General features: G+C 45.4%; 1 protein-coding gene across 3 annotated transcripts; it reads right to left on the reverse strand.

Moving 5' to 3' along the window:
- Positions 1 to 28,294: 28,294 nt before the first annotated feature.
- Positions 28,295 to 60,081, reverse strand: LOC135396454 (constitutive coactivator of PPAR-gamma-like protein 2). 3 transcript variants are annotated; one of them, XM_064627430.1, is made up of 10 exons: positions 59,180 to 60,081; positions 57,061 to 57,225; positions 56,778 to 56,973; positions 51,989 to 52,281; positions 51,825 to 51,935; positions 46,752 to 47,143; positions 41,295 to 41,831; positions 36,584 to 36,647; positions 36,286 to 36,368; positions 28,295 to 28,911 (listed from the first exon to the last, which is right to left on the reverse strand). In XM_064627430.1, exons 1-10 carry the CDS (start codon positions 59,801 to 59,803, stop codon positions 28,860 to 28,862), a joined length of 2,517 nt encoding a protein of 838 aa, XP_064483500.1. In that variant the 5' UTR covers positions 59,804 to 60,081; the 3' UTR covers positions 28,295 to 28,859. The 3 variants fall into 3 exon arrangements, with proteins under 3 accessions (XP_064483500.1, XP_064483499.1, XP_064483501.1); XM_064627429.1 differs by having other exon boundaries at positions 56,772 to 56,973; XM_064627431.1 differs by having other exon boundaries at positions 36,243 to 36,368; positions 56,772 to 56,973.
- Between the last annotated feature and the right edge of the window lie 12,008 nt (positions 60,082 to 72,089).

Consider the following 72,089-nt stretch of genomic DNA (forward strand, 5'->3'; position numbering starts at 1 on the left):
TGCATTCCGAAACTAGACCGTCACGGCAGTGCAGCGCTGGGGATTGTACTACTGTACGTTTCCCAGCCAATATTTCAATAAGAAACGATGTGAGGTTAACAACAACCATGTATGTAATATCCCGTGCTGCGTTCTGGACAAAAATTGTCCCATAAAGAACGGTCCGGGATGATATATACTCGCATGGCAGAAAGAGATCGTTCTGTAGAATCACAGCCGTTGTTTTAGCCGTGTATGCGTTTAGTATGATTTATATCAAGCAACGCCTTAGAAAGAGCCTTTTAGTAAACGACAGCGGTGCTTTGCCTCGCAAATATGGACACACCGAAGCAGCGCAAATAATTACTTCACGCAATTAGATCACACTCGTTAGGACAGTTAATCAGGTAGTGATGTAAGCTTAATCAATTAAGTTACTTAGAAAGTGGTAACACCTCCTTGAGAACAGGACTTATCTCTTTTTGAACTAAGTACAGCCGTTCTATGTTTGTTTGCTTCTTCCTTTATTTGTTCTGATTATTTGCAGGCACGGTTGTGCCAAACTGAATGTCCTTCTCCAGCACTCACATGCTTTTGTTGAATACAACTGCAGCGTGAGAAAAGCTGCTTGGGGACGGGGTCCTGGTATCCAGTGCTGACTTTGTCATGCTTGTTATGTGGAGCATGTTCCAAACAATGCAGCTCCACGTATGGTCTTCAAATTGCAACAGGACTATTTGGAGGTTGAAACAGTTGTGATTTTGTCATTTTGGCCCTCGTGTACCCAGTCTGTGAAACGCAAACAAAAAAGTCTAACACGATATGCTTTTGTAATGAAGATCACTGATGATGAGTAAAGAGAATTTACGAGTTCAAGTTTATTCAGTATTTTATATCATTCATTATATTATTCAACATTTTATGTCAAGTTTATACAACATCAAGTTTATTCAAGTTCAAGATTTATTTCTTGCACTTATGCGTTTCAGGATACAATGAACGTGCAGGCAGGTCGCAAAAGACTACATTTATTGTTTCGTGACCTTGCTACAATGGCAATATATATTTTAGGAATAACAATGGTCAGATACGCTCTCTAAATTTGTAGCACTCAATTTTAGGTTGGAATGAGCTATGAATAGCAACTTCCCCACTGATATTTTCTCATATATGCTAAATTTTAAATTTAATGTGATCGAATATGTGATAATATAATAATAATATATAAGAATATAATATGTGATAAATGAATGTGATCAACAGTAGATGTAAACAACATGAGTAGCCAGAGAAGTGCATTCTGAATAAATAATTGTCTTCTTATAGCGTATATGTGCATGCCTATTAACTGAAACAATTATCACAGTTCCCAGACAAGTTTTAATTTCTGAGAGTGTACTGTAGAAGCTGCTTAGATCTACAACAGTTCATACAAGGTATTATATACTGTGAATGCCTTTAAAAATCCCATGTGACACATATCCCTTTACTTTCTGGAGATGCTGTGGTAGTCAAAGTTTGCGGGCATTACGCAGGTTCTGCACCCATTTCTTGAGTATGTCGAGGCAGCTGTGAAGTAACCTGCATTGATGATGATTATTCCAGCTTTTATGGTGCATCGACAACAAAGGAAATAATACATCAGAACATTGGTTTGGGTGGAGCCAGTTAAAAATGAATATGTTGTTTAATAAATGCATTGGACAAATGTTAAAACATTAGTTTAAAACATGGTTTGCAATCCCTGTATCTTCTAAAAATTAAAAAGATTGAAAACTATTTTAAAAAGAATATGGGGAACTCTTCTAAAAAGAATTATAATCTCTAATTATTATATTGCTGGGTGAAGGAGCCTAAAGTGTAAGGTGTGTTTCTGATGTGAACATGTAAGAAAATATGCAAAACTGAGAGAGGCTAACCACATTGCGTGCACTGAGGTTGTTCCTTCCTGTAAAGTAGAAACCAGTGGATGAGGAACGTGATACTTACCTGTACACCCAGCCGTATCACACTGCACAGATTATTCACTGGGCAGCCCTCATGACGAAACCTGTATTGAGAGACCACTTTTGCCTTAAAACTGCTACAAATAGCACGACACGCTACAAATTATTACTATCGTAACAAGCTGACGATACAGCTCAGACACAAAGGCATTATTCAAGTCGCGCCACACCACCGTTACGTAGGATTCTTTGTCACAAATCAAACCAAGGCACAAAACAATACCAATACATGAAAAAAGGTGACAATCTTGGTCTTATTATGACGTAATACCGAACTTGTGCGCGAAGGTAATTCAAAGAAATGAATGTGGCACTTGCTTCCGCAGAGAACACCGTGTACCATGCTAGCAATGCATGCAAAAAAGCGCTCGAGTGTTCGCACATATATTGATGACAACACTACCTGTGTAGTGTAACATGTTCTTTCAAGCATATTATGCACTCAAACTGTATTTGCCGCCGGGTAAAATGCAAGTGTGCTCGATTGAACGTCGGAAGAGCGACCAAGCAACCTGCATCCAGTGCTCTTTTTGGGCAAAAAAACACTTCATAATGGTCAAATAAATGTACGGAATGGACGCCTATTTATTCCTCGATGAAGAGTGACTCACCTGTATACGTTTAGGCCCTGTAACCTTGCCAGTACGGTTGATACGACCGTAATTGCAAGAAGTTGCCATGATCGCTGCGGCGGCTGTTGTGGGCACCGTAAGATGGCGACCGGTTTCTTCACGCTCGCGCTCCCTATCCGCGATCCAGCCTTTTACAATCGAGATCAGTGACTGCAGCACGGTTCCTTTTGAATTCGATCATGTGGCTTCGACTTCTCATGTATGTTGCATCGCCCACTTGACATAACCAACATGGCCGTCAAAGTCCACTGTTGCCAGATATATAATTTTGCATATCCCTATAGCACTGAAAAGATAAAAGAATGACCGATTTAATTTGAAACAAAATTCAATCACCAAAGACGTATACAACATGGAAGGAGTTTGTCAAGGACAGATCAGTAAAAGGAACGTTCTTCTTTTTCCTTGCGTTCTCCAAAATACCATCCTCCGCCACACAAGGTTAGTATGCTGCTCCCATATACTCCCACTTCCGATAGTTTTGTTGTTTTTGATGTAATAAGCGCTCCGGTACGACTTTCCATCTCACGCATTCGTATTTCACGATCGATTCCCTATCCCTGTCCGGACTTCCTCACTTAGCATCCTACCGCTGACGACAAAAGATCCCGCAGAGGGCGCAGAACGCAAGGCGCCCCTATGCGGTTGTTCGGGGTATACACTCTTAAACCCGTACCTTTTATTGTAACTTTTAGAAACATGTAACTTCTATATAGACGTAGATTTCGAGATTTCTTATAGGTTACACCACTGTAACGTATATTTAGAGGTTAAAAGCGACCAAGGTCATGTCTTTACAACACGAATAGAAGTTACATCTCGGAAAAAACAAAAATAGCTTGTTGTAACTTATAAATGTACCCTCTACTCCGACACTGTAACTTCTAAGCGAAATCTCCAACGATAATTTCTTTGTTAGTTTCTTATCGTTTGTTTTCCTTCTGTTTTTCAGCGTAATGCCGCGTTTCAGCTTCCCATTCGAGACGACAGTTGCGAATCTACGCTGTTATTTTTTATCTGTTTCAGCGTCATTTATACTTCGACTACATGTTATCAATGCTGTATGAACACAGATTATAAGTTCGCAGTCTGGAATACTGATAGTATGTTTCTTTCTAAAGGGTGGAAAACCATTGTCAATGCCGCAACCACCAAGATTTCCGATTTCGCTGCGTAGCCGAGCCTGGTCTAGGTCTATCCACACTGAGAGCGGTTTCCTTGAAACGCTTATGGCCTTGAAACGCCTTGAAACCTAGCTCACCATAAAACGCTTAACGCTCGTCGTCCGTCCGTTAACAAGTGTAATCTGTTTTAATCAGTGGTTTTCCTCGCGTTTATCATAGTATAGTCAGGAACAACGGAAAAGCTAGATGTCGCTAGCAAACAAGGATATTTTCGGTGTTCTCAGGGGAAAGTGTAGTGAGTGCGAAGATTGCAAAGAATATATAACCGAAAACGAACGTCACCACCGCAGCCCTAATTCACACACTTCATACACTGGGTAAGTGTACATTTTGTGCTAGGTATACGTGCGTTATTTTGATAGCAAGAGCTCTTAGCGCATGTTTGTTGTGATTATGGCAAGCATTTTGCGGTCCTGCATATGAACGCCACTTACGCTTGCTACTTTTCTGCTCTTACTTTGTCGCCAAGTCAATACACCGGCGTGCGTTTTGCGAGCAAGACTCAATTGCGGAGTGAACGCCTTCCCGCATTTATGCTGCTTTGTACCTTGTGCTTTGTACAGATTTGAATGGTTCCATAAATGTTACTCTCATTGCCCAAACTTTTGTTCCCAGGATCCCACATGCAGGTTCACATACCGTCACCAGCGCAATGCAGTACCTCACAAACTCGTCCCAGAGCGCCTCCAACGCTGATAACGCAGTAATGTAGTGTCTCCTGCGTTACTGTATACACTCATATTCCTCAAGGTTGTGTGCGTTTTATGTAATACTGTATTGCCATTTGCGCTCGCCTCTGCAACACGAATGTGGAATAAATTTTTTTCTGCTGCAATTCTCCATTTCGTTGGGTCTGTTGAGCTTAGCAAACATAGGTCAGTTGTTTTGACTCGCTGGCTTCCTCGCACTTTTATGCATTGCTTCTCACTTAGAAGATAGTTCTTTTTTCCACATACATGGTAAAGCGACCATGGTTTCTCCTCACATCAGAATCGCACTTGTGCACAATGTGTCACCTCTCGACAGACTTCTGTTTTTGTAATATACATATGTTCAAGATCTCCTTTTCTGCTGGTTCATTTTGGTACCTTGGTGTGTTCTGTAAATGTCTGTCCATATCCCACGCACAGGGTGTTTGTTTTTATTCGCATCTCACCAGCGCTCATTTGACACGTGGGTTATGTTAATTTTCGCAAATTAACCCATCCGTAGTTACAAACATTTCCGACATTTCCTGACGCATGTGTTTGTAACTACGGATCGATTAATTAGCAAAAATTCACATAACCTACCTGCCAAATGAGCGCTACTCTGTTGCGAATAAAAATGAACATTCTGTATAAAAAGCCGCATGTTGGCGTAACATTTACGGGCAGGTGCTGGATTGAAGGCCGTAACCTCTAATTAGTGGGTTTCCTTGTAACTTTTATAAAAGGTACTGCTCAGAGGGTACCTGGTAGCTTCTGAAATAGAGGGTAAAATATTGCGATTTTTTACCCTGTACTAAAGGGTACCGAGTTAAGAGTGTATAGCAGCAGCGGAGGCGAATAGCTGCATTATGGAATAACAAAAGACGAAGACGAAGAATGGGAACAACACCGTGCGCCATGTGCCACTTCCTCATGACACTCACTCACCGTGCGCCGGTGTTGGCCCCATCCTTCGTCCTTGTCTTTTGGTCTTTTGTGCGCATTCCATAATGTTGGCTGCATTATGGGCCGTCTTAGGAAGTGTCAGAAGTGCCTCGGACACGTCGCGTTGCACAAGCACGGGCGAGACACACCAAAGCTGCAGCGATGAGGAGCCCGCAGGAGACTCCGATTCGCGACAGGCGAGCTGAAATATACAGCTCTGTCTGTGTATTGTCATAAAGCAGGAAAAAATATACATAACGAGTAACAACTATGTACAACAAGTACTGTCGCTGTTGTCGATTTGACGCCACTGTAACTTGCATCGTATCTGCCAATTTTTTTTAATTCGCGAAATTAATTATGGAAACTCAATAAAGCTAGCGTTGCCTGTTAAAACAATAGTACGTACATCGAGGTAGGCCACACCGCAAATAGGTATATGCTGTGTAGTTTTGATGACAAAGAAGAAAAGAACGAAACGTAGATTTATGAAAAATTTGGCCCGCTTCTCTTGACGCACCCTGTATACAGGGTGTCCCAGAAAACGTGTCATTGAATTATAATAAAAAAACTACACCACCTAGAGTCATGCGGTCAATGGCATTTGTTCTTACTGGGTTTTTGCCACCTCCTCATGTGAATGTCGTGTAACGTAAGTTTAATTATGTAAATTTTTGCGAGCTTAAGTCGGAAATTTGCCTAGTAAAGATCACTTTTTTACCCCACCAATGTGAAGAGCGTGTCTAATTTAGTGACATTCACGATAATTCACAGTGATATTCACGAGCTATCCAGTCGGAAAAAATAGCCGAATATTATGGTTTTCGGAGCACCGGACCATAGCGCGCGATGACTTTTTGAGCGTAATCGCTCTCAGTGCGACGAAAGGAGGTTCCGAAGCCAGCCCACAGAGTGATAGTAGAAAAAGTAAGTTCCTAAAATTGGGAGAGGGAAAGCATTAGCCCAGCGAAAGCCGTACGTGATAAGCCGTGCCTGTTTTATCTCCTTCTGCGATGTCAGGGAGGGCTGGGTTTCAAACCTCCTTTCGTCGGATTGACAAAGATTGCGCTGAAAAAATCATCGTGCGCTATTCTGTGCGACCTCCGTAGAGCATGATGTTCGGCTATTTTTTCCGACGGGATAGCTCCTGAATATCCCTGTCAATTATCTTTAATTACACTAAATTACACACGCTCTTCACATTGGTGGGGTAAAAAAGTGACCTTTACTAGGCAAATTTCCGACATAAGGTCGCAAAAATTTACATAATTAAACTTACGTTACACGACATTCACATGAGGAGGTGGCAAAAACCCAGTAAGAACAAATGCCATTGACCGCATGACTCTAGGTGGTGTAGTTTTTTTTTATTATAATTCAATGACACGTTTTCTGGGACACCCTGTATATTGGTTTCAATTCTCTTATAATTTCATTAACGCCGGCGGACGATGAACCAGTTACTGTGCGTAGATAGAAGAACATTTCTCACTACGCCACGTAAAAACTTCGTACTTTATGGTCAATTACATCCAAAGTGTAAAATACTTTCCCCCACCCGTCTCCCATGACAACGCAATAAAAACTGGTGAAGCCAAGCCGCAGTGAGGAGCCGAAGGGATCGTACAATGTTCTTCACCTCTACTTTTCAGTCGCACTATGTTTCATGTTCGAATGTCTGATGTATGATACGAAGATGAGTGTGGAGGACGTGGATGTTCCATACCGCACTAGGCAACTTTTCCGCATTACAAAACTTCTCCGTGGTGAAGCTCTCTTTACGGCGCTCTCGCATTCATTACAGGGACTGAAAAGTGAACAGACTTCTTATTATTACCCAGAAACTTCAGTAACATATTTGAAAGGACCCTTTTCCCCCATGTTCTCCCTTTTTTGCTTTCACCTTACACCCGCTCAGGAAAATGATGCTAGTCGACAAGCCCAGTGACAGGGGACTCCTTTTCTTCTGGTGTGCCACTTTGCAAAACTGTACAAAGGAGGTGAAGGGCGATGAAGGCTTCGGGTCGACACACGGAAACCAACCAAAGAAGATATGGACAGGTCGAGCGGCAAGGCCTCGCAGCGGGAGTCGCGATATTCCCAACACAATCTTCTTTTTTTCTTTTTTTTCCTGGACGCCAAGAGGAACGATTCGACAAAAAAATTGAAGGACACAGAGTAGAAAAATAATAACAATGGTCACCTGACAACATAACAGGTTTGAGCGTTGCGTGCAGTTCAGCCTCATTATGTGGGACAGGATAACATATGCCTTCATTTCTTTTTTTAGAATAACTTCTAAAGCGTAAATTTTTACTCCAGATTTCGATGTGTTGGATCCTGAGGTCTCAGTTAATTCAATCCAAGCTTGAAAACGTGAAATTCGGTCGTGGAAAAGCTGAACAACTAGAAACCATGTGAGCCAAATTTATGCGTATTTTAGGAAAATCACGATTATTGAAGGGCAACACAGATGCAATTACAAAGTTGGGGTTTCCAGAGATGAATATGAGCGCTAGTTGCCAAATGAAGGAATGATCCCGAAGAAGTCGTTTCATATAATCAAAGCTCGCCCGAGATGCCGGATTTTCCTCCCTGGAAAAAAATTTCCCTAGGAAGAACCGTCCCCAGGGAAAAATGTCCCCCGGAGAAATCGTCTCCGCAAGAACGAAAGCCGTTTGATCGAACGCGGGACATTTGGTCGAAAGCCATTTGATCGAACACCGTTTGATCGAAACGGCAGCGGTCGTTTGATTGATTTTTTTATTGCTTCGTTTGGAGCAGATGCATACTCTAAACAAGATTGAACTAAAGTTTTATATAACTGTTAATACAATATCTGTATTTTATACTATGGCAAAATTTCCTTCTTAGCATTCAGACTTCGAGTGCCTTTCGTGCACGTATCACTATCCCATTTCGGATCCCAGCAATGAAAAGGGTGCCCAGAAGAAGCACAGATTATTGGCTGCTCCCAACTTGAAGTCATTTTCTTCGGTATGTGTCCTACTGCTACGCGGGATACTTCCGCATTGCTCTATTCAATTCAGTTCAATTCTATTCAATTTTATTTCCTTTCGGATGGGAGAGAGTAAAAAGCCAGAAGGCAGTGCTGTTCGTGAATGACAAAGGTCTGCAAATAACCAGTGGTCTCCCCTCTTTAGCTGAAAAAAAAAGCAAGAAACAAACAAACAAACAAAAAGGAGAGAACACTGGTCGCCTCATGCTCCATATGTTCGAGTCAAAAGTTACAGAAAAGGGGGTGCTGAGGACACGCTGCGAGCTTCGAACTCCCTTCGGAAAAACGTCTTTCGAACAAACGGCGTCGATCAACCGGCTTTCGACCAAGCGGTCTTCGATCAAAGATTGTATCTCATTACGGCCGATGTCTCATTACGGCCAAAGTCTCAACACGGCCGAAGATGTCTCATAACGGCCAAATGTGAAAATGTGTATTGTAACCTGCATTGATATGCAATGTCGCAGCCAGGTATGGATATATATTCAGCAGGGTATAAGGCATGCACTGTGCCCTTAGGGCCCTTATCATATTTATATACACATATTGCGAGACAAACGGTATGTTATCATACCACAGCACAATGCAAATGCAACACATTGTGTAATGTGTACTCCCACAAGGTAGTGTTGATGTTGCTGTGAAGCAGGCTACTATGTGGAGTTAGCTACTTGTAGAGAGCTAGATGAATATTGGCTTTGTTGTGACGTTTTTGGAGCCATCCTACAGTCACTGGCCAAGACGGAACACCTATCTCAGTCGATGTCAGTTTATTTTCATTCGCCTTACAATTGTACAATTCTTGCTTCTGGAATGAGTAAACCTGCAAGAAGCGAAGAGCAACCATGAATAGGCTAGAATATTTAAAAAAAAAACAAGCATTTGTCTCTACATGGCTGGTTTTAATGTGCACAAGCTACACATTGTTTAATGTGTACTCCCACAAGGTAGTGTTGATGTTGCTGTGAAGCAGGCTACTATGTGGAGTTAGCTACTTGTAGAGAGCTAGATGAATATTGGCTTTGTTGTGACGCTTTTGGAGCCATCCTACAGTCACTGGCCAAGACGGAACACCTATCTCAGTCGATGTCAGTTTATTTTCATTCGCCTTACAATTGTACAATTCTTGCTTCTGGAATGAGTAAACCTGCAAGAAGCGAAGAGCAACCATGAATAGGCTAGAATATTTTAAAAAAACAAGCATTTGTCTCTACATGGCTGGTTTTAATGTGCACAAGCTGCACACGTGTTGATATGTGTCTGTTATTTCATACAAGGTTAACATAAATCTTCATCTAGACAAAAGAATGACAAGCCTTAAAAATGTGACTTCCAGGTAAACACAGAGCATGACCATGATATGAATTTAGGTTCATTATTTCATTCCCTTAATGGAAACATGTGAATATCAAATAGTGATCAATTACAATTCATGAAATGATGCATGCATAACTTTCCATTTCTGGTTTCTTTTGTATAAAAGTAGTGCACGAATTAACATTCGTGCACTACTACAAAATTTCTCACTTCACAACAGAACCTTATGATGATCTTAACAGCTCACCTCTTCGGCCAGGACTCCCTGGACAGCAACATCCTATTAGCCATGTTGTTGTTTTTCTTTTTCGGAATCCTCCGTGCAGCCACATACCATGCCTGGAATGGAAAACCAGCTATAAATAACAATGTATTTGAATGACTTCCTCTTATTCTAATCAGATATGCTTTTGTGCCTAGTATGGTGCGCGAAGGCACATAAGTACAACATTTGCGGACGTTCGACGTAAGCAGTTCAAGGAGATCAATTCAAGTACGCCGACTTGCGCTTTTAGTTTTGAACAAATACGACGACAAATTTTAACAAATTAAATATGGCTCACAATGATACGAGTAAATGCTGCTGTAGAGTGATGCATTATCGGTATCTTATCGTTTTCGAATAAATTTGTTGTTCCTAAACGCGCATCCAACTAGAAACGGCGCAAACCTACGAACAGATACCGAGTTACATCTATTACAGGCACTTCGGCTGTTTTGATTCATTTAAATTACTCGTATGAGAATGCAACTATGTGTGGACAGCACACTTCTAAGCCAGACAATCTACGAAAGCATTACTCACGATAATTCCTGCTTGACTTGGTCTTGGTCAACACTGCGCGATATACGTTGGGGCTGTGGCGATTCATTCAACTCGATTTTTACCATAACGACAGGCGCTGCTCGAAAGACAACGACGGAAAATAGAGAGCCGCTATAAAGTCCGCTAATTTGCACATTACAGCACTACAAATCGATATATGAACACGTCGTAAACAGCAACCACTCGCTCACAAAAGAAACGAGGTACCCAACGTTGCTAAACACCATCCCAACTCCGAAGTGAGAGTAGCAAAACAACAAGATATCAAAACACGAAAGGAAGAGTATTGATCCCCCTCCTTCTATAGCACGCAAAACGTGATTTGCGCTGAGATGCACATATATGTTCATGACGCGAGTAATTTTCACTTTTCACTGATCCAAAGGAGGTCACGTGGGATTACTTGACGCTTGCGAAATTAACAGCTATGAAAATGGCGAAACGAAACTTGTCAATCGTGCATTTGCTCTTCATGGTAGCTGCCAGAAAATCGAATCAAACCTATGGGACACTGGATTACAGGTATGTTGGCATCTTTTTCATTCCTGCACCTGATTTACGTGGATACATGGGTACGGGGTCTCGCGATGCTTGGGGAAGTGTGCATGGTTCTAGACCTTTTATTTTTGATCGCGTAATCAAAATATCGGCACCTAGCGTGTTGTAGCTTGCATGTGACCAACCCAGAGCTGTTCCCCTACTAGCGCTTCCTACAAACGACAAAACCAAACATGTGGGAAAGTGTATTTTTGATTGCTCATGTACAACGAGAAAATGTACCGCTTTCAGGTTGCGACTACTGCTCCATGTGCCCGCAATTGTCCAGCGTGTATGATTAAACTAACGACGTCACCCACCACGGCGGAGGTGTTTTGCGCACAAGCGTTTCAGCGTGAAGCCTGCAGGTAACATTTGCTGCTTACCATTCTGATATATTGATTCTGAATTTACACATTCTAGCTTAGAGTAATGCGCCGAATGCCCAGGGTGACACACGCTTAAAACATTGTGACATCAGTGCAGTGGCATAAGCACTAGTGTAGTACCCATCGAACGAGGGGGACTCTTCCACCCCATGTAAAGCCTCATAAAATACCTTCTGAAATATTTTTCTGACTATGCAACTGCATCATGATGACATAATTGTCATTGTTTGCTGTAGTTTCTTGAATATGTTTTCGAATATATGAAAAAAGTCTGTGGGGGGGGGGGGGGATATAGGTTTATTGCAAAACAAAACAGAAAAAAAACACGAAGAGGGGAAAGGTTAGCCTGGTTCCAGCAGCCGACTTGCTATTCCCGCTTACAAAAGAAAAATGAAAAATAAAAAGAAAGAAGAAAAAAGAAAGACAAATTGAAAAGAGCGAAAGAAGAGGCGCAGTCACAGGCTCAGCGCGAGCCCTGTGTCAGTAAGGAAGCGTACGAGTTCCCTTCCGACGCGCCACTGAATGGGGCGTTGCAGAGGGCCCAGTAGCGTTGCCAGTGTGACCTCCCTGAGCCCTAGGGCAGCTAGCCGCTCCATCAGAGTGGCACGGGGAGCGGCGAACAGGCGACAGTGGAGGAGTAGGTGGGAAGTGTTGCCCTTGGTAGAGCAGGCTGCACATGTAGGGGTGTCAAGCGTGCTGAGTTGGAAGAGCGGTGTTGGCGTTCGAGCCACGCTTAGCCGCAGACGGTGGATAACGGACGCCTCCCTCCTCGTGATGTTTGCTGGAGGGACGTATTGCATTTTTGGGTCGATGGAGTGCAGAAATGTATTGGGCGAGATGGCACGTTCTGTGAAATCTTCGACACAGCGAGAGCGCAAGCGAAAAAAAAAAAGGTCTGGTTGACAACATATGTCTTATGATCAGCATCAAACAAGAGCATATGTCGTTTTGTTCAGTACCTTATGTACTTCTTTTTAATTTCAGGTGGACGTACATTGTAGAAGGCAGCTAGTGGGGGAAAAGATCATGGTCATAGGTCACGTGGAGTAACCTTTTCAGAACACACACAGACAGTTTGCTCGCAGAACCAATGAGTAGAATGTTGCTCGAATACTGAGAGAAAATGGCGTAACAGATACATATGGGAATAAAAACATTTTTCACGAGGAATGCATGCAACTGTGTCGCAGTATTGTGTGCATGAACCATTGCGTGTGACACAAGCCGTGGGAGCCGCCTCGGACACACTTGGGGAAGCATAAAACACTGCGATGGCTAATATGGTGGATGTTCTTTTTTCTTTTTGGCCGCAATGAAACATCTTCGGCCGAAATGGGACTACCATCGGCCGTATTGAGACTTTGGCCGTAATGAGACACTTGGGGATTAAAGGATTTTCGGCCGTAATGAGACTTTCGGCCGTATTGAGACTTCGGCCGTAACGAGACTTCGGCCGTATTGAGACTTCGGCCGTAATGAGACTTCGGGATCCCCAAATTTATTGCCTCCACATGTTTTGTTAGACACGTTGGAGGGACAGTCAGAGTGTGCGTCCTCCGGGTAGTTCTCGACGCCCTGCTGCGAGACCAAGCATGACATTTTTGGGTGGGTCGGACCGTTTACGGTAACCCGATGACACGTGTTTTCGCCCAGAATCTTTAATGTTATAATGGCTTCGCTTCCCGCCCAGCTTCGTGATCATACCCGCATCACTTTGTACGCAGACGACATCTGCATATGGACCTCTGCCACCCGTCGAGACACCGTCCAACGCCGGTTACAATGCGCCTTGGATTCTATTGTAGAATGCCTTGCCGACCGAGGCTTATCGGTCTCTCCTGCTAAGACCGTTGTCATGGCTTTCACCCGACGCTCATTCCAAAGGTATCCATTGTTCGTCAGTGGGACACCGCTGGACTTTGTGCCTCATTGCAAGTACCTTGGCGTGACATTAGACAGAGGCATGACGTGGTCCCGGCACGTGAAAACAATAGCCACCAAGACCAGCGGTTTTGTAAACGCACTACGTTGCATTGCTGGATCGTCGTGGGGCCCTTCATGCGCTGACCTCCGTCACGTGCACACAGCGTTGATTCTGGGCACATTGCGGTACAGCCTGCCTATTCTACACGGCCTCAGCATATCCGGAGAGCGTGAGCTCCTCAATATTCAGGCCCGAAGCCTCCGCATCTGTTTGGGAGTTCCTAGAACGACAGAGACCTATTCTGTCCCGGCAGAGGCACGCGAAACACCAGCAGGCGTCCTACGAGACGTGGAAACACTCCGGATATATGCGCGGTACCTCACACAGCATCCTTACCACCATCTTCGGCTCATTGATATTGACTGTCCGGACTCCAGCATTGGTATTGCTGTTGACCGCCTGAAAGTGCACCTCCCCACCACGCCATCAGTGCTTTCCTATGCCCCGCCGATGTGGACTCTTCGCAGGCCTTCTGTATGTGATCACATTCCTGGTCTTCTGAAGAAAAACTCTGTCCCTTCCGTTGTTGCTCACCAACTTACACTGGAGCACCTTAACTCAGCGTACTCTCAACGGCTCCCTGTGTACACTGACGGATCAGTGTCTCAAGGCGGATCTACTGCAGCCTTTTATATGCCAAATGAAAACCTTGAAGTGGCGCACAAGCTCCCCTATAAAACGTCATCTACAGAGTCCGAGCTCTTCACCATACTGACCGCGTTGAACCACATAGCGGTATCACCGCCTGGCGCTTGGGTTGTGTTCACGGACAGTAAGGTGGCGCTAGAAGTTCTAGCAAATTATTGTTCCAGAACAATCGGCGGCCTAGACACCATGATAGTCGCAATATACAACCGACTTCTATCCTATCTATCCATAGCCTGTGTTTCCAATGGGTACCCAGTCACACCGACCTGCACGGAAACACCCGCGCAGACGCCTTAGCACGTCGGGCACATGGGGACGGCACCTCCAATAACTGTCTCCTACCACTTTCAGCCTCATCGTGTCGGTTACAGACACAGCGACTCCGTCATAACGGCACTCGGCAGTTTCAAGAGGACGCTGTCCGACTGAACGATTTCGTTGCCACACACCACTGCTCGCGTCAAGAAACGTCCATTCTACACCGACTACGGCTTAATGCCGCCAGGACACCTCTACTTCTCTGTAAAATGGGTCTTCTCCAGTCGCCCAAATGCCCCACTTGCGCTGTTGAAGCTGATGTGCCACACCTTCTCCTGCGTCTGGGGGAGGGGGCCTATTTTGTGCCGTGCATAATGGCACAAAATAGACTCCTCCTTCCGTTTTCAACAAATCAGAGGCGAGAACGTTGTCATTCGGAGTGATGGTTGGCTAGGAGCGTTCTATGTGGTGAAGTTCATTTCTAAGAGTGCAGTAAGAACAAATGCCATTGACCGCATGACCTTAGGTGGTGTAGTTTTTTTATTATAATTCAATGACACGTTTTCTGGGACACCCTGTATGTTTTAGAAGAGGCAGGCATCTTTGACAAACGCCAAAGTGGTTTTCGTCCGGCCGAAGCACCCAGGACAACCTACTCCACCTCGAATCACAAATCAGAGAGGCTTTTGTTCTAGGGTAGTTCTGCGTGTTCGTGTTTTTTGATCTCGAAAAGGCGTACGATACCACATGGCGTTTCGGGATTCTGCAAGATCTACACGCATGTGGTATCACGGGGTGTATGTACAGGTGCATTGAGAATTTCCTCAGGGATAGAAAGTTTCGTGTCCATCTGGGCTCAACTTTATCTGACGTCTTTGTACAAGAGATCGGGGTTCCACAGGGGTCTGTGCTGAGCGTTACGCTATTTGTTGTGAAAATGAACACGATAGCGAGAGCCATCCCACCTGGCGTCCAGTACTCCCTTTACGTAGACGATGTCCAGGTTTCCTACACAGCACCAAGTCTTTCGACAGCTGAGAGACAGGTGCAGCTCACGATCAACCGTCTGTCTAAGTGGGCTGATGAAAACGGCTTCAGGTTTTCCGCGCAAAAGACAGCGTGTGTTGTTTTTACGAGGAGGCGAGGCACATTTGCTGAGCCCTCGCTGCTCCTCGGTGGCAACACACTGCCAGTTTGTGATGAGCAAACATTTCTGGGGGTGGTCTTTGACAAGAAGATGTCTTTTGTGCCACACATAAACTATATAAAACATAAATGCCTGAAATCCTCCAACATACTCAAAGTTCTATCCCATCGATCGTGGGGAGCCGTCAAAGTCACACTGTTGCGGGTCTACGACTCGATTGTGCGATCGGTAATTGAGTACGGGAGTGCTGTGTATGGCTCGGCGCGGCCTTCGCAATTGAAGGTGTTGGACCCCATCCACCACGAAGGCATCCGACTCGCCACCAGTGCCTTCCGGACGTCCCCTGTGATGAGTTTGTACGTTGAGGGCAATGAATGGTCGCTCGAGAGACGGAGACAATTTGAACATATGAAGGCTGCGCTAAAGTACAGATGCCAGGGCGATGACCCAGTTGTACACTGTAGTGTGAACCCCGCTCTGGAGCGACTCTTCCTTGCAGAGCCCTCTGTTGTACCCTCGTTTCCGCTTCGTGTGCAGGCGACGAGTTCCCGTGTGGGATTCAGTCCCTTTGGTGTTCCCCTGCAGCAGGCAGTCCTCGATGCTGCCCCTTGGCAGAGACACCTAATACAATCCAACTTAAAAATGACAAAGTTTGACAAACAATCCACTGCACACATTGTCATTCTCCAGGAATTCCTGGAGATTCACCAAAACTTCGGGAACCACCATGCAATCTACTCTGACGGGACCAAAGTAAGCAATGGTGTGGCGGCCGTTGCCCTTGAAGGTGATTCTATTATGACGGCACGCCTGAACACGAACGCCACAGTTTTCACCGCAGAGCTTTACGCGATTCTCCTGGCTCGGCGGCACATTCAACAAAACGACTTTCAAAATTCAGTTATTTACTACGATTCGCTAAGCTCTGTGCGTGCGCTGCTTTCATGCTCTGAGAGCAAGAATCACCTCGTCAAGCGAGTACTGGCGCTTGCAACTTAGCTTTGTTCAGCTTTGTTGGCTCTTCAATCTGTCTCTGCTGGGTCCCCAGCCACACTGGGATCCCGGGGAATGAACGAGCCGACCGTGAGGCTCGGCGAGCGTTGGCACAAGAGGAGTCAGCTCTAGGACTACCCTACCAAGACATCCTGCCAGTGTTAAAGAGAGCTATCTACACATAGTGGCAGCAGGAGTGGGACATGGAAGAAAATAACAAGCTACACGTCACACAGCCACACGTTTGCCCCACGCATCGGGCTGAACACATCAACAGATCCTCCGAAGTCCTCTACGCGAGATTGAGGATTGGGCACACATGGCTCACGCATAACCACCTACTCAGAGGTCAGGATCTGCCAGCTTGCGCGCACTGCGGTGACAGCTTGACTGTCTTGCACGTACTCGCATCCGGCCCTCACTTCGAACATCAACGCCAACAGTATTTCACCGCATTCTACAGATACCACGTCCCACTCCACCCAGCCCTTCTACTGGGTGACACTCCTCTTGTGCCGTTTGATAATGTCATCCAATTTTTGACCATGTGTGGGTTACTTAGTCAGATGTAGATGTTCAGCATTGCTCCGCTTTTATCCTTTATCACCAAACGCCTCATGTAAATATCTCATCCTGGATCACCGCTCACACTTGTAGATAGCTTTTAACTGCCATACTCACTTGTTATCGCCATCCACGACACGACATTCCAACTATGTCCTCTTTGGGGAATGTAGACCCAAAGCTGTCATACCGACTGCCTGCAAAGCTTCCTCGTCCTCTGAAGTCACTCATCCACAGGCTGCGTCTGAATGTGGCCTTCACTCCGTCCTATCGATACCAGCTAGGCTGTGAGGCTAGCCCTATGTGCAACGAGTATGGCGTACTTGCCAACGTTGAGCACATACTCCTCCGCTGCCGGACCTATGTCAACGAGAGGCGTACACTGCAGTCGCAGCTTGCCACCCTTGGCTGCCGCCCCTTCAACTTGTCGACCATCCTCGGCCCTTGGGACACCGCGGCCGACTCCAGGGCGGCCTTACGTCACGTGGTTGACTTCTTTGAGGCGACAGGCCTAAAGGACTCACTATGACCCCAGCAGCGCCCTCGGACACTCCCACCACCACGATCACGTCCAGCATCGTCATCGCCACTTCGATCATTCCCGTCATCTCTCATCGTCATCACTGACCATTGTCACCACTCATATTAGACCCCTAGCTATGGGGTAGCGTTCCACTCCTAGAGTGGAAAACCTCCCCACTTCATCATCACAATATATATGTTGTTGTTGTTGTTATCGTCATCCTCCTCTCTCTCTTATCCTGGACCATCTTATCGCTCATACCTGTAGATAGCTTTTAACTACCACACACTCTCTTTAACATAATCTCTCCCATAATCATCTCCCACACACTCACCATAGTTTTGGCGCTCTATGGACTTTGTTGCCTTTGTGCCCCCCCCCCCCCTCCCATTAAACGCATAATCTTTCTCTCTCCCACATTGAAGGAGGGCATTTTCGCGCTTTACGCCATGACACGTGGGGAAATGATTTGGGAGTGTTGCTGATGGATAACACGTTTGGAAGCTGATTGCGCGTCGAAGGCGCCCTCCTCTCGAAGTGTACACTACTCTCCCTTCATGAGTGGACTGTCGCAGTGCCTTCGAAGTATACGTGAATCTTACTACAACTGAGGAGAAGAATGGCACGTTTTAAAATGGCACGAAGTTAAACGGACACGGATGTTTGCAGACACGCGGTGTTCATTGCTATAGTCGTTGCTCGATATCTGAACGCCACGTTGTTGGATGAACAACTGTACGATCATTATGCTGCGTTAACTATGCGTATTGGGTAAAAAAATATTTTGTACCGCAGTGTGTATGTTCTGGATGCTTCACGCCTTCAGCCTCGTTCGCTGTTCTCAACATAACCAAGATGGTCGACTTATACCCCTTTCTCGACCACGATTGAGTCAACCACAGTCGAATGGATGCTATGTCCTGAAATGATGCGTTTTCGCAATTGCGGTTGACGGAAGCAACGATAACGCCTCGCAGCTCCACCCGATAGTGGCGACTCCTGACGTAGAGGAATTGCATATGGTGCCAGTACTATTTCGAATGCACAAGATTAGTGCGTCCCCCCACTCCCCGGTCCGCTGCGGGCAGTCTCCCGAATTTTGAGTTCGTCAGGTTGGCAGGTATGCGAGCAGGACGTTTGGATCATTTGGTGAATGAATGACCCATAAGGATTGCCTGGTTTCGTATTTTCATAGGGTTAATTTACATTAGTCGAATATTTGTCAGCTGAACGTAATAACATTCAACTGACAAATATTCGACTATGGTGTTATGAACATCATAGCATAACTATCGGGTCAATCTCTTTCTGTATGTCAATTGGAAAGCATTATGCATGCAGGCATGCTACCAAAAGGCTTCGACAGCTTTTGTGGGCGCTCAGTATCTATTGAAATTTGTTCGTAAATTATTTTAACTTGATATTTTGCGTTTCAGGACTTGGAGAGTCAGCCTACGGGAGTTGATGATGTATCATCAGGGAACATAATTAACTCGAGTTTAAACAACAACAACAACAACTTTATTTTCGACCTTGGAGAGTGGGGAGTTTCATCGCCACAGGCGATATATAATATTTCAATATTACTTCTAGAAGTTCAACAATATGTGTTGTGATATTATGGACATTACTATCGAATCATTGTCTAGCACTTGCATGCATGCGCATGCACTGTGCATACCCTGGTCATTGTTGCAGTGTTTTAATAGCTTTACTTAAAATAAAGTTTTGTCAAAATGTGCGTCATGTGTGAGCTACTGCATGTCACTTTTACACGCACAGCACACATGCTTGAAACAGAACACACATACAGAGAAGCTTTTAGGTGTGATCTAAGTAAAGGCTATTTGATGTATAATCCTAGACGTTATGGCTAATCAAAGGCTAGTACAGGGCTAGAAGCCACCTCAGTCTGGTATATAAAAGGTCTAAAGTTGGGCTAGGGTAAGACGTTGGATGTCTAAGCTGAGGACAGAGGAAGTCCCCTAGACATTAAGGCTATTGGGAGACATCTACTAGACCTGTCAGTCGCCCAAATTTACGCGTCGATTAGACATTTATTATCCCACCTTTGGCTACATGTGTACTTGTGTCGGGAAAATCACAACGTGCGCAGAGTCACTTTAAAACACGAACAAATCCGCGAACACACTTCTCTTTGAACACAATGACAATACGGTCATACGTGCTGTCAACCGACATCGTCGAGATGCTGCGACTCAGGCCGCCAGGCCGGCTGCCCGCGAAAAACTGCTATTTCGAAACTTTACCAGCCAATCGCTGAGCGCGCATTGTCCTTCGGCCAACGAGTATCTACTATGATGCCCGACGCACTAATACCACGTGGTTATGACGTAGAATCTTTTTCTTTCTTTCTTTCTTTCTTTCTTTCTTTCTTTCTTTCTTTCTTTCTTGTCCTTCGGCCAACGAGTATCTACTATGATGCCCGACGCACTAATACCACGTGGTTATGACGTGGAAGCTTTTTTTTTCTTTCTTTCTTTTTTTCCCTTTTTTAGAGCTGCGAAGACGGGGAGCTGGCCTGTTCCAAGCTGCCGTCGCTCCGCGCGTCCACGTGAAGGAGAACAGCGAATCAACTTGCGGAGCGCAGCCTGATTCGCTATTCTCCGTCAGGTGCCGCGCTGTAGACGGACACCTCGGTCACCCTACTACGACGCCGGTTTCTCTTCGCAATGGGGCTTCTAATGCTAACGTATTCAAAATGTGCTTTTGAGCGTTTGGTGCAAATAAGCAGGAGGGGAGAAGCTACTGATAAGCACGAAATGCCCAGAACTACCGAAGGCTCATACACGCCGCAATTACAAAGGACGGGCTTTCCTCTCTCGCATTTAAGAATAAGTGTCAGGGGGGAGAGGCGGAAGGAATTCGCCAAAGTGTCTGCACCATTCGTACACTCTTCCCCTTAAAGGAGCCCAGAAAGCCATCCAAAAGATTTTCTGTTTCTGGCGAATTACGAAAGGATGTAACTTATGACAACTAGCACAAAAAAAATTCTCTGTACGCAGTATTTTTCTTGGAATAGAACGCCCCCGAACATCGACGCGCGCGTTCCCGCTTGACTCGCTCTGCAGACCGAAACGAGGACATCCGCCGGAAGCTCCCGTTTACGCAATGGTCCAGGGAAAATGGCGGGCGCCCAAACCACGTGATCTCCAGGAGCCACTCACAGCGTCTCCGAGCTGCAGCGCGGGAAAAAAGCTGGGGCCCAGTGCGCATGCGCAGACCGACCTTCTTTCTCAACCTCCTCCCTTTCTCTCCTCTGGTTTTTCGTCTCTCCTCTCGTCCCCCCCTTACCCCCAGCCTTGTCCGTTTGTCTTCGGGAATTGCTGTAGAGCAACGATCATGCTGTCCCAAAGCAATCAAAAAGCGATGGTGGATGACAAATCAAGTTTATTTGCCCTCGGAAACTGCCTCGGAAAAGCTACAGTACATATCTTTTTACGTCTTGTACCAGGCTTCACTGGAGCTTTAGGTGATTCGACATCGAAGGGCAGTTCAGAAGCCAATGCTGAGCTAGGTGCGTAGTTGTTGCCCATGGCTGTGGGAGAACTAAAACAAGAAAAAAATCTATTGATGATCCGTAACTCTGCATGAAAATACACTGCTATGATAGGCAATCGATCTTGATTTCGTATTTGAACACCAAAGCGCACTTGTCACAAATGTTCGTAGATCACAGTGAATGAGCGGCTGCGACGTGCATGCGGGGCAACTAGCATAACCACACCACGGTCCATTGATACTCTCTCTGGTCACGAAACTCCGCCCGAGAACAACTGGTCAGGTTTGCCTAGGGAGAACCGCCGCCGCGCAGAGGCGCGCGTCGCTACTTGGGGAGAAAACGCCAGCTGATACGGGTAAATGCCTCTTCTTTTGCCTGCGTTTTGACCAGTGTAGACGCTTCTTCCTGAAATCCACGTGCACCCCTAGACTGTGAATAGATTTCGGCTAATCTATGCATGTTGCAGACGTGTTGTATCCCAGCGTGTCGCTCGGGATATGATAATTCTGGTGAAAAGGTATCGTTTTTCGCGTTGCCGACTGATGCCATCAAGCGGGACAAGTGGAAGCGTTCGATACCTCAGAAAGAGGACTCGCATTTCAGCTTTGAGTCAAAGTGGACATGTGTGTGCGAGAAGCACTTTGACACATCCGACATTGTCAGAGCGGACGAATTCCTCGTGACACGCGAAGCTCTGAATGACACCGCAAGCAAAGAGAAGGTCACCATGCCTCGCGACAGGTCAAAGCTGTGTCCGGAGGCCGTGCCACGAATTTTTGACGGGTGTCCGCAATACTAGAGAACCCCAAAACCTAAAAGTTGCGCAACGACGAGGCTGCCAGCAGCGAAACCGTTCTCGAAAAGAAAACTGATGAGTTGTGGTGGTAGAAGCTCGGCGCCTCTCATTGACGTTGGAACAGCAGAACTCTGCGTTCAAGACAGACAGCTAGGCGCATCAGAGTAGAATGTGCGTTACTATTCATAGAAGCCCTTTGAAACTTCTGTGTTGTAACATATGAATGCAATGCAGCCAACAAGAGGCCATAATAACACGCATTCATTAATTTATCTTTTCTAGCCTGCAGTAAGACTTGCAACAATTCCTGTCGGACTGATTCACATGTGTGCATAAAAGCAGAACTTGACCGAATAAAGCGGAAGCTGTGGGACACACAATAGAAGCAGTACACCCTGCTGAGAAAGTTGGCACAGGTCTGTGCAACCTTCAAGGTGTCACATGTACCTCACATATATATATGTCCGGGTCCTAGCGTTGGATGCAGTGCGCACTAAATCCAGATAACAACTGAAGAGCTTAATTTTTTTTTAGATGTCGGCTGCATTTCTTTGTCAGCAAAAAAAAAAAAAAAACAAAAAACAAGAAGCTTAACCTGGCTACACCCAGATCACGCCCTGTTGCAGCTGGCAGGAATGATTCACCACTGTCGGTGAACAGTGCAAATAAGTATGGCCATCCAAGGTCGTAAGGCATTTGGTCATTTCATGAGTTGCCCTGGAACATTGTTTTTGCCGATTATCATAATTGATTATGTAAAGCCCAGTCACTCACTGCCATTGATGTTCTGTGATATAAATTCCTCATTGGCAGTGCCGCTGATTGTGATCACTGTTGTTTCGCGAATCATAAAATGTAGTTAATTAAAGCCTCCATGGTATGGGAAACACGTTGCAATAGCAGCATTGTGGAGTTCTGCTACCTAAAATAGTAAATTTGCAATAAATGATGATTGGGTTCATTGCTGTAGCGCAGGTGGAGTCTTCATTTTTCAGACATTAAACGCGATCGAAACACTTACAGTAAAGCGTGTCGATGAGATAACTGCCTAAACACCGCGTTTAAGTAAGAAAGCGCCGCTGCAAATTTGCGATCAGTCCCATTTGGACGTCGGTATATGAAAGCCATTTCTCGCTGGAAGTTCTCCTCCGTCCGCAGCCGATTACGTATACTGCACAGCGAGCTATATATCGCTGCACACCCGTGCACGTGTAAAATAAAACAAAATTCAAAAACGTTGAACAACATTATTTGGTTCGTTGTGCTCAAAACCACGCAAAACGACCAGCTCAGCCCACGCGCGAACATACGGATACGATGACCCAGATGCGACCGTCACCACCTGCTGCTTACGCGCGCGCCGCCGCGCGGCAGCTCCGGTCCCTAGGCTAACTTTCCGGCGGAGTTTCGTGACCAGAGAGAGTATCAAAGGACCGTGACCACATATAATTTGATTTGCGGCATATCAGAAACGTACAAGTTACGGCAATGCACTGCACAATGAAACGCCGCTAACGCACCGAGTGACTCGTAAATGTTGTACGTAATACACTTAACGTGATAAACCTGCATTACTTCTTTCGGTCACAAAAAAGTAACCAAACTTGTCTTACCGTTCACCTGCAGTACGTCGGAAAGAATGCAGATTTCGTCTCTGACGATTTCTTTGTCTCGATCAAACGGTGTTTGATCAAATGCCTTTCGACCAAATGTCCCGCGTTCGATCAAACAGCTTTCGACCAAACGACGTTCGATCAAATGTCACGGATCCCTTACAAAAAGGAAACACACACACAGTACAATTATTTTCTTCCGTAACTGCTTAAAAAAGGGAAAAAAGAAACAGAGTATAATTATTTCAAAGGATTTAGTTCAGTGTGAGGAGTAGAACAAGCAGCAACATTTCTTTCCTTTTTACATACTTACAAAAAGATTAAAAAAAAGAAACACAAAGCAGTAACATTTCTTTCCTTTTTCATAAACGTCGAACTGGCCAAAAATTTGGTAATGTAATGACACATCCATGAAGAATATCAAAACTACGCAGTATACTTGGGTAACTACTTACAAAAAGAAAAAAGAAACACAGTACAATTGAATCTCTGTATGCAATAAGGGCATAAGTCGACTTATCCTCTTTTTACTATTTTTGCTGCAACGACATCTACATACCAGTATGCCTGCCAATGAAAACTTAGAACCCTTATTGCGATTTGTTGGCCCACTGCAGCATGGTGAAAAACGGGAAATGCATGTGTGTCAATGGGACGGACAATCATATCAGGCCCCTTTTCTCATTTGGGGATTTTTCGAGTTATCCCCTTATTGCATACAGAGGTTCAATTATTTTAAATGTATTTCAGTGCGAGGAGTAGATCAAAAGCAGCAACATATATTTCCTTTTTCATGAGCTGAGACAATGTTCACGCATAAGAGCGGAGCGAAACGTCGAACTGGCCAAACATTTGGTAATGTAATGACACATCCATGAAGCGTAGTCGTCAAAACTACGCACTATGGTTTGCTATCGCCGCGTCATCAGAATTTAGGTTACCGGCCAGTCTCAAGGTCGAGGCTCAAAGTTATGGCGACCACACGTGCCCTTACCGAGCGCCAATGTTGCGCCATCTCTTACGCGAGAGCAGAGGCTTCAAGGTCGTACCTCTACCGGAAGAAGCAGACGACAGCGGCACACATATCCCGAGCCCTGCGCTACCGATGCGCAACCTATTAGGCAGGAGCAGAGGCCGCAGCGCTCCGCCTCCAGAGTCCTCCTATTGGCGCACCATTTCGAGGCGGAGCCTCCCTCGCTCTTGGTCAACAAAGTCAAGTAATATCGCATGCACGAAATATCGATAAAAATATCGATGTCGTTCCATCCCTACCGTGCAGCCGCCGTCATGTGGCAGCGACCGGCGACCGCCCACTCAAGGTCATGTGGTAGAGTCGAGTCACTCGGCTAGAGTCGAGTGGGGCTCCGATAACTGAATGCAAAAAAATGAGCCCCCACTAGTCATTTTAGCTCACCATCACCGTGCTCACCATAACCGCAGCCAGTGCCGCAGCTTAGCGGGAAGGGTTTACATTCAGAGGCTGGAGAGAAATCTATACTATGTCAACTGGAACCACCCACTCATCCGTGGAAGGGGTGGAAGGCTCCTGCGATTGGCTACCCGCCTTTGCGCGACGCTCCCGCTTCACCATGTAGTGCCGGCTCTCTCTTTCTCTCTCCCCCCAGTCCCCACTTGGCCACGCCGCACAACATTCGCGAGCGCGGGGCGATTCTTGTGTGTGTGTGGGGGGGGGGGGGGGGGGGGGGTTACACTGTAGCCGGGTCAAGTGTATGACTTATGTTGTCACTGGCTATAGAGGTTTCGCTTTTGTTTTGTAATGTTTGTAGCAGCGTGCTTCATAGTTATGTGCCATCAGTCAGTGTGTTACTGAATTAACGCCACCATAGAAGGAACGGGTGTGAGACAATGGAAGGCATTACAAAACTACCACAAAACGTCCGCACTGTTTTCAATCCAGCGGAACACGGTGGCAGGAATTTACGCAGGATTTCGCACCTTCTAGATCTTTTCTTTTTGGGGGAGGAGAGGGAACACCCATTGCTGCTGACTTTTCCGACCCTTTCTTCCTCTGGCATATACTGTAAATGTATTTTTATTCGAGATTATTAATCTTTGCGAACTTCACGGCCGCTAATAAATCGCGAAAAATTGTACTCGCAAATAAAGAGGCATTGTGAGTGCTGCAACCGGAGACACGAAAGAATAAATTTTCTTCTTCTTACTGTGTATTCACACGAGCGACATCCTTACGGACGATTCTAGTGGAAGAAAAAGCGAAAACACTGCTCAGAGAGACGAAGTGCCGTCCCGTGTTATGTTGAGCATTCACACGGTGCAGAATATCGGGAGTGGCGTACTGCGCACTTAGCAGACGACACCGTCAGCGTCTTTCCTGTCGTCTGCTACGGAATATCTTGTGACTGATGTGACGCAGGATACACCCCACGGTTAGCAGTGTACGTGAGCACTGGACGTTGAGCGCTCGCGCTCAGAAAGCTACGACGTTTTTCGCGTCTTCCGCTTCTGCGGGGAATGTCGCTCTTGTGAACACACGGTTAAAGAAATCTCCTGGCTCCGGTTCCAGCCCTCAGTATGCACCAGCTTGCCTGCGCTCTTTCACTTCTGCCGTAAGAGGCATAATGCTCACTAGACACGTCCTGTCAGTTAAGTTGCCACAAAGCAACAAAAAATACTTAGGATGCATATTCCTTTAGGGCCCCGATCTTGAACTTTCACATTCGACCGTTATCGTTACATTTAAAGTTCGCGCACTCCAAAGCCGCTTTGATAGGCTCGCGGGAGAGCACGGGCCGAAGTGATGCATTTAAGATGCTTGGGCCCCAGCTCTCACTTGGCGACGCAGGACGTTATGTCGTGAGCGGACGGCGGAAATAGATGCGCATTTCCGGCGTTGGGACAGGAGTGACGTCGAGCCAAAAAAAAAAAAAAAGCCATGCCGAACTTCTTTCACGACGTCGGCGAGAGCTGCAGAGAACGAAACAATGGCGACCAATAAGGTGACACAGAAAGGCCACGCCTCCTGATTTCTCGTCTGCTTTGGACGACGGAATGCCACTGTGGCGGGAACACGAATGTCGTGTGCTCTGACGGGGCGGCGGAAATACGCCTCTACTTCAGCTGCCCGCTCACGACGCATCATCCGAAACTCGTATCAAAGTAAACCGACCGAAGTAAAAGTTGCGGCAAGAAAATAGACAGTGACTGTTCACATCCCATTACTCTCACTAAAAAAGCTCGGTCGTAACGCTTTTGGCCAACGCTTCCGAAATTCGTGCGATGATTCAAAAGGCCAGGCACGTGCCACCCGCACTTGCGCGACAGTGTCGTAAAGCGAGCTTCTCCTAAAGCACGCAGGAGTTAGGTGAAGCCGACTTGCGGAATGGTGGCGAGCAATGTTGCCAGTTGTCCCGATATGTTTCCTCCACGTGTTCTGGTCGCTGTTTTCCTAAGCCAGTGCGATGTCACAAAGCTTCGCGGCTTACCGTTGCGAGGCGAGTAAAAAGGTTCCGTGCCGTGTAATCCCTTTGCTCTATCTCCACCACCAAAGGGAGTCATTGCTTGACTGTGCAACATGATATAAGGGAATTCATGGGGAGCACCTACCTCCCTTTTCGAAATGAGCAGCATGACTAGTGCGCTCTTGCGTCACGGGAGAACGACCTTCTCTCAAGGGCAAGACAACACGTTCGTATCAGCCGAACTCTAATACATGGGAAGCATAGGCATTCCGGCCGGGACCGGAAATTAATTCGTATCATCCGTGATCGTCCCTCTCATTCTATAGAACAGAAGAAACAACAAGCGCTGCCTGGGCTATGCACTGCTGCTGGAAAACATGCTGGGCTACATTGGAATGATGGCAGCACACAGCTCCACGAACAACGGAGCCCAGCACTTCAGCGGATTTTCAAAAAGCCGACTGCATCATGCACTGTATTCTTCCTCCCACTGACGTATTGACACCATGTAGTGCATGACGTCCAGATCTGGATGTCCTGGCTCCATTTATTATTGTCATATTATTTACACGTTTCTTCTTTCAATGGGCCTGCTCTGTTTGCAGGAAAATGTATGTGCCTCATCTCACTAACTGAGTTGCGCAATGTGTATTTTCACAAAGTGTTCGAATTCTGGAGGTTTTTCTGTGTCCATTCGGAGGCACAGCTGGACCAGACTTGGCAACACTGCATTACATCAACTAGCACAGAAACTACTCCACTGACTCGTGTTGCATTGTCGGCATTATTGACAGCGACGAACGACGAGTAAAACGTCACGGTTTTGACTGGGACAGATGAGGGAGCCCCTTTAACACCCACAACAATTTTACGACGCACAAAAAAAAAGAAAGTCTGGTATGACACTGACGTCTGACACTGTCTCACATGAAATTACACAACATTGCAATCACAATTGAACGTCTATATGCAATAAGGGATAAAACGAAAAATCCCAAACCTCGAAAAGGGGGCCTGATATGGTTGTTCGTCCCATTAACACACACGCATTTTCCGTTTCTTACCCTCCTGTAGCGGGTCAATAAATTGCAATACGGTCCTAAATTTTCTATGGCAGGTACATACTGGTATGTAGATGTCATTGCAGCAAAAATAGTAAAAGGGGGATAAGTCGACTTATCCCCTTATTGCATACAGGGGTTCAATTGTACAACTGCAATGTGAACACCTTCAAGCATAAAATTGTTGCATGTCATCCAGCACAGTGAAGCAAGACATCCAGTCCAAGACCAGGGTTTTATTCTCCACAAGAAACAATGAACGGCCTGACAAAAGCATTGGAAATGGTCAGGTAGTGTATGTTTACTAAGAGTTCTGTAACGCCAACATGCACACATGTTGGGCGCAACCATTACACGTTTCGAGTAAGGAAAACAGCTTACGTTAAATAATACCTATGGGACTCTTCCTGCAGGATGTCTGTAAAGTGCAGATTTTCGTCTGATATTCCATTAGCGAGAAAACACCACACTGCACATAAAGCAAAGTCCTGAACTGAAGCCCTCTGGTGGTTTGCAGTTTAACGTGCGCCCCCTCCGATCGGGTATGTGTGGTGCAGGGGTACGTGACTCCGAGCCTCAAAAGTTGCACCACTAAGCAATCACGTGATTTCAAGATGCTTTAAAAATGGGTTGTTGCCAAAAACAGAGACCACCGTTCCCGGAGACTTCACTTACACAGACACTACAATAAAAATGTCCTCCTGTGCTTGAGACCCTGTAAAAAAATCACTTGTCACAGGTGCTATACATGTGTCCTCAACATGGTGCAGAAATCCTCCACACTCTTTACTCCTCCTCCTCCTCCTCCTCCACAGAGCCTCCAACTTGCACGGTGCAGCTGAAAGGAATATGTCCATTAGTTGTACGTTCCACTACCGTCAAAGTATGCCACACAGAACATGTATTGTACATGAACGGGCGTCACCCGCCCTGGCAAAAACGGATCTCTTTCAAACTGACTTAGCTATGGCACACTCCTCACCAACTACACAGTGTGTGTGCATACCTAAACACAGAGACAAATACCATATTCACTCCCACAGTTTGCATCACCGCATAATTTGCAAACCCCCTAGTTTGGCTTACAAAATGCAGATGAAAGAAAAAGTCTCGGCAACTGGTTTCTGCTTACCACATGGTTTTCACCATGCCCTCCACGTGTACCTATTTCACAACCAGTGCCAACACTGTCAGTGCTGCTGAAGTTACTGCTTTTGTTTTCTTTGCGCTCTGCATTTGGACAATTTTCCACTGGCCCTCCCAACTACAAAAGAGAGCGCGGAAAGAGACGCCGGGCAAAGAGCGCTATGAACTTGCAACACAACGTTGGTGAAAATAACACACTTTTGATTGTGAGTGCACCTAGCGGAGACTGTGGCATTGCTGTGGATTTTGCTAATAGGGTGAGCTGCAGTGGTGGGCCAGCATGTGTTCCCAACAGAATGTTCCCGTGTAATTTGTGCACCCCAGCCTTTTTTTTTTTTTATGTGCAAATCAACAGAGTAAATACAGCAACTGAGACTTCAGCAGAATCCTGTAGGAGTACATGATAGTAGTCAAAGAAGTATTTGTCTCCATAAATTTATTTACAACATCATCAAAATCTTTTCCAGACTATTTTTTCTAGAGATGGGATGAATCCAGAATTTTGCGAATCCGAATCCACGAATCTCGAATCCTTTCTTTAAAAACAGTTTAAAGAGCTAAGAAAAAAAAAAAAACACTTCTACTCTAAAGTGCTTTTGAAGCAGAATATGACAAGTTTGTTTAATGAAGAAAAAAAAAAAAAACACAATACAATCAAGCCTCCATTTATGAACCTTTGATTTATGAATTCCCTCATTTTATGAACACGAGCACGAGGACCAAACTTCTTGCATGCATTTTTCCCTCGTCTTATGAACCTCGATATTCGAATAATGGATGGAATTTCTGGGAACCAACTTGGAGCTGCCCAGTATTTTTGCCCTCAATTTATTAACGGATCATTTTGAGGTCAACAAAATCGAACAAGAAACGAGTTTTCCAGGGTCGCACAAGGGGCAATCAAGTGTTCCTGACCTCAGCTGATGAATAAGGTAGCTGCTGTCACCCGGAGATTAATAAATGGAGGTTAAAAATCCCGGAGGAAATCCGAGACCTGTCGAGTGCGAATGTGCTGACATCCTTTCTTTCCAAGATTGACACACCGGAAGCCATGGTCCAAAGCAAAATTAAATAATATATTGCATTATAAACACAATCCCAACTCGGAAATATTCTTCCATTTTCTAGATAATACTCACTTAAAGGAATTTTCGATTTATGAATCCCTTGATTTATGAACGATTTTTCAGGAAACTGAGGGTGTTCATAAATCGAGGGTTGACTGCAGTTCAGTTTCGGGAGAAAATATACCCATATAGTTCATTTATGTATTTAACATATTGACCGACTACAAGAAGTAGATAGATAATAGAAATTTGATAATAGAAAAAAAATTATTGAGCCTGAATTAGTATTTCCGTAAAGCAACAGTCAAAATTAAAACCAGATTACTTTCAAACTTGAAACAAGAAAACATCCGTCGGTCAATTAGGCTTTCGGCGGACTCCGGAGGCGCCAATTTGAAAGAGAAAGGAAGAAATGTGGTTGGTGGATTCGAAAGATTTGATTCGCCATATTGGGCACTAGGATTCGGATTGCCCAATCAGGAATCCCTGTCAAGGATTCAAGGATTCGCGAATTCGGTTGGCACATCCCTATTTTTTTCAAACAGTCGCCTTCAACTTGCAATGTGCTTATTCCACTGTTCTGGGATCTTATTGATTCCAATCTCAAAACTCCTTTTAGGTTACTAGTCAAACCAGCTGTGCACAGCTTCGATTGCCTCTTCATTGCTGTTCAATTTTGTATTTCCTGATAGCTCTTGCATGGTTGAGTTGAAGTGAAGTTCGAACTGAAGGTTGAATGGCTAAACAAGTGGTACTAAAAGAGAGCCAAGTCGGGGCTGTGTCATCGATTAGGCAAAATGTTAGGTTGGAAAGTTGCCACTGTGTATACTACTGCACGAAAATGAGCACTGTCCTAAAGGAAGCAAACTGGAACTTGGTCTTCGAAGCCCGCAATTAAATCTAAACAGTTGTTCATTAAACAGAACTGCAGAATGCTGAGCATTGATATTTCCCAAGTTGTACAAAAGTGGACAGACAGTGTGTGTCCCGGACGTTGAAGATGCTCTCCTTGCAAGCTTTAAAGACATGAGAGCAAGAAATCTGCCTGTGTCAGGGCCCCCGTGCAAAGAAAAGTGACAGACTTTGCTTTCCTTCTTGGTCACGGGGAGAAAGACTTCAACCACCGGCTGGCTGCAGCAATTCAAGGATTGCCACGAAAATCATCTGCCATGTTGGTGAGTCATGCGCTGTGGACCAAGAAAGCTGCGAAAAGTGGCAGGACAATGTTGCGCCTTTGCTCCAAGAATATGGTGAGAGGAACATCTACAACACCGATGAGACTGGCGTGTTTTTTAAGTTGCTCCCTGAGCGATCACTGGCAATGAAAGACAAATCATGCCAAGGCGGGGAATGGAGCAAAGACCGACTCGCAGTGTTACGTGTCACAAACATGGACGGCTCGGACAAGTGGAAGCAGGTCGTGACAGGAAGGTCGAAAACACTGCGCTGCTTCAAAGGCAACCAGCATCTCCCGGTGGAGTACAATGCAAATGCAAAGACGTGGATGGCAATAAAACTGTTTGAGCAGTGGGTTGTGGCATTCGATCGCGACATGCAAAATGAAGGCAGATTAGTACAGTCAAACCTCATTATGGCAAAGTGTTGCGAGAACTACAAAAATGTTTGTTATACAGGGTAACCCACGTACTATTACAATATCGACGGTTATCACTAATTTAATCGTTATGCGAGGGATACCGCTACAGGAGGGCTGATGTAGGTCAGCGCCAAGAAGTCACGCACTGTGCGTTATCCCGTGAGCGACGGTAACGACGGACGCTACAAAAGAGGGTAGAAATACCAATATTTTATTGAAAATAGCTTGTTTGCTTTGATCGCATTTGGTTGCCGTTGTAGATACGCACAACGTCATGTTTAACTGCACCAAGTGGGCGACGTAATGAGCCAGCAGCACGCGCTCCACGATAAAATTCTTGAGAGCGTTTGAGAACGTCGACAGCATGAAGCGTGCTTACGCATGCGTCTTCAACTTTTTCGTATGTATGCCCTTGGATCATTTTGCGCTTCGTACTTGCACTGTCCACTGCGATATGGCATGCTTTCACACGATGGACGCCACCCTTCCGCGGCGCTTTGTTTCTTCGGCTGGGACGCTATCATTGACGGAGGCGCCGATAGTGCATCAAAGCAGGAAGCAGCAGCAGAAATGCTGTGAGCAGCAGGTTACCAGAGTACGACTGACCGTCTCCGAAGGGAATCTTGAATTCCCGTGCAGCACTTCCGTACCAAAATGGTGCAAAGGTGTGAGGCGCTGGAGAGGGTTATCTCAGCCTTCATTAGATGGCGCAAATGGGGACCACAGACATGGGGGAGACCGCTCGAACGGCAAGATCTCGTCGGTCCCACTCCGGACCGGTTCCTTTGAGCTACGCACGTGGATTTGTTTATGCGCGTGCCGAGCGTGGTTCGCTGAAGAGCCGCTAGGATACGACGCGTATGTGAAAGAACGTGAAAAAGGTCCGCGGAAGGGTGCAACGCCGTACAGCGTGCTGCCAATGCGCGAGCCTGTGAGCGTCAGTTATCGCTGTACGAGTACTCAGAACAGCTGACTTTATCGTTATGCGTGGGTCCATTCTCCATAAAGACAATGTATACTTTGACAGTGAAAGTAAAAACGATCGTTCTACGGGGTATATCGTTGCACGAGGGATCGTTGTGCGCGGGTTTTACTATATATCCGATTTTTGTTGCAACAGTCTGATACACAAAAACTGCAAACCCTGCTTCCAAATTCCAGAATATGATGCCAGCCATATCGGCAATTGATGTGACGAAGCTAAGACATAGTAAGGTCACTCCAAGAGTGCTTTTTTTTTTTTAATCGATTTTTTGTTGTGCTTCATGGAGACCACAATGACGCCTTCAACCTTATCGATGCAACAAGAGGCCTCAGAGTTCTTCTACCTCACACACCATCGGGTGCGTCAACAAGTCCTTACATGCAGAGTTTTGTTGCGACAGGCTGCTCCACGTCTTTTGCGTTCCCGTTCGGCGTCATCATAATCCCTCTCCAATGATGTTCGGCGTGTCTAATCTGGCTATGATTTCCACATCAGTCAGTTCAGGTGCCACAACACCGGTATCGTCGACCGATACAAAGCCATCGAACGTAATGTCCTCACGTCCTTCCCATTCAAGCGCATCCAAGCATCTGGTTGGAGCTGCTCCCATTGGTCCTAAAATCCATACTCTGTGGCGACGTTCTTTTTTGACATGTAGCTGCCCATAGAATATCCATTTTCGTGTCCAAGCATAAAGCTTTCTGCTTTCGAGACATTGCTGTGTAGATCTGATGTTGAACCAAAAGCAGGTGGACACACAAGCAGGACGTTACGGGAAACACGCACAAGTAAAATGAAGGGCCCCAATGCGAATGAGGGAGTGACATAGAAAGGGTACGAATACACAGCACTTCCCTAGTTTATTGGGGTCACCCTCATTGCCTTCTCGCTCTGAAAGCTAATCCGCTAATCCCCTCAACAGCTTGCGCGGAAGGGACATTGTCTGCTGCGTGTCATGAACATTGGAATGGCAGAATTTGGAGGTCAAGCTGAGGCACTTTGTGTTAACTGATAATTCCACTGACGCAGGGGACACTTAGTTTGCTATAAAAATAAAATTGCCATAGGAACAAAGCCTGACCAAGCAAACTGAAATAGAACTTCGCTATAACCGATAATTCGTAGTAAGCGTATTTGCCATAACGAGGTTTGACCATACCCTTCATCTTGGATAACTGCTCAGCGCACCAGATAGCAACACCATTGCACTATGTCCGAATCTTATTCCTTCCTCCATATGCAACGTCGGTAATGCAACCCCTGGACCAGCTCATCATTCGAACCCTGAACAGCAGGTACCAAAAACGCCTGGTCTTTGACATCGACCAAAAATGGGCTCAGACAACAGTAACAGTGCGAACTGCGATAAAGATGCTCTATGGGGTGTGGAGCGATGTAAGCAGCACTACAGGAAGGAACAGCTTTGTGAAGGCTGGCTTTGCGCGTGACACAGCAACACCGCTTGAAGAGGAGAGCCAGGAACACCTGCACCCGGATGTGTGGAGGCGTTGAGCGCGGATAATGTGACGTTTGATGGTTTTGTGTCAGCTGACGACGGCGTCATGGTGGCGTGGAAACAAACGATTAACGACATCATTATAGAGTTGAGCACAGGTGCTGCCGATACGGTAAGTGAGGACAAAGATGCTGACGCAGGTATAGAGAGGCCTCGCATCAAAAACGAAGAAGCCCTTGACATGTGCACGCACTGAAAGAGTTTTTGTTGGGGCATCCAACCGCATCCGCAGAAGATGCCTGCGAGGTTTTTCGATACGCCCACAAGATCGAAGAATTCATTGTGACAAATGCAATCGCCACGAAGCAACAAAAGATAAGACTTTTTCACCTTAAAATGTTTGCAAAAAATATTACTGCACTTTGCTGCAGATACCGTCCGTGATGCAGGCGTCCTATTGAAGCGTTCATTTATTGCTATTTTGCGTTCATCTCTTACAACAAAAATCGGATACACTGTAACAAACAAATTCAGATCTCCCGTGAGACTTCATTATAACGAGGTTCGACTGTATACAGAAACCCTGTGCACTGTTTGTCTATACTCTAAGATGACTCAAGAGTTGCAGAGATGTACAGTGGAACCTCGTTAGCGCGTACCTGGCGGGGACGCGGGAAAAGTACGTGCAAAGCGGTACTACGTCATAACCGAAAATTACTAATTATGTCACTTATCGTCACGAGAAACCCGAAAAACGCATGCCGTTATAGAAGCCACCAATTCACGATCTTTACTTCACGCTCAAACGCAGAAATCCGTGATTTTTGTTGAGCGATGCGCCGGCCTCGTCACGGCACGTCGTCCTCGTCACCATCAGAGTCGGACGCCGTTTCGGGAGCAACAGTGGCGATAATGTCGTCGTCCGTCAACTCGGCTGATGTCGCGACCTTCCCCTTTACGTGCCTTTACGCTCAAAACGCGAGGCCATTGTACGATATTGCAGCAGGAATGAGATAACACCAGATAACATCACACCTACTCTGTTTACAGGTGTGATGTTATCCGGTGAGCGCACTAATATGCGGCACGATCGAGCTCACCGATACGCCATGTCGACCTTCACGTGAGTTCGTAGCAGGGCCCGACTCACGCCTTATCAGATGATTGTGATCGTGAGCTTCGAAGGCCCGAAACGCCGAGCTATGCGCACAACACGCTTACTGGCAGCGTCCCAAGAAAGAAAGATCCCAAGCTGACACGTGGTCCTGTATGCATGAATGCCATTCTTTCTCCCAGAAAGAAGGAGATTACAGGTAAGAAAGGGGAGATATGGGGAAGATTACGGAAACAATCGCCGCGTGTTCTAGAAGTCGACAGGCTTTTTTCCCCCTCCGCGTTCGCAAGGACCGGTTTCGTAAGAACAGACCAACGAAAATGGTACGCGATAAGCGACACGGGCGTCAAGAAATGCTACGTGTAAAGCAGTCATGAAATGCATTGGCTTCAATGGGTGTTCGGTCGGGGAACCCGAATAACTACTTTTAAACCGGAACTACGGCTTATGCGGGTACGCGCTAACGAGGTTCCACTGTATCTCCACCAGTGGAGAATGCTGTCCGCACATTGAGATTGGGGCATGAGAGAAGACAACGGATGCCAGGCACAAAAGGAAGCAGATCTGCATGATTTGTTAGCATGCATGTTTTACACATTTGCTTTAAAAGCATGCAAATGTGCTCTAAATGCATCATCTCTGACAGGTACTTTCGCATCATGATCAGTGTCAAAGCAATGGTGTGAAGCATGCAGACACTATTTTACACCTAAGAGCACAAGCACGCATAAGCCAATCACGAACGTCTTCAGATTTCTAGGCAGAGTTGATCTACAGGAGTTGATCCGTCGGATTGTTAATTACCATGCAGAAGTGTACAGCAGGGAAGCCCCTGGAAAGGACTCACTTGTCTTCCGTTTCAATTGTACAACCACGACCTTTTCCATCATCTTTGCTTTTGGGGCTCTTTTTCTTGGCACGACGATTGAACTGAAAGATGGAGAGCACTGATGAGGACTCCGGAGGTCCTAAGCACTTCATGCACAGTGCATGCAGGATGGCACAAGAGGGGCGATGAGCAAGGCAACTGCCACATACTGCGTAACTTGGGAGGCCACTGTGCATTGGAAATGGGGCTTCATACGCCATGTGCAATCTGCCCCTGGACCTGCACCAGCTTGCACGAGCCTCATGCTGGAACTCACCTGCGCAAGGCCAGGCCTCCTAGGTAATGGTCGCCGCATCAGAATGCCTCGTCCCATGCCACATCTGTCAAAATTAACTTGCGTCAATTCTTGGATGATTTTATTTATTATTGGCTCTCTTTGAGAATTTTTTACTTCTTTTTGTTACAGCGTGCAAATGAAGTAAAAAGTCCCTTGTGAAACAGCACGTGTCAGCAACATTTCAAAATCACTTTTTTCCCTTCATTCTTTACGCTCAATTTTGTGCTTCCAACTTTTTCCAAACTCCCCACGACGTCAATGTCAAATAGTACCTTCCCAGTTTTTGTGCAGTGTAGCTGAACATCTAGTCTATTCAATAACCTATTGCATGTGTATTTGGACTGTAACGTCAAAAGTTCCCTTATCTTGAAAGACAGGATTTTTATGCAGAAAAATTGCTGAGTGAAGCATTCCTTCCAGTAATTTGAAGGTGTCCAACACCAGCAGCATACACGTACTACAGGTCATGACTTTCATCGGGTGTGTCACACGCATGCTTAGATGCTCAGGACAGAATTCTTTGCATAGAAACTGCTGTACATGTGAGTTAGCGGGATGATAACTCTTTTTGGAGCATTTTGTTGGCTGTACCACATTCTCAGCACCATATTTACGTATTTGCAAGATGAATTTTTCCAAAAATACATTTTACCAAAAGCTGAGATTGTCGTTTTATGGGTCAAATGTTTACATATTCAGCATTATTCATTTTGTTACCTTGACACACTGCCAACCCTGCACTAGGGTGCAGGAATGGACGTCCCTGGGGCGCATATACATAGGGCCCTGTTTTCCGGTGTTATGTTTTTGGAAAATCAGGGGGGGAGGGGTAAAAATTGGGTCTTACATCACGGGCCATAAAACAGAGTTATATCAGGTGAGAAAGCAGAATTTCGGGTGGAAAATAAAATAGATTGCTTCTCGCATTTTAGATGAACACAAAATGTTGAACAGTCATGCTAAATGTGCAGTGCCTAGCGTTCTTCTGTGCCCATATTGGTGGCTGAATTGGCATTTTTCCAAGTTACCGCAATCTTCTCGAATCTAAGGTGACCCCCAAGTTCAGCGTACACGATTTTGAAAAAAAGATAGAGAAGTAAACAGTCAACCTTTATTCATCACCGCTTTCTTCGTCGCTGTCTGCCCACATCTCATTGTGTTCCATTCCGTTCAAAGCATTAGACAAACCATACTTTTTAAAAGCGTGCACAACAATGCCGTCAGGCACATCGCACCAAGTGTCCAAAATCCACTGCATTGGCGCAGTTCTTGGTCTCTCCCTGATGCTTCAGTCATCTTCTAACAGTTACGTCCGATACTTGAGACTGCCGTGGTGGAAGTGATAACTTTGCGTTCGAACGCAGCAGTGACGACGCCATGGCAGCCAGTTCACATCGTCCCCATTTGCATTGCTTCGATTGTTTCCCCCTGACTGGCGCTGACAAGCACAACACGTAGCATCAGTCCCGTCGCCCACTCCCGCCTCTCCTCTGACCTCGTTGTGGCACAGATATTCGAATCTAAGGCGACCCCCCGATTTTGGAACACAGGATTTTGGGGGGGGGGGGGGGGGGGGGGGGTGGAATGTAGTCTTATATTCCAGGGAATACAGTAGTTTTTGGGTGACAGTGATTCAAGTTTTTTGGTGTGAGGGTAAAACGGGTTTTACCTTAAGCCTTTAACCTTAAAGAGTAATAAAAGCAGGTAGTGTAATCCATATAGGACACTGTGTAAATTTTGTCTTCTGTTTCTTGTTTGCTCTGGTAAGAAGTTTTAGAGATTATGCACAGTACACCAAACAAAACGATTTTCAGTAGTGCACTAAGAAAATTAAGTTGCACCTGGTGCTATCTGTCTGTTTCGTTTTTGTGCTGCATCCCGTAGTTGAGGCACGGGTGATTCTCAAAAATATGCTTCTATGCACTGATAATTCAGTACAGGGTTATTAGTAAAATGGAGTGGGACTGAAGTCATGCTAGCTTATTACATAATCGTAAGTGAGCTGTGATCTCTGGGTAAAATAATCTCTGTGAGCTAGATGAGATGTGGTCCTGTCAGCTGCAGGGCGAGTTGTACCATTTTGGTTTGTTCCTTCATCCAATCACACTTTTTGATTCCTCCTTGTCCACCTCTCCCCACCTTTCATCCCCTCAGAAGCAGGGATCAAACTTGCATCCATTGGTTTCGAAGGCATGCTTGCACTTTTTTAGTGTTTCTGAATCGTTATTTTAACTGGTGACCATATTTTCCTTACTCCGTCCAGTTCTAAAATAGCAGCAGCAATATTGGTTCAGTTTAGGTTCTTGTTCAGCAGAAAAACTTGTTATTTCCAGTTTTTAGGTCAGATGAACACTTCGCTTGCATGAAAGCACACCCTGTGCAAATGCAGCGTCACACTGACACAGGAGTGCATTGTGCTGTGACGGAACATCTGCACACTGTTGCTACTTTCTACAGAATAGCGTGACCAGACGTCCTGATTTAGTCTGGACAGTACCACTTTCATAGTCCCACTGTCCCACCAGTCTGCTTGTAGGATGGCGGCGTTTTGTCACGCTTTTGGTTGGAACAAACCACAAATGAAAAAAAGATGCGGCTAAACAAGGGTTTTTTACCTCCAAGCAAGCCTGTCTCAGCTTGCATCTTGCCATGATATGCCAACGGAACATTATGATGGGTTGGCTAGCCATTTCCAGAGTCAATACTTTGTGGAAAGCAATTATCGCTTGCACATTGCTCATCAAGCTGCCTCAGTGACAATGACAAAATGGGAGTGCAAGTTCAGCGAGTTCAGGGGCAAGATTTTCCGTTTATATGTACATGTATGAAGACACACTAAACAAATTACATTGTGGTCAAAGTGTTTGATGTGCATGCTAGGCACTACATATAATACAAGAAATAAATAGATAAGTGAAAAGAATACAAAAGAAAAAACAAAAAAAAACAATATTGGTATTGGGTATAGGCAACACCGCCTAGAAACAAAGCCAGACTTCTCAAACGATGTGACATAACAATTACGAGTCAGTCGATTACAAACATGCTTCAGCAGCAGTAGCTATGGAGATGGGCTGCCATCGGACACATGGGCAGCCACTAGTACAGTAGAATCTCGGTGATACAATCACGGACAATACGAATTATTTTTTGGTCCCGGCCGCAATACCTATTCTTAAACGCGTTATCTTGTCATTACGGTTGGTACGAATGAGCCGAGGATGCGACAGAGGTCGTTCCCCCGTGCCGTGAGAACGCGCGAGTCATGCTGCTCCTTCTTTTGAAAAGGGAGGGAGATCCTCACCATCCTCTCCACGAATTTTCTTACATCACGTTGCACAATGCAAGCAATGACTCTCCTTTTGGTGGTGATTCAGGAGATAAGATCAAAGGGATTACACGGCCCCGAACCTTATTACCTTATCTCTGTTTTGACCTTTTTGCCTCACTCGCAACAATAAACCGCGAAGCTGCGTGACATCGCACTGGTGGAAAACAGCGACCAGAACACATGGAGGAAACATACAAGGACAACTTCTGGCAACATTACCCGTCACCATCCCTCTCATTACTCTTGCGATCGTAATCTTATTTTCTCAGGCTGCATATATGCTTTGTTTTTTTTTAGAAAACGTGATATAAATCATATAAATAATAGAAGTCAACTAGAAACAGCTCGCAATGTTCGTAGCAGACGGTTTTTTATACGAACGAATGAGGGGCTCTCTACACAGTCACAGTAGAGTGGGTGTGGTCTGCAGTTGGAGCGCTCCGGCCTGTCACCGCGGCAGCGACTTTCCAAAATAAATTGCACCGTGGTGAAACAACTTTGGACAGAAATATTTTGTGGGAGTGCTTTTCACATACTGCTTTACAAGATGACGGCAGTTTTTGGCCATGTTAGATACCACTTTAATGCTCCTTTAAGGCGGATTCACTTCTTAAGAAGTCTATGGGGAATTTTTGTTTGCAAGATTCTCGTAAACCTCGCTAAATTTCTACACGAAACAGGTCCAGGCGTGTTCCCCTCGAGTCTATCTAGGGAATGACATATTTTTGAAGGCCTCACAGGATCCACTTATTTTTGGCGAATTAAAGTTTGTCAAATTTTCAATACATGGGAGTCTATGGGAGATGCAACAAAATCACTTCCCTCGGCACGCACGCCCGCGATATTTGGGCCAAAATTATGTCATTCCCTACAGTAACAGTCGGGGAAATGATTGCAATCAACAAATTCGACAAGCTTACTGCAGTTTCCCAGATTCCTGCCAATGAAAATAATAGCTTATTCGTTTGCTATCATGTTCTGCACGCTGGCGCAGATCACATTACTTCCTCAAAGCACGGGAGGAAAGCAAAGTCAAGAAAACAATTTTGGAACAGTGCAGCTAACTCTCTCCGGAAGCGAACGTTAAATTGACCGCATGAGTCCGCCTTAATTCGTTTGATACGAATTTCAGATGATACGAATATTTTCCGCTACCCCCTGAGATTCGTATCATCAAGATTCTACTGTACTCACAGAAAGTCTGTGTCTGAAATCATCTGCAGCAGCTGTCTGACATGCCGACTTTGTCCATGTGGAAAGGAGTGAGAGGAGGAATTAAGCAGGCCTCACGTGGCACTGGTATAGCCTGGTGTCTGAATAATATTGTCCCATTAATAAAGAATAGTGGTGCTCACGTACCTGGCAGGCGGAACTTGAGTCTGGCCATAGTTAGCGCCCCAGCTTCCGACGACTACGCCTGCAATTTCCAGCTGCCCTCCTCGGGCTAAGAGGGCCCCCCTTGGACATCCCAGACGATTGGCAGCAGTAGATGGGAGCGGTGACCTGGCAAATTCCACCTGAAGTCCCTCCAGAATGGCTGTGCGCATGCGCTCAACCTTGGCTACTTGATCAATTTGGCCATTGCACACCTCAACGAGGCTCTTTGCAGCTGCCGCCCGCAGCAGCTTGTGGTGGAAGAGTTTACCATCAAAGAAAAGCCACGGACAACACATGAGCCAAGGCACGGGTGCACCACAGGCGTCATTCGCAAACAGAGCGTTCTCCACTCCCTGTAGGAACAGCGATGCAAGCTGACTGCCTCGTACGGACACCAGGGGCAGCTGCATGCTCTGAGTGCACTGTGCATTCATCAGTTGAGGGGATACTGCCTGGGCCAGAAAAGCATCTAGCTCTTGTTTGCGCAGGATAGGCTTCTCACATTCGGACATCATGTACCTGCAGAAAAAAAAAAAGGTCTGCTCACTATCCTCTTAACTAGACTGGCTACATTAATTCACTACGCAACAAAAATTATTGGGGATAGTCGAGTGGGCAGATTGAAGAATTTGCCATGGAATGGCTGGGTCATCTGTGGGGTGTACCAGGCACAATTCAGCAAAAACTCACTCATGCACAATGTGGCAAATGAGCCGGGCATGAGTAGAACCCCTACATTTCCGCGAACCCGCAAAATATCGTGGAATTGGCCAAGTCTCGTGGAACCTGCTGTTCCCTCCCAGTTTTCCTGAGTTGTTTTAGTTCATTGATCCTTTGCATTGGAGGCTTACTCCTGCCACAGCTAATTCTCGTTGTTTCCCTCAGAATTGTCAGCTTTTTCAGAATACAGTCGAACCTCGTTATAGCGAAGTCTCACGGGAACCGCGAATTTGTTCGTTGTATCCGAAATTCGTACTAAAAGAATACCTCCATAAATTGTAGGAGATTGCCACTAAGCTGCTAACAAGTGCGTGCACCACGTTGTGGTATGATACAATCAGGCTACAACACAAAATGAGCACTCAAAAAAGCATATTTATTTGAAAAAATCTGTAATCACTTGTTGCCTCGTCGCAATACCATTGCGCACGACGATGTCGCTCACCTTATCGAGACAACGAAATCCGTTGCAAACATGTGCTTCTGACGCCGTCAGATGTTCCAAGAGGAGTGTTTGCACCATGCTAAGTGCCTCGGCACTGGTTACGCGAGAGTTTTCCATGCCTTCGTTTCGCTGTCACCGCAGTCGTCATCACTGATTGCGTCAGCTCCAACAATCGTGTTTTGCGCGGTGACGGCAGCGATTATGTCACTGTCTGATAGTTCAGCTGCCACCACGAACTCGTCGGCGGCAGACACAAAATCGCACCTGCTTCACCATTTGCAGACGCTTCTACACGCTGGCTTTCACTTGGAGCCTTGCCTCGTTTGTTACCGATGGCGCCTCCGTGTAAACTTCCTCTGAGATGGCCGCGAACCCTCCCTTCGCAAAGCAGTTTCAGATTGTGTTGTGCGTGACGTCGTTCCACTCCCCGAACAACATCTCAATCGCATTTTCATTTCCAAAGACAACGCTTTCCGTTTGAGAGATATGGCGTACCAGCCGAAGGTGTACCCACGTTGTCCACACCACACACTGCCAGAAGGGAATGAATCACGTCACGCGTGGTCACGTGGGTGGAGGAGGACTGGACGCGGACGACGCGGAGGTGGAGATGTGGCGAGGAGGAAGCGAGAGAATGCTCGCGGAGCGCCAGGGTCAGGCCAGGACGCGATCGCTCATTGAGGTCATTCGTCTCATCGGTGACACGTAGGCGGCGGCGCTAATCTCCGTGGATAAGTCGTTCCGCGATAAGAAATTCGGGGCAAAAACTTCGCAATAACCGAGGATGTGATGAAAATAGAGGAGATTACTTCGTTGTAGAAAAAAAATCCCCATAGAATCAAAGCATGACCAACCAAGTAAAGAAAAAATTTCGTAATAACCGAAAATTCGCTATAACCGACTTCGTTTTAACGAGGTTCGACTGTATTCGATATCTTACAGAATTATGTAAGCATTTCAATGCTATATTTTTGTGGGAAAACCCCAATCAGTTGCAATTGCAATGCCTGACACCACTGATAATGCTGTCAAGTAAATGGCTGAATGTGCTGCGATGAAACAATATTTAACGACAGCTTTGTTTCTGTTTCAAGCGAATTGCCATCAACATTTCGGCATGGATACCTCTCCCCTCTTGCCCACGCCGAACTTGTCGTGTTTGTCATAGTGTGGTAAATGCGGTTTTGCTTGCCGTTCTAGACATGTCATGACGACACTGAGGACAACGTTGAGCCCTTAGTAGCGTAACGGTAGCTGCGGGGACGCTTACGAAACGCAAAGAACGCAGCAACATTTGGAGGTACTTTCGGAGATCTACGCAGTCATCGGCAGAGTGTGATGCATGCAAGTTTGTGTTGGAAACGCCGACAGGCACGACGACGTCTCTCGCGAGCCACCTTAAGTGTCACCCTGCCCTTCTGAGGGAGTACGAACGAGAGACCAACGCACCCAAGAAAGATCAGCCCCCCCTCAAAGACGTACCGCGTGGGTCGGAGCCTCTGCTGGTGAAGAAACATGCTCTCGATGGCAAGCTTAGAGAAATTGTGGCCCGTGACCTCCAACCATACAGTACCGTGGAAGACAGTGAATTCAAGGAACTAATGTCAGAGGCTGTCCGGAATTACCGCTTGCCATGCAGATCTACGTTGGCTCGAGATATGGCGCCGCGGCTCTATGATGACACCCGAAACAAGGCAAAGTCAGAGCTCAAGAAAGCCTTATAGGGTGGCCACGAGCAAGGTGCATACGTGGTGCAAAGGTGCAATGATTCCGAGCAAAGCGCAAACAATGTGGAAGCCACCTCATCACAGGTATGGAAAGCATTTGACAACCTGTCAAAGTCGGCTGTGGACGAAATGATTGCTGAACCAGAGAACGAAATTGAAGCATATGCAAATGACGTGCTGCTAAAACGAAACTTGAGCCCTTGTCAGTGGTGGCAGACGACTGGTCAATACAGGTATCCCAACCTTGCAAAATTTTGCTACCATTACCTGGCAATCCCAGCTACCTCAGTGCCCAGTGAGAGGGCAATCTCTGCAGCTGGGGCTGTGGTGCACGCACAAAGGGAACGTCTGTTACCTGACCACGTAGAACAACTAGTCTTCTTGCAACTTGTGAACCTTCAAGTTTGAGCCCCAAAACAGGGCTTCTGTCACTTACTAGTCACTGCGTACATTACTCATTCCATTCTCTTATTATGTTATGCCGGTCTTTCAGCTCAGGAAAATAAAATTGTTTCTTAAATACTCTTGTCTACTGTACTGTGTGCATATCCACATACTGTATGCCGAAGATTTGAATTCGTTGTTGTTGTTCTTCTACCTCCGCCTCTGGCCGTCTCGTAATGCTCTAAGGTGCTCTAAGTTCCCATGATCCCTTGCGTGCAACAGGTGGTGCTTGCTTTTGCAAAAAATGTCTATTCTTGCTCACAGGGAAAATTGGGGTTACTTTTCGTTTTCTCTGTCATTCATCATGCAGTTGCATGATCAAGCGCTATGCTGCCAGTAGTAGTACAGTCAAACCTCTATATAACAAATTTGTAAATGCTGGCTTTTTGTTTCATTAAATAGATAGAAATTCGTTAAACGGAGTAAATGCCAAGTGAAACAAAGATGACCGCTGCCGCTATCTGTGCCGTGCGTACCGCAAAACGCCATTTGTCATAAAACAGGTATCAAGCTATGAGGGGCACAAAATATCAAGCTTTATTCATCACATAACGCTAGGTAATACGTAATTTATGCACAATGTTGCTTGGAGCGTTCGTAACTTTCGTAGCTCCGGATGGCCTCTACTGCTTTCTCAAGGTTCTCCTGCACGCTCACGCATCGACGTTTCTTGATTAGTTCATTTGCACTCATGATGCACATGATGCACAATTCCGGAAAGAACGAGTACACCGCCATTGAATACCAAAAAGAACAAGAAATGGCTACATATCACGTAGACGGTTGCGCAGATGGAACTTTGACCGGCGGTGGCGTCATGCCCATTTTCCCACCGTTGGCGTCAGCGGTGCAAACAAAAACAAGTAAGAAATGGCACAAAACCACAACCTACTGTCATCGGCATCAACAAAACCGAATTAGACTTCGCAAGAAGCCAGCAATATGCGCTTTCGTGCCCGAAAACAGGTGTGAAGACGCCCTCGGGCTCTCAGGGCCCTTGCGCAGTTTTCGAAACAGCGTCGGCATACCGAAAATTGCCTGCGGCGGCGACGCAAATGTCTACACGTTCCAACACACTCCTTTTATGGCGTGCCTACAGCATGTGACAACCGCAGTAATCAACTAAAATTCGCGTGAGGACAACAGAAAGGGGAAGGTTTCTCCTCCTCTTCTTTGTAGTGAAGGGGAAAGACACATGCAGAAGGCTTTCATCGCCGACAGACTTCGTTAAATAGAGGCAACCAAACGAATGTATTTCGTTAAACCGAGCATAAAAATACACCGGCATATATGGGGACGCGTACGAGCGAAGGAAATTCTTCGTTAAACAGAAGATTTCGTTAAATCGAAGTTCGTTATTTAGAGGTTCAACAGCACTTCAAACATGCAGAGACACCTGTTTAGCACCCACAAGATTAAAGGTGATCCTAAAATTGAGATATATCGTTCTATGCGCCACACCACTGACGCCGTGAAGGACAATTGACCAGTGCGCCGGTTAAAAAGGCCTCGGCACACACCTCTATGTGTCGGCGATTTCCAGCGCACGTTAGAGATACCCGGTGGTAATCTACTCCCTATTATAAAAGAAAGGTGGGCTGTGTGTCTTGTGGCTAGAGCCTAAAGCTTTAGGGTTTAACCTGATTCTTTCCCGAATTTGCACCCTGAATTGAACGTTGCCTGTTTAAGGTGAAACCCGATTTTTACCCGTCAAATTGCCCTCACTGAGACATCTGTAGTAATGCACACTAACTTGTTTGGCAGAAAATGCAGTTACATCACAGTTTGTACCACACCAGTACTGCTAGTTTGAGTAACTGAGCCTGATTTCTTCTCGAATATAGCATACTGGAAGTTTTTCCACCCAAATTTGCATGAATTTCGAGCGCATGTTTATTTACCTGATTTTTACCCCCCCGAATTTAGAAAAAAATATTTCCCAAAACTTCACGATCTACTTATGACTAAAGGCTGTTTCTCTGCTGCGGCAAATCCTGAATTCTGTGGCAGAGAATCAGAGGTTTTGCAATTTTCTGCGAAGGAGAAAATATTGTACATCATGAAGTAACATGTGTGTACAGATATAACTCAACTTATACTTGCCTCAAAACACAACACATGATAAGCAAGTGTTGTGGCACATAGGCTGTGTTGAGCATGAGAGGCACATCACTGCGCATGCATGTCAGAAAAGCCCGTAGTCTGCACTTCTTGTCGTCGAGCGAAGGACCCAACCAGAGGCGCTGCACTGTAGGCACAGGCCAGCTTAGCTGCACTGCTTCCACAGCCATGCTGCTGCCTCCCACCCACTCATGCACCACCACGGAAGGCATCTCGCTGCTAGTTGACTTCTGGCGCGTTGCCACATACACCAGATGATGCAGGTTGAACAACACTGCGTATACCATTTGCCGCAGTGGCCGGAACAACATGGCCCCTTGGGGAATCTCCCTGGGAACTTCCTCTTCGATTGCCACGGGCAGCTTTACCTCACCCTGGAATTGCACGATGCATTTATTGAAACTGCAGTCACAACAAAGCGCAAGCAGGAGCATACACATGAAACAAGTATAGGCAGTGCAAAACAGCACTTCTTACTCACTGCAGTGATATGTGGTGTCACAAATGATAGCAAATATTGTATACAACCACTAACAGGTGCATGACTCAGCGTGTCTACATTATATATTATTTTATTTGTGCTGTGAGCGTTATTTGTATATTTCACCTCATGAGGTGCAAGCTCTGCACGCAAGCTCGCCTTTATTAAAGCTAATCTTCTCCAGAGTGCTTATTTCCTTATATTTGTTGTTTTTACCACCATCAGACTGAACTGAAACAAATTATTTCATTACATTATTATAGATTATGCACTGCCACAACAACACTGACACATCCATTGTACAGCCACCGACAGACTTTTTTGACTTCTAGGAGCAACAGAATTAGTCCAAATTACTGAGCAGTCTTAATTTTCAGTCAATGTCAAAAATCCACTTTGTTTCTAAAGTCTTGATTCAGAATATTCAAAGTGGCTTCAGAAAACTGTCTATGTGTGTCTGATTCATTGCACGAACATGGGTCAATGCATCGTGGTGAATACAGCTCTTCGCAGGTCGGCTTTTCCGGGCGCATCAACAAATGGCCTGGTCTGGCCCAGGCCTTCCTGTTTTTATGCGGCCCCCAGTGAGTAGATCGCGGCCAAAAATTTCCAGCTGTGACTTAAGCCTTTCTAGCACTAATCAAACAAATTTATAGGTAAATTTATTAGAAGAGAACACAAGGTTATAAACATAAGCACAAGACAGGCCAGAATGCATGTGGGCAAGCGTGTTATTGTTACACTACAAGTTTTTGTGGAAGTAGAGGATGTTGTCGATGAAGTCCTCCTTCCAATCGCTACCCCTCTCACCAAGCTTTGCGAACATGATTGTGAAAGATGTGTGGAGTCACAAGCAATGCGAAGAAGGTTCTGGAGAGTTGAACCATATGCATAATGCAGTGGCCTTTGTTCGTTTTTGTAAATACATGCACAGGAATGATGCAAGCATGTGACCCTGTGAACTAATACAGTATAACTTGCAGATAACGATATCTCGTATAAGGATATCCATCGGAAAATGATATTTTATGATTTTACCATCAAAATATACATTGTTTCTATGGGGAAACGACCTGCATACAGTGACAGAGACCGCGGTTCCGAGTACTCGATAACGATGTTAGACGCTGTCACGTGCACGTAACCTCGTGGCGAAACTCGCCGCGATAAGATACAGTAGAATCTCGATTATACGAATCTCACGGGGTAGCGGAAAAAAATTCATATTGTCACGAAGCGAAATGGGTCGGAGAGTCGTCGAATAAACAGCGAACGGTTTATTAGACCACTTGGTAGCAAAACACAAGAGTGATAGCTCTCTGAACACAACTGAGTCCAAAGAATGAATGCTCCAGCTTGGAGCGCACAAGCATTTAAGCGTCGCGCCGAAAAGTCTAGAAACAGCACGTGTGTTTGCCAGAGAGCAGGCGATGTGTCTGGAGGCTTCTTGCTTCTTCTTCAGCATGCGCCGGGATGAGATGTACCGTTTCGTGCCTGCCCTGGAAGTTTCGCGATCATGATTCGTGCCAATATAATCCGAAATTCTTACCAAAGAACTGAACCAAAATAAAAATTGAGGCAAGAAAATAGACAGCGACTATTCATTTTCCAACACTGTCAGCAAAAGATGAAAGGTGGTAACGCTTTGGTGTCTCCGTAGTTGGCCAACGCAGCTCAAATTCGCAAGATGATTCAAAAGGATCAGCACGTGCTTTCCACCCGCGAGTCGCGCGACAGTGTTCTAAAGCGAGCTTCTCCTAAAGCACGCAGGCCTTAGGTGAAGCTGACTTGCGGAATGGTGACGTGTAGTGTTGCCAGAAGTTGTCCTGATATGTTCCCTGGTCCCCTGCACGAGTTCTGGTCGCTGCTTTCCCAAGCTAGTGCGACGTCACACAGCTTCATGGTTTTTTAGCATGTTTCTTTTTGTTTTGCTACACTAGGGGTGGCGCGCGACTTTTCGGGGACGCTCTATTTCGGTCAACCCTCATGTAACGATGTACCCCTACGATAGAATTCGCAATTATCGTCGATATCGTTATGCACGGGTTTCAAGGTAGTCCTGCAGTGTATGGAATTAGCCGCGTGACCTGGCCTGGCCCGGCTCAAGGAAACATGTTTGTCGGCCTGGCCCGTGGTGCAGGCGTGTTTTGTCGGCACGGGCTCAGGCAAGTCTGGAGCACACAGCAAAGTAAGATGCCCGATCCACAGGCCAGGTTGGGGGCCCGTGCAATGCTCTAGTGGTGAATTTCTGTGAGTCTAGCACTTTCATGACACACGTTCACGAGCGTGTTGGTGTCTGCAAGGATTGCCGCTGCTGACAGGGGAGCATCAACATCCTCATTGTTACTGTCGAAGACTTCCGCTGCCAAGTCAAAACCCAAAAATGAACTTCCCAACATGCCGATATAGGCGCTGGAGAATGGTAAGCGCAATGCGCATTCAGCTTAGCCGCTGGGCATCTCACCGTTTAACTGAAATGCAAGGCACATACTTTTTTTCATTTTCCACCCGAAAACTTACTTATCTGCTCGATACATAGAGTTGAAGCTCTCAATAACAAACGTTGATTTCACAAAATCCTCTGTTTAACGAAGAATTTCCGTCGCTCGTACACGTCCCTGTAGACACCAGTGTATTTTTGCGCTCGATTTAAAGAAATACAGTCAACCCTCGATTTATGAATTCCCTCGTTTTATGAACACGAGCACGAGGAACCGAACTTTTTACATGCATTTTCCCCTCGTTTTATGAACCTCGATATTCGAATAATGAATGGAATTTCTGGGAACCATGTAGTAGTTGTCCTGCGTTTTTGCCCTCAATTTATGAACGGATCGTTCTCAGGTCAACAGAAATCTTCAAAGGGATTATTCTGTGGTCTTACGAATGACGCCTGAACGGACAAAACTTTTTCCAGGTATTTCACCCTCGGTTCTTAACCCCTGGAAATACCAACATCAAAGGGTTTCCCGGGGTCACACAAGGGGCGAGCAAGTGTTCCTGACCTCAATTCATTAATAAACTGGCCGCTGTCACCTGGAGATTAATAAACAGAGGTTAAAAATCTCGGAGGGAGTCCGAGACCAGTCGAGTGCGAATGTGCTGACATCTCTTCTTTCTAAGATTGACACAGCGCGAGGCATGGTCCAAAGCAAAATTAAACAATTTAGTATTGCATAATAAACAGAGTGTGAATGCGCTAACAGCAGAAGACATAGTTGAAAGCCAAATTACACAATATATTGCATTATAAACATAATCCCAACTCCGAAATACTGTTCCATTTGCTCGATAGTACTCACTTAACGGAATTTTCGATTTATGAATCCCTCGATTTATGTACGATATTTCGGGAAACCGAGGTCGTTCATAAATCGAGGGTTGACTGTATATTCGTTTGGTCGCCTCTGTTTAACGAAGTCTCTGGGCCCCGAAAGCCTTCTGCACGTGTCTTTCCCCTTCACCACGAAGAAGATGAGGAGGAGGAGGAGGAGGAGGAGGAGGAGGAGGAGGAGGAGGAGGAGGAGGAGAAACCTTCCTCTCTCTGTTGTCCTCACGTGAGTTTTCGTTGGTTACTGCGGTTGTCAACGAAAACGCTCATTGCTGGCTTCTTGCGAAGTCTAATTTGCTTTTGTTGATGCCGATGACAGTAGGTTGCGGTTTTGTGCTGTTTTTTTCTTGTTTTTGTTCGCACCACTGACGCCGACAATGGTGAAATTGGCATGACGCCGCCGTCGGTCAAAGTTCCCTCGGCACAAACGTCTACGTGATATGTACCAATTTCTCGTTCTTTTCGTTATTCAACGGTGCTGTACCCTTGTTCTTTCCGGAATTGTGCATCGTGTGCGTCATGAGTGCAAGTAGAAACATCGATACGCGAGTGCGCAGGAGAACCAGGAGAAAGCAGTTAGAGGCCATCCGGAGTTACAAAAGTTACGAACTCTCCAAGCGATATTGTGCATGAATTACATATTGCCTGCGTTATGTGATGAATAAATTGATATTTTGTACCCTTAATAGCTTGACACCTGTTTTATGACAAATGGCGTTTTGCGGTACATGCAGCGCAGGTAGTGGCGGTGGCCGTCTTTGTTTCACTTGGCGTTTTCCATTTAACGAATTTCTCTATTTAACGAAACAAAGAGCCAGCATTTACAAATTCGTTATATAGAAGTTCGACTGTACTTATATAGCCTGATTTTACCCTTTACATGTACCCTTTATTTATAGCTCCTGAAATAAATCAAAATTTTTTCCCCCAATTTTCGAAAAACACAAAACCTGAAGACACAGTGGTCTATTGATGTTTAGAAGGCATATTCGTGATATTAGGTCTTATCCTGTCGACTCATGACAGAGGAACACAGAACTGTTGGTCTTTTCAGTCTGTTCATTGTAACGGCATGCTGAGGCTGATTTGCTGCAGTGGCGGATAAAATACATTACTTTCTACACGAACCCGAGGTGGAATGCCAATTACTTCACTCTATCACACTTTGCTGGAATCAAGTTTGACTGTATCCATGTATGACAATCTTGCAACACCTCATTCAATCCAGGGCAAGAGCTTTCACCTGGGAGAGTAGCTGGTAAATCCAAGGCGACATCAGGGCTTTCTGGTGGCGTTCACTCGCTGTACGCATCACTTCTGGAGGAACCTTGGGAAGCTTGGGTATTGTCTGCACCTAAGCATTATGATAACTTATAAACATTGCTAGCATGGGCTGTAAGTGCAAACCTGTGTCTTTGGGCTGCTGCCGGGACTGTTCTGCTCTTTGGGACTCTGTGGAGCTGCCGGACTTTGTCGTCCTCCGGGGCTACACGTGCTGCTGATTGAGGAGGCCACCCCGTTAACCTGGGCGACGTCGTTCTCAACATGTTCATCTTGGGCAGCTTCTATTCCATTGGTGACCACTTGAGTGGCACTTTCCTTGCCTAGAACGTCATTTGGTGTGTCATTTCCATTGACCAACGGCTGTTCCGTGATGGGGGGCAGCTGTGATGGGTAGCTGCCAGATTCCTGACGACGACCTGGTAGATAAAATTTCTCGCTCAGAATGTGAATTTGAAAGGAATTCATTATACTAATGACACTTGTGGGTTTCTGGGAAGGACAAAGGAAGAAAAGGAAGGTGGACAGTGGCACGAGAGCATAAAGAATAGGCGTTTGGGTGACCGATGGGCTTATTACAGCACTAGGGGTATGTATGAAAGGAAACATTTACCAGGGGTAAGTAGGGCACAGTAGGGTTGTCAAATGATTTTTCATACTTCTTGGAGCTCAAGAAAAAGCATTACATAGACCTCTACCGAAGAACCGTCACTGTGACATAATCATGACGTTGGTAGACATAGTGAAACTGAAACAGCGTGGGCGGAGAACACCGTCGTTTCACAAAACCATATTCCTTCGCGAAGGTCATGGGTGGCTTCTTTGTATTAGTGCTACACACAAATGAGGTCACGTTTTTGGTCGATTTCGTGTCTTCATTCGCGTCCCCAGTCCACCGCAGAAAGAAACAAAGGCTTCATCCCAAGAGTCGTCTGAAAGCCAATGTCGTAATACTGTGCAGAATGTGGTTTGTTATTACAACTCAGTTCGCACTTGCTTTGTCTAGAGACCCAACATGCACTCCGAGAGAAACTGGTGCCTTTCATACTACAAGGCTACAGAAGATGGAAGAGCCTCGTAGCCATCTTTAGAAAGGGCTACTGAAAAGATATGGGTACTGGTAGAATGGAGCGGAACAAGGCCATACAACTAATAACATGTAAAGAATTACAAAAAAATCTTACAACATGAGAAGCCACATTTAAACGTGGCTTTCTTGTGACATATTGATTTTTTGCTATAGTAGTTCCAGTCTACCAAGTTGGCGGCACTGTTGTACCATCTGACATCATTTGTTTGTAAGCAGGGATAGGTCTATTGACAAGTAGTTCAAATTTTAAGGCAGATGTTCATTTTCTTTGAAAGCATCTACGAAACAACAGACAGTGCTATTAGAAAGTCCTCAGCCTATGCTCCACAGAATAGCAGATATCCCTAGAACGAGCAAGAGCTTGTTCAGGTAGTTCATTTTCATAGGTTTGTTTACATGCTGCAACACACAAACATGTGCTAAATGATGCAGTGGGGCATCAGTAACTACACCACAGGCAATGTCAAAAGGGTTAAGTTGCTTTTGACAATGATATCTAGCTCAACAGGCACGCCTGTTTTGCATGTACTCTTGCCATCTCACAAGTATGAAGATGTTTCCGAACAGCTTTCTCATTTATGTCTAGTACCTTCTCTTTTTTTTTTAGCACTCATCCTTCCATGATGTTCTGAAGAGCACTATAGATATGCTCGGTGGTGCTGAAGGATTTGAAATGTTAGCGTGTTATCATGAAGTGGTTCACTGTAACACCATGCAGGCACAAAGCCTGAGACAGTTGCTTTGCTTTCTAGCCTTGAACCAGGAGAAATGAACACAAAGCAAAAAAGATGTTCCATGGAACAAACACTACAAACCCTAATGGTAGGTATCGTCGACTGAGCACAAAAGAATGCAGACTTTCATATGGGCATGACAGGCAACTTTCGATTTGTTCTTTAAATGATAAAACAATTTGCTCTCCTCCAATGATTGATGAATTTGCAATGCACGGCAGAGGCGGAGCACATGGATTGAGAGCACATGGTTTGGAGATTTCGAGCTACATTTTGTAGCAGAAATATCGACGTTTTGGGAGTAGCTTAGGAGCAGAAAACCATCTTACGAGGGTGGTTCCATAAGTTTCCGGCCCGACCAACTTTTAATAGTCATAGAGACGAAACAAGTGTATCACTTTTCGACATAGTCACCCTTAACTTCGATGCACTTTTGACACCTTTCAACGAGCATTCTTATACCCTCGAAAAAAAAGTCCGAAGTTTTTGTCCGCAAAATGCTGGAAAACTGCCTCTTGCACATCTCTATCGTTTTGAAATCTCCGTCCTCTGAGATCCCTCTTCAAGTTTGAGAACAGGAAGTAGTCACTCGGTGCCAAGTCTGGACTGTAGGGTGGGTGGTAGATTTCTTCGAAGCCGCACTCCTTCAGTGCAGCCTTGGCAACAGAAGCCGTGTGGGACAGGGGCATTGTCCTGGAGCAACCGGACACCTCGACTCAACCTACCGCGCCTCCTTTCCTTGATGGCGTCTCGCAGTCGGTGCACGAGTGAAGCATAATAAGTCGCGTTCACTGTGGTGTTCCTCTCTTTGAAGTCGATGAGGAGGATCCCGTGACAATCCCAAAATATTGTTGCCATGATCTTCTTTGTGGATTGTGTGACCTTGGCTTTTCTTGGGGGTGCTTCTCCTGGTTTGCGCCATTCCATCGACTCCTTTTTCGAAAGGGGATCATAGTAGAGCACCATAGTCTCATCCCCTGTGACAACTGACTTCAATCGTTCTTCTTCGTTCTCTTGACAGAGCTCCAAAAACTCTTTGGCACAGACGACGCGCTGTTGCTTTTGAACTGGCGAGAGAAGTCGTGGCACCCATCTCGCACTGGCCTTTTTCATGTGAAGGCCCTCACCGATGATGCGAAAAACGGTTGTTTTGGAAAGCCCCAGCCTTTCTGAGATTTCCTTCACCTTCAGACAACTGTCGCTCAGCACTTCCTCCTCGACAAGAGGCAAATTTTCTTGTGTCACCACTTTCACCGGACGACCATCGCGCGGATCATCTTCAATGGACTCTCACTCCAGTCGAAACTGCTTAGCCCAGTCTTTTACCGTTGTGTACGACGGAGAGGCTTCCCTGTACATGTTGTCCAGTCGCGCTTTAATTTCTTTAGGCAAAAGTCCCTCTTTTGTCAAGCATTTTATCACAGCGCGGTGCTCGATTTTTTCCATTTTAACTGAAGGGTGAACCCCGGCTGTTTGAAATGCTGCTCTCCAACCGACAAAAGCATGGAGAGGGTTGAGGGTGGTGCTCCGGCCCTCCAACAGATGGCGCCACGCGTCCTTAATCGCATTTTAAAATTCGCGCGCATTTTTTACCTCGGGCCGGAAACATATGGAACCACCCTCGTAGCTAGGTGGTAGCATAAGGTAAAAGGAGCCCAGCTCTTCGACAGCATGTAGTGTATCAGTTTATAACTCAGGCCAGCGCACTGCTGATGATGGCCCAATATAGACCGAAACAGCTGTCCAGTACTGGTAAGGCAATGTTTGAGTTATAAACGCATCTTAGCTAGCTGTGCCATGACTTCTACATGTCACAAAATGCAAAGTGTAAAGCAAATTAAGTTTGCTGAAACAAAAATATATATTTAGGGCTTCACTGTAATATATTAAAGCAACAGCCCTGGACCTCACTAAAAATGAGGACAACTGCGCAAAAAAGGTGATGTATTTGTGGAAAAACTTCCTATAAAAATTTAGGGGCACGAGCCTAGAAACATGAAAACTTACCTCCGTATTCTGGCTCTGCCCTGAGGGATCCCTCGCAGTAGCTTTGGCAATGCATTGGGCACACTTTTGCTGTGTGTGCAGGAAGCCCTACCAAAGCTATTGTAGTAGACTAAGGACCCTCTTCAGGGCTGAGCGAGAATATGGCAGTTAGCCTTCTTGTGCATCTACTTGCTCAGTTCATGATGCTTTCAAAGTGCATACTTGAGGCTGAAGTTCTTGTTGGTGAAAAGCATGCGGTCATTTTGTACACTAACAAAGTCTGTGTTTCATATCTGAACTGATTACTTCTTCTGTAATAGTCAGCAGGACTTGGACAGGGAACAAAATAAAAGACATACTTCTTGCCAAAGGAACCCGTGGCCTCACACATACACTCCGAAAGTATCAGAAACTTAAGCATGGTTCAAGAGCAGTGGCCCTTTAGCTTTTATCAATGAACTAATTTATTTACTCCCGAAAGACCCTGAGGAGAACATTACAAAAGCTTTTAAAGGAAGTGCTTTTTCACATACACCATTTATGTATGGAACAGGCATTACGTCTAGTTACGTTCAGCACTGCTTTGGTGAAGAACCACATATCAATGCTCATTACAAGGAAGCACAAGCACTCTAAAAACGGCCACAAAAAAGAGATTAGTGCAAAAAAGTGCAAAGAAGAGCTACCAGCAGAAAAAAGGCCACATTCACACTGAGTAAGCCTTTGACACTTTACAGATCGGAAAAATGTCTTCCAACAAAATCACTCAAGGATGGGGTAGTATCCATTTTGAACGGTCAAATTCAAATTTGAATGTACTAAACATGTATGTAGCCATATATCGGCGACACTCAAAAGCAGCGTTACAGAATGTGTATTCTGGGTGAAGCAAGTTGAATTTTTGTCTGGATTTTTCTCAAGGCTGTGGAATTGGTTATCACCCTTATGGCGTCATAATAATCCCTGGAATGCTGTTGCTCTGTGATGGAAAATAAACTTCGAGACTCCTGACTGAAAACGACAACACTGACGTACAATATTAGGTTGTATGCAACATGTGTTGTCCCTCAGCTAACCCAAAACAAACCACAGCACATACCCTGACCTGTGGGACGATACCGTAGGAATCCATCTCGAGTTCCATTCAGGTAATACTGGACGCAGTGACGGAAACGTTGGCGCAGCCCCCATGCCTCTCCGGGAAAAACCTTACTAGCCACTGCTTCCAAGTCGTCTGGTCCAGCAGGGAGGGAACGCACAAAGGATACCACAGCTGGGATGAGCCGTTCTGCGGGAATGGCCTGCACATTCATGGCAGGCGTTTTGTCTGATAAAACTTCGACATGTTCTCGGGCGTCTTTCCATCACTGACTCGAAAGATGTCCTACCTTTCCCTTGAGCTCTGGGCAAAGGGTGTGGTGGAATGGAGCCAGGTCTTCCTCTGAGAGCAGATAGTTACCTAGCAGAGCAGCTAGTATGCAGAAGCGATTAGGATGCAGGTTGAGGCTTCGAGCCACTTGGTCCAGGATGAACTCTTTGGTCTCTAGGGAACCCTGAAACACGACAGGTAAGATTTGGCTATCATGGAAAACGGCATATTATGACTGGGTAACAGCACCAAAAAATAAAAATAAAGAAAGCACCGGATGAGAACAGAGCAAAGAGGAAACATTCCGGTTACATGTATTTCAGGCACCCACTATTCCGATCACACCTTCAGTTCACCTGCGTTTTTTGTCCTGACACCACCTTTAACATGCAGTGAAATCTCAACACACCATATTTAACGTCCCTCGCGGAAGACGGCGTGTCAACGCGACTTGTACCCTGCCACCAATAATCACCAACAGGCTGTCACCCACCAATTACCATAACTTCATGTAGATAAACTGCGAGGCAGCTCCTTTTGTCGTTGTGGCGACACACCTGATACACATGCCATACCATCACATCAGCAAGGATCAGCATTGAGTCGGGATCACAATATCACTTCATAAAAGCGCCCTGGACTGTGACTAGATTGCACTGGATTTGGATTGGAGTGCGACTTCAGTAATCCGTACTCGGGAAACCTACATGAAAGGGCTATTGTCATTTTCAGACACTGTTTTCTGTATCAATACCTGAAACTGAAAGCGGGAATGCATCGCATAAGGATCACACAATTTTCTGGGGACCTTGCTGTCCTTACTGGTATGATGAAAGCTCAGTTACCATCAGAAACACGTCAACTCATGGGCAGCCACTTCCCATGTCACCGGACGACAGGTCACGAGGAGTTAAGTTTGCCAATAACTAAGAGCCAATGGAATTTTAGGGCCCTGATGCAGGTGAGCTCTGAAGCATAGCCGTAGTGAGGCAAGTTTGCGCCCAGGGCAGAGTAAACTTGAAGCACCCCCCCCCCACACACACACACACTACCGTCAGAAGCCCTGTAAATAAAGAAATGAAAATGCTTATTTGCACTGCCGAGATCGTAAATTCAAATTTTCTTCGTTCCCGCTTTATCCTGTCCAACCAACCTGCCAGGGCCTGCCGTTCGGCGCCCTCTCTGGTGAGGGTGCCAGGGGTGGCTGCCCCTTGCAAATCTGCAAAAATCACCCTGCAAAAATAAAATAAAAACCTGCAAAAATCAAACTGTTCAAAATCATGCTGCCTTTTTTTGCGGCACAAAAGCTAAGGAAGGTCTCTTTGTTAACAAAAGTTTGTAGGCTCATACGAGAAAGCAATGAGACGTGAACAAAACCCGAACTCTATGACCTGAAATACCGAGATGCGGTATATTTCGGCAGATATACTTTCGTCAGAAATCGTTGGAAAAATCTCTATGATTGTAAATGGTTCTAGACTTTGGAGATGGTCATCAGGTACTTCTCACTACTTGAGCGGATTAACTGTGCAACACTTGAGAATAAAACCTCTCATCACAATAAAGGAAACCTACGGTGTTGAGCAGACGACAGCCACAAGTGCCCTACGCCTGTTCGATTCGGGTCTGGTGTAGTCTTCGCTAGGGCAGCGCCGAAGTACACTTCCGTTCACACTCCTTACACATACACTTTTTTGCGAATCGAAAGAACCTTGGACCTCAATGATATGGCTGCAAACGTTTTTGGTGCAAAGGCAATGTGTCGCACAATTTTTTGGCGTGTTTCTTAAAAATGTGTGCTACAGACTGTTACTCTAGTGACTATCATGTGCTACTGTACTTTCTTTTTTTCCGCTCTCATGTGATGCTTCACTCTGAGATCGATTATACAGTTGGTTGATTACCGACAGCTTAGTGGAGGGTCAGTTCATCATTACTGTACAATGCACCTACATTGCGGCACAAAAACACATGCATCCACAAAAGGACTTGTGGTACTCTGCAAGGGAAGGAAGCGTGCATATGAGGGAACATTAGTGCGACGACCCTGCAAGTGTTCTGTAGAAAACATCAGTTTAGTGGCCTTTTTCGTGTCTCACATTTTAATTAGGCCTAGATACTAAGCCTCGCTTTCTTACCTTATAGGTGAGTTTAAGCTGCTCGGATGAAAAATAGCGGGGAGGATCAAAAATAGCATATTCTGCATCCTCTGCCATGAGTCCGTGAAATCCGTTCTCCCGACAGAACGCTATCACTTCTTGATGGTGATCGTCCATCGTGCACATAACGGTGACATTCAAGTGCCGGAGTGCCATACGCAAGCAAGTGCGGAGTCCCACAGGTGCAATCCACCAAACTTTTGGAGGTGGAGTAGCCTTCATAGCAAGGTGTTTCAGCACTTGGTTCACTTTCTTGCGCTCCGCCTGCTGCTGCCGCACCCATTCGTCCATTCGTTGTGCCTCCAAGCTCCCATTGAAGAAGACGGCCAATTCTATGTTGTTGTTCTGAATAGTTTGGATTAAGACGGAGAGGAACTGCACCATTCGGTTCCACTGTCCCCCGCATACCCAGTCCGAAAAATAACCCCCATAGAGGCGATCTAAGCAACACTCTCCATCAACTACTAAACAGAGCCGGTTTCCAAGGTAGGGCTGGCGTGTCCGGCGCACTGCAGCCGTACGGGCGATCTTAAGCAGATCGACCGGGACGCAAGCCCCTGGACAGTTTGCTTCAATAAACCTTTGCAATGCTTGAATGCCCATTCTTAATGGCTAGAGGCCATTCAGGCAGCCGTCACTTCGGAAAGGAGCAAGGGTAGTCCGCCATGTGCTTTCCGGTAACCCGACGTCGTGCCCAAAGCATACTCGGGTCACTTTCCGCCTTTCACAGACGAAATTTTGGAGATACGATGCTTGTGCTTCACAAACAGTCACTGCTTACTCTATCCGAGGTTCACGTACAAACACAAATACGCGGATTTGCGGGCGTCACCGGCGTACAAACAGTACAAACTTCTTCGCAAGTTCATTGACTTTACTTACTGGGTGCGAGGCGGTCATTACGTCATGTCCCTTTCAACGCAATTTCCGGTCTACGACACCGCGAAATTCGAAGCACGGAAAATGATCTCCTAAATTTCGCGGTAAATCCCGAGAAGTAACCCCTCGGAAAGAGTAATAGTCCAGAAACTTTGATGTCTAAATTGCCGCAGCAGGTGTGGTAACGGACTATCGTGCCAGGGCCAGTGGCGTATCTAGGGTGTGGACAGGTGCCATGGGCGCCAGGTGAACAGGGGCGCCATTATGTGGTCGGGTGTGAATGTGCCAGGTCGAGCACTCAACCTGGTACACTCATACATTATCTAAAGCACCCGCCATTAGGGAGGTTGTAGTGTGGAACCTAGTGCGGACCACACGAAAACGCATCCCCAAGGACATCATGTTAACCATGTTGCCATGGGCGCAGGTAGCTCTAGATACGCCACTGGCCAGGGCCTAACTGTTTCCGGTGGATGAGCTTGTGGACAAATGTAATCGGTAAGTGTGTAACGCAGAGAGTCGAACCGAAACGTTTAACGGAGCGTTAAACGTTTCGGTTCGACTAAAACGTTTCGACGTTTAAACGTTTCGACTAAACGGTTAAACGTTTCGGTTCGAACCTAAACCCGAACCGGAGCGGTTCGGGTTTAGGTTCGACGATAAGGGTTCGGTTCCGGTTCAGCTCCAGAAGGCAATTATAATGGTTCAAACCGGTTCTTTCCAACAGTGGCGTAGCCAGACCTCCAAGGTAGGGGGGGGCTCTATACGAAAACCCGCCCGACTGCCCCCCCCCCCCCCCCGCGCTGATCCTGGGTGCGACAACGCACAATACTTGTGCACACCGCAGCATGCAGTTGAAAAAAAAAAAAGAAAACGGAAATAATTGATTTGGACATTCACAATACGATTATACTGTGATGCCCGATGAGGTGGTGTCACGAGATTGGAAGGATGTTGAAAAGCTCATACTTTGGAAACCATTCAAGTGTGCCGCTTAGATAGACGCCATGAACTGTAAGAACTTTCGCGATCGTCACACTGCTCCCCCCCCCCCATATATTATTTTCTCCTCGGATTTGCACGATTTGCGTAGGTCGGTCAGTGGCAGGTAGGGGGGGCTCGGGCCCCCCTAGCCCCCCCGTGGCTACGCCACTGCTTTCCAAATGGTTCGGTTCACGAACCGGTTCAGGGGCCACGGGTGCGAATGAAGCACAACAGGCAGGTTAAAACAAACTTCCGTGAGTGTGTTACAGTGCCTGAAGTGGAGTGGAAGGCGTCAGTAGTCGTTCAGGATTTTCTAAGAGTTTGTGCGATATGAAAGACAAGATTAGTAGCGGTTACAAGAGGAGCATACCCATGAATTACTGGTTTGGGTTGACTTTCCCCGCACGTAGCTCATGTCGCGGGGGTTAGCTCACCCACCGGGTTGTTCGCAGAATCGCACCAGTAATAACAGTCAACCATGCCTGCGAGCCTTTGGCCTAAGTCATTTAAGTAACTGAAATTATTCATTACCAGTCAAAGTCGCGAATACACGTTAATCGGCTAACGACGCTTCATCGTAGTTGGATTGGAATGGTGCGATTGTGAGCTGGGGGTTTTTATGTGTAAAAGGCACGTTATTGTGTCAGCACTGACCGCCGCCGTGCTACCATGTCGGCGTTAGAGTGACGTGGCTGTGGACCAAAGACAGAGCAGGTGGAAACAGAGAGTCGACTCATTTTCGACCCATTGGCGATTTTTAAATACTATGTCATGGTTATTTTTGCTTCTGTTATTTCAAATCCACAAAGAAACCCAGCTTGGCATGTTCTTTTCATTCTGACCAGCATAAAGGTGGCTGGTGTTTTACTTTCTAGTACCCTAGGCACGCGGCAAACTTAATGCATTAAACGGAATGGCAGTAACTTCACCTCCTCACCAGCCATCATCCCGAATGACACCGGTTTTTCGACACGCCCCTGTTTTCAACAAGTCAGGGCGGAGAACGACGCCACGCAAGATGATGGTTGATGAGGAGGAGAAGTTACCGGCATTCCGTTTAATGCATTAAGTTTGCAGAATTGGCAAACCAGGGGTCACTCAGCGAGCGATCTACACCCGGGAGGGTGACTGAACACTACTCAATGCCACAGTGCAAGCCAGTGAATTATAATTCACTGGCTTGCACTGTCGCATCGTTCCATGAGTATATATATATATATATATATATTATCTTGCAGGATGTGCGCATCCCAACGACGTAAAATGACTTGTGTAGTGTGCACGCGTGACACCGAACCAGCGCTCAGGCAAAACAGGGTGCTGATAGAGCCGGACGGGCTGTCCTCCCGCAGCTCTGTAACAACCGTTCCATTACCGGAAACAGTAACGGAAACGAAACGGAAACGAAATTGAAAGGCCGGTATCAGAAACGGATAACGGAAACGAAAATGTAGCAGTAACGAAAATGAAAACGGTAACCGAAATACGCCCATTATCCTTCCCTGGTTCAAACTACCGAGCCGTCAAAAAAGAGGTGGGGCCAAGGGCTAATTTCCACAGATTTCTGGCGAATTTATTTCGGCAATTACCATTGCATTACGAGTGAGATTATGTGCTATACTGAGTAAAATGACCTAGGGGGAACCATTTCCGCAAGCTTCGGGAAATTTCGGAGTTCAATTCAAGAACTTAACTTTCCGTCAATTGAAATTAAATAAAAATGTTACCAATATGTGGCAAAAGTTATTGGCAGAAAAAAAATCCCTTGACCGCATGTCTCTCCGGGGCTTACGTTTTTTACTATGAATTTCTATCATGGTTGGTGGACCACCATTATGTGCGAACACTCGAGCGCTTTTCTGCATGCATTGCTAGCATGGCACACGGTGCTCTCTACGGAAGCAAGTGCACATTCATTTCTTTGAATTACCTTCGCGCACAAGTTCGGTATTACGTCATAATGAGACCAAGATTTCACCCTTTTTCATGTATTAGTATTGTTTTGTGCCTTGGTTTAATTTGTGACAAAGAATCCTACTTAACGGCGCGGTGTGGCGCGACTTGAATACCGCCTTTGTGTCTGAGCTATATCGTCAGCTTGTTGCGATAATAATAATTTGTAGCGTGCCGTGCTATTTGTAGCAGTTTTTAAGGCAAAAGTGGTCTCTCAATACAGATTTCCTCATGGGGCTACCCAGAGGATCGTCTATGAAGTGTGATGCGACTGAGTGTAGAGGTAAGTATCATGTTCTTCAACTACGGGTTTCTACTTTACAGGAAGGAACCACCTCAGTGCACGCATTGTGGTTAGCCTCTCTCAATTTGGCACATTTTCTTACATGTTCACGTTAGAAACACACCTTATACACCTTAGGCTCCTTCACCCAGCAATATAATAATTATAATCATTTTAGAAGAGTTACCCATATTCTTTTTGGAATAGTTTTTAATCTTTTCAATTTTTAGAAGATACAGGGATTGTAAACCCTGTTTTAAACTGATGTTTTAAAATTTGTCCAATGCATTTGTTAAACAACATATTCATTTTTAACTAGTTGCATCCAAACCAATGTTCTGATGTATTATGACCTGTGTTGTCGATGCACCATAAAAATTGGAATAATCATCATCATCAATTCTTTTTGGAATAGTTTTTAATCTTTTCAATTTTTAGAAGATACAGGGATTGTAAACCCTGTTTTAAACTGATGTTTTAAAATTTGTCCAATGCATTTGTTAAACAACATATTCATTTTTAACTAGTTGCATCCAAACCAATGTTCTGATGTATTATGACCTTTGTTGTCGATGCACCATAAAAATTGGGATAATCATCGTCAATATAGGTTACATCACAGCTGCCTCGACATACTTAAGAAATGGGTGCAGAACCTGCGTATAGTGCCCACAAACTTTGATTACCACAGCACCTCCAGAAGGTAAAAGCATGTGTGTCACATGGGATTTTTAAATGTATTCACAGTATATAATACCTTGTCTTAACTGTTGTAGATCTAAGCCGCCTCTACAGTACACTCTCAGAAATTAAAACTAGTCAGGCAACTGTGATAATTGTTTCAGTTAATAGGCATGCACATATATGCTATCAGAAGAAAATTATTTCTTGAGACTGCACTTCTCTGTCTATTGGTGTTATTTACATCTACTGTTGATCACATTCATTTATCACATATTATATTCTTATATATTATTATTCTTATATATATTATTATATTATCACGTATTTGATCACATTAAATTTAAAATTCAGCATATATGAGAAAATATCAGGAGGGAAGTTGCTATTCATTGCTCATTCCAACCTAATATTGAGTGCTACAAATATAGAGAGTGTACTAATACATGATAGCAGCAGTTACGATGTTTTTTTACGTCAGCTGAAAAGAGAAAATCGTGTATGGAAACATTTGTCCTACAGTGCCTTCCAAAACCACGTGCATAACGAAACCCTATTACTTCAGGCTTAGAGGCAAAACGCGTGATCCGAAACGTGTCGAATAATGGGTTGATTGTGGCGCCACCGCAGTCTTGCACGGAATGAAAACTAATACATGATAGCAGCAGTTACGTTGTTGTTGTTTTTTACGTCAGCTGAAAAGAGAAAATCGTGCATGGAAACATTTGTCCTACAGTGCCTTCCAAAACCACGTGCATAACGAAACCCTCTTACTTCAGGCCTAGAGGCAAAACACGTGAGCCGAAACGTGTCGAATAATGGGTTGATTGTGGCGCCACCGCAGTCTTGTACGGAATGAAAAACTAATACATGATAGCTGCAGTACCGTTATTTTTTTACGTCAGCTGAAAAGAGAAAATCGTGCATGGAAACATTTGTCCTACAGTGCCTTCCAAAACCACGTGCATAACGAAACCCTCTTACTTCAGGCCTAGAGGCAAAACACGTGAGCCGAAACGTGTCGAATAATGGGTTGATTGTGGCGCCACCGCAGTCTTGTACGGAATGAAAAACTAATACATGATAGCTGCAGTTCCGTTATTTTTTTACGTCAGCTGAAAAGAGAAAATCGTGCATGGAAACATTTGTCCTACAGTGCCTTCCAAAACCACGTGCATAACGAAACCCTCTTACTTCAGGCCTAGAGGCAAAACACGTGAGCCGAAACGTGTCGAATAATGGGTTGATTGTGGCGCCACCGCAGTCTTGTACGGAATGAAAACTAATACATGATAGCAGCAGTTACGTTGTTGTTGTTTTTTACGTCAGCTGAAAAGAGAAAATCGTGCATGGAAACATTTGTCCTACAGTGCCTTCCAAAACCACGTGCATAACGAAACCCTCTTACTTCAGGCCTAGAGGCAAAACACGTGAGCCGAAACGTGTCGAATAATGGGTTGATTGTGGCGCCACCGCAGTCTTGCATGGAATGAAAACTAATACATGATAGCAGCAGTTACGTTGTTGTTGTTTTTTACGTCAGCTGAAAAGAGAAAATCGTGCATGGAAACATTTGTCCTACAGTGCCTTCCAAAACCACGTGCATAACGAAACCCTCTTACTTCAGGCCTAGAGGCAAAACACGTGAGCCGAAACGTGTCGAATAATGGGTTGATTGTGGCGCCACCGCAGTCTTGTACGGAATGAAAACTAATACATGAGAACAGCAGTTACGTTGTTTTTTTTTTTTTTTTTTACGTCAGCTGAAAAGAGAAAATCGTGCATGGAAACATTTGTCCTACAGTGCCTTCCAAAACCACGTGTAGAACGAAACCCTCTTACTTCAGGCCTAGAGGCAAAACACGTGAGCCAAAAAGTGTCGAATAATGGGTTGATTGTGGCGCCACCGCAGTCTTGCACGGAATGAAAACTAATACATGATAGCAGCAGTTACGTTGTTGTTGTTTTTTACGTCAGCTGAAAAGAGAAAATCGTGCATGGAAACATTTGTCCTACAGTGCCTTCCAAAACCACGTGCATAACGAAACCCTCTTACTTCAGGCCTAGAGGCAAAACACGTGAGCCGAAACGTGTCGAATAATGGGTTGATTGTGGCGCCACCGCAGTCTTGTACGGAATGAAAACTAATACATGAGAACAGCAGTTACGTTGTTTTTTTTTTTTTTTACGTCAGCTGAAAAGAGAAAATCGTGCATGGAAACATTTGTCCTACAGTGCCTTCCAAAACCACGTGTAGAACGAAACCCTCTTACTTCAGGAATAGAGGCAAAACACGTGAGCCAAAAAGTGTCGAATAATGGGTTGATTGTGGCGCCACCGCAGTCTTGCACGGAATGAAAACTAATACATGATAGCTGCAGTTCCGTTATTTTTTTACGTCAGCTGAAAAGAGAAAATCGTGCATGGAAACATTTGTCCTACAGTGCCTTCCAAAACCACGTGCATAACGAAACCCTCTTACTTCAGGCCTAGAGGCAAAACACGTGAGCCGAAACGTGTCGAATAATGGGTTGATTGTGGCGCCACCGCAGTCTTGTACGGAATGAAAAACTAATACATGATAGCTGCAGTACCGTTATTTTTTTACGTCAGCTGAAAAGAGAAAATCGTGCATGGAAACATTTGTCCTACAGTGCCTTCCAAAACCACGTGCATAACGAAACCCTCTTACTTCAGGCCTAGAGGCAAAACACGTGAGCCGAAACGTGTCGAATAATGGGTTGATTGTGGCGCCACCGCAGTCTTGTACGGAATGAAAAACTAATACATGATAGCTGCAGTTCCGTTATTTTTTTACGTTAGCTGAAAAGAGAAAATCGTGCATGGAAACATTTGTCCTACAGTGCCTTCCAAAACCACGTGCATAACGAAACCCTCTTACTTCAGGCCTAGAGGCAAAACACGTGAGCCGAAACGTGTCGAATAATGGGTTGATTGTGGCGCCACCGCAGTCTTGTACGGAATGAAAACTAATACATGATAGCAGCAGTTACGTTGTTGTTGTTTTTTACGTCAGCTGAAAAGAGAAAATCGTGCATGGAAACATTTGTCCTACAGTGCCTTCCAAAACCACGTGCATAACGAAACCCTCTTACTTCAGGCCTAGAGGCAAAACACGTGAGCCGAAACGTGTCGAATAATGGGTTGATTGTGGCGCCACCGCAGTCTTGCATGGAATGAAAACTAATACATGATAGCAGCAGTTACGTTGTTGTTGTTTTTTACGTCAGCTGAAAAGAGAAAACCGTGCATGGAAACATTTGTCCTACAGTGCCTTCCAAAACCACGTGCATAACGAAACCCTCTTACTTCAGGCCTAGAGGCAAAACACGTGAGCCGAAACGTGTCGAATAATGGGTTGATTGTGGCGCCACCGCAGTCTTGTACGGAATGAAAACTAATACATGAGAACAGCAGTTACGTTGTTTTTTTTTTTTTTTTTTACGTCAGCTGAAAAGAGAAAATCGTGCATGGAAACATTTGTCCTACAGTGCCTTCCAAAACCACGTGTAGAACGAAACCCTCTTACTTCAGGCCTAGAGGCAAAACACGTGAGCCAAAAAGTGTCGAATAATGGGTTGATTGTGGCGCCACCGCAGTCTTGCACGGAATGAAAACTAATACATGATAGCAGCAGTTACGTTGTTGTTGTTTTTTACGTCAGCTGAAAAGAGAAAATCGTGCATGGAAACATTTGTCCTACAGTGCCTTCCAAAACCACGTGCATAACGAAACCCTCTTACTTCAGGCCTAGAGGCAAAACACGTGAGCCGAAACGTGTCGAATAATGGGTTGATTGTGGCGCCACCGCAGTCTTGTACGGAATGAAAACTAATACATGAGAACAGCAGTTACGTTGTTTTTTTTTTTTTACGTCAGCTGAAAAGAGAAAATCGTGCATGGAAACATTTGTCCTACAGTGCCTTCCAAAACCACGTGTAGAACGAAACCCTCTTACTTCAGGAATAGAGGCAAAACACGTGAGCCAAAAAGTGTCGAATAATGGGTTGATTGTGGCGCCACCGCAGTCTTGCACGGAATGAAAACTAATACATGATAGCTGCAGTTCCGTTATTTTTTTACGTCAGCTGAAAAGAGAAAATCGTGCATGGAAACATTTGTCCTACAGTGCCTTCCAAAACCACGTGCATAACGAAACCCTCTTACTTCAGGCCTAGAGGCAAAACACGTGAGCCGAAACGTGTCGAATAATGGGTTGATTGTGGCGCCACCGCAGTCTTGTACGGAATGAAAACTAATACATGAGAACAGCAGTTACGTTGTTTTTTTTTTTTTTTTACGTCAGCTGAAAAGAGAAAATCGTGCATGGAAACATTTGTCCTACAGTGCCTTCCAAAACCACGTGTAGAACGAAACCCTCTTACTTCAGGCCTAGAGGCAAAACACGTGAGCCAAAAAGTGTCGAATAATGGGTTGATTGTGGCGCCACCGCAGTCTTGCACGGAATGAAAACTAATACATGATAGCTGCAGTTCCGTTATTTTTTTACGTCAGCTGAAAAGAGAAAATCGTGCATGGAAACATTTGTCCTACAGTGCCTTCCAAAACCACGTGCATAACGAAACCCTCTTACTTCAGGCCTAGAGGCAAAACACGTGAGCCGAAACGTGTCGAATAATGGGTTGATTGTGGCGCCACCGCAGTCTTGTACGGAATGAAAAACTAATACATGATAGCTGCAGTTCCGTTATTTTTTTACGTCAGCTGAAAAGAGAAAATCGTGCATGGAAACATTTGTCCTACAGTGCCTTCCAAAACCACGTGCATAACGAAACCCTCTTACTTCAGGCCTAGAGGCAAAACGCGTGAGCCGAAACGTGTCGAATAATGGGTTGATTGTGGCGCCACCGCAGTCTTGTACGGAATGAAAACTAATACATGATAGCAGCAGTTACGTTGTTGTTGTTTTTTACGTCAGCTGAAAAGAGAAAATCGTGCATGGAAACATTTGTCCTACAGTGCCTTCCAAAACCACGTGTAGAACGAAACCCTCTTACTTCAGGCCTAGAGGCAAAACACGTGAGCCAAAAAGTGTCGAATAATGGGTTGATTGTGGCGCCACCGCAGTCTTGCACGGAATGAAAACTAATACATGATAGCAGCAGTTACGTTGTTGTTGTTTTTTACGTCAGCTGAAAAGAGAAAATCGTGCATGGAAACATTTGTCCTACAGTGCCTTCCAAAACCACGTGCATAACGAAACCCTCTTACTTCAGGCCTAGAGGCAAAACACGTGAGCCGAAACGTGTCGAATAATGGGTTGATTGTGGCGCCACCGCAGTCTTGTACGGAATGAAAACTAATACATGATAGCAGCAGTTACGTTGTTGTTGTTTTTTACGTCAGCTGAAAAGAGAAAATCGTGCATGGAAACATTTGTCCTACAGTGCCTTCCAAAACCACGTGTAGAACGAAACCCTCTTACTTCAGGCCTAGAGGCAAAACACGTGAGCCAAAAAGTGTCGAATAATGGGTTGATTGTGGCGCCACCGCAGTCTTGCACGGAATGAAAACTAATACATGATAGCAGCAGTTACGTTGTTGTTGTTTTTTACGTCAGCTGAAAAGAGAAAATCGTGCATGGAAACATTTGTCCTACAGTGCCTTCCAAAACCACGTGCATAACGAAACCCTCTTACTTCAGGCCTAGAGGCAAAACACGTGAGCCGAAACGTGTCGAATAATGGGTTGATTGTGGCGCCACCGCAGTCTTGTACGGAATGAAAACTAATACATGAGAACAGCAGTTACGTTGTTTTTTTGTTTTTTTACGTCAGCTGAAAAGAGAAAATCGTGCATGGAAACATTTGTCCTACAGTGCCTTCCAAAACCACGTGTAGAACGAAACCCTCTTACTTCAGGCCTAGAGGCAAAACACGTGAGCCAAAAAGTGTCGAATAATGGGTTGATTGTGGCGCCACCGCAGTCTTGCACGGAATGAAAACTAATACATGATAGCAGCAGTTACGTTGTTGTTGTTTTTTACGTCAGCTGAAAAGAGAAAATCGTGCATGGAAACATTTGTCCTACAGTGCCTTCCAAAACCACGTGCATAACGAAACCCTCTTACTTCAGGCCTAGAGGCAAAACACGTGAGCCGAAACGTGTCGAATAATGGGTTGATTGTGGCGCCACCGCAGTCTTGTACGGAATGAAAACTAATACATGAGAGCAGCAGTTACGTTTTTTTTTTTTTTTTTTTTACGTCAGCTGAAAAGAGAAAATCGTGCATGGAAACATTTGTCCTACAGTGACTTCCAAAACCACGTGTAGAACGAAACCCTCTTACTTCAGGCCTAGAGGCAAAACACGTGAGCCAAAAAGTGTCGAATAATGGGTTGATTGTGGCGCCACCGCAGTCTTGCACGGAATGAAAACTAATACATGATAGCAGCAGTTACGTTGTTGTTGTTTTTTACGTCAGCTGAAAAGAGAAAATCGTGCATGGAAACATTTGTCCTACAGTGCCTTCCAAAACCACGTGCATAACGAAACCCTATTACTTCAGGTCTAGAGGCAAAACGCGTGTTCCGAAACGTGTCGAATAATGGGTTGATTGTGGCGCCGCCGAAGTCTTGTACGGAATGAAAAACTAATACGTGATAGCAGCAGTTACGTTATTTTTTTTTTACGTCAGCTGAAAAGAGAAAATCGTGCATGGAAACATTTGTCCTACAGTGCCTTCGAAAGCCACGTGCTGAAGGAAACCCTCTTACTTCAGGCCTAGAGGCAAAACGCGTGATCTGAAACGTGTCGAATAAAGGGTTGATTGTGGCGCCGCCGCAGTCTTGTACGGAATGAAAAACTAATACATGATAGCAGTAGTTACGTTATTTTTTTACGTCAGCTGAAAAGAGAAAATCGTGTATGGAAACGTTTGTCCTACAGTGCCTTCCAAAACCACGTGCATAACGAATCCCTATTACTTCAGGCCTAGAGGCAAAACGCGTGATCCGAAACGTGTCTAATAATGGGTTGATTGTGGCGCCGCCGCAGTCTCGTACGGGATGAAAAACTACCACATGATAGCTGCAGTTACGTTATTTTTTTACGTCAGCTGAAAAGAGAAAATCGTGTATGGAAACGTTTGTCCTACAGAGCCTTCCAAAGCCACGTGCATAACGAAACCTTGTTATTTCAGGCCGAGAGGCAAAACACGTGAGCCGAAAAGTGTCGAATAATGGGTTGATTGTGGCGCAACCGCAGTCTTGTACGGGATGAAAAACTAAAACATGATAGCAGCAGTTACGTTATTTTTTTACGTCAGCTGAAAAGTGAAAATAGTGCATTGAAACATTTGTCCTACAGTGCCTTCCAAAACCACGTGCATAACGAAACCCTATTACTTCAGGCCTAGAGGCAAAACACGTGAGCCGAAACGTGTCGAATAATGGGTTGATTGTGGCGCCACCGCAGTCTTGTACGGAATGAAAACTAATACATGAGAACAGCAGTTACGTTGTTTTTTTTTTTTTTTTACGTCAGCTGAAAAGAGAAAATCGTGCATGGAAACATTTGTCCTACAGTGCCTTCCAAAACCACGTGTAGAACGAAACCCTCTTACTTCAGGCCTAGAGGCAAAACACGTGAGCCAAAAAGTGTCGAATAATAGGTTGATTGTGGCGCCACCGCAGTCTTGCACGGAATGAAAACTAATACATGATAGCAGCAGTTACGTTGTTGTTGTTTTTTACGTCAGCTGAAAAGAGAAAATCGTGCATGGAAACATTTGTCCTACAGTGCCTTCCAAAACCACGTGCATAACGAAACCCTCTTACTTCAGGCCTAGAGGCAAAACACGTGAGCCGAAACGTGTCGAATAATGGGTTGATTGTGGCGCCACCGCAGTCTTGTACGGAATGAGAACTAATACATGAGAACAGCAGTTACGTTGTTTTTTTTTTTTTTACGTCAGCTGAAAAGAGAAAATCGTGCATGGAAACATTTGTCCTACAGTGCCTTCCAAAACCACGTGTAGAACGAAACCCTCTTACTTCAGGCCTAGAGGCAAAACACGTGAGCCAAAAAGTGTCGAATAATGGGTTGATTGTGGCGCCACCGCAGTCT

This window comes from Ornithodoros turicata, chromosome 6 (genome assembly GCF_037126465.1).
Source record: "Ornithodoros turicata isolate Travis chromosome 6, ASM3712646v1, whole genome shotgun sequence".
In the NCBI taxonomy this organism is placed as follows: domain Eukaryota; kingdom Metazoa; phylum Arthropoda; class Arachnida; order Ixodida; family Argasidae; genus Ornithodoros; species Ornithodoros turicata.

Bases quoted from the DNA above. Each gene is read 5' to 3' on its own strand.
- LOC135396454 (XM_064627429.1), bottom strand. From the start codon at position 59,803: ATGGGCATTCAAGCATTGCAAAGGTTTATTGAAGCAAACTGTCCAGGG. The intron at 52,282-56,771 runs GTATGTGCTGTG...TTTATCTACCAG, and splicing joins GTATCGTCCCACAGGTCAGG to GTCGTCGTCAGGAATCTGGC. The intron at 36,648-41,294 runs GTACGTGAGCAC...TAATTTTGACAG, and splicing joins ACTCAAGTTCCGCCTGCCAG to ATGTGGCATGGGACGAGGCA.